The sequence below is a fragment of the Arvicola amphibius genome, chromosome 2, assembly GCF_903992535.2.
Source record: "Arvicola amphibius chromosome 2, mArvAmp1.2, whole genome shotgun sequence".
In the NCBI taxonomy this organism is placed as follows: domain Eukaryota; kingdom Metazoa; phylum Chordata; class Mammalia; order Rodentia; family Cricetidae; genus Arvicola; species Arvicola amphibius.
The window spans coordinates 132533212-132594159 of record NC_052048.2 but is presented as its reverse complement, the minus strand read 5'-3'; the positions used below and the strand labels follow the sequence as shown (position 1 = coordinate 132594159).

Sequence of the window (60948 nt, the reverse complement as noted above, 5' to 3'; positions counted from 1 at the left end):
GCTTTGATTTTTTTTTTTAAATAGGGTTTTCTTACATAGAATGGGCTATTCTCATTGGCAATTCTACCTCAACCTGAGTGACTCTAAGCAACTCTGTGGGGTTGCATATATATAAAAAACGTTTTAAAAATAAAAACTGGGTATCAGGGCTCACATCTATAATCCCAGCACCTGGGAAGTAGAGGCAGGCATGCCTCAAATTTGAGGCAAGGGTGGCCACATAGCAAGTGGATACTAGAAGCAGGTCAGGGCTATACAGAAAGATCCTATCTTAAAAAGAGAGAGAGAGGGGAGCTAGAGATGGCTCAGCAGTTAAGAGCACATATTGCTCTTCCAGAAAAACCTGAGTTCAATTCCCAGCACTCATGTTAGGTGGCTCACAACCACCTGTAATTCCAGCTCCAAGGGGGTCCATACCTCTGGCCTCTGCATTCATCTACACAGACACACGTAGTTGAAAAATAATGAAAAATAAATCTTAAAAAAATAAGTTTTATCTTGCATGTAAAAAATAAAGGTCAATGAAAATTAACTTTTTAAAATAGAAATTTACTTATCACTTGCAATACCTGGAGACATTTGGGGCTGTCACAAAGGAAGGTGAGGAAGGCCAATTCACACAAGTAGTAAAGAATGGATCAGTTTTCAACAAAACAGTGTCCCCCCAAGATGTGACTAAGAAAGAGGGGTAATAGGTAAATCTGGCAAAGATTGTGCCTGGGTGAGCTTCTTGTACTAGTCGAAGGAGAAAAGCGAGGGGTGTTGCTATCTGCGTTTAGTAAGGGGCAGAATGACACTGATTCTTTCCACTAGGGACTGAGATCGGACAGCTTCAGGGAACAGTGATCAAAGCAGGGAGAAGCCACACCTCACATGAGGACAGGTGGTTTGTTCACCAAAGAAACTTCTTGGGAGTAGACAGAAACAAAGGGATCTGAGAGGGGACTTCCCTTGATGACAATCCGCGTTGTTTCCACACTGTTCCGTTTCCTGCAGGTCTCACCGTGGCAACAACTGCTTGGCTCACAATTCCCAGTACAAGGGTGGAGAGGGCTGGCAATGAAGTGGAGTTGGGGAAGCCATGAGTTCTTGCCAAGGCTGGAGAGCCTGGGATGAGTCTCAGGGAGGCTACTGAAAGTCCTTGGGAAAGAGCCCTGGAGGCGGGAAGAGTCTGGGGCCCAGAAAGAGAAGGGCAAGGCTCAGTCCACCAGGAGTACAGGCCCAGTGCTATTAAGGTACCTCTTGCCCTCAATGGACATCAGCAGTTTCCCAGCCCCAGAAAGCATCAGGGCTGCTCACCACTGGACAAGAAGATGGGGACTATGGAACGGGCGGGAAAAGGAAGCATTGTCTTCTCAGGCACTAGCCGTCTTCCCTTCTGGAGGCAGGTGACATGAGGAGCTTTGGGGCCTGACTGAGGTATCTACCCAGCCAGAAGAAAAGGAGGCAATGCAGTGACCACGGCAGGCCCAGGCAGCTCAGGCGAGGGGATCTCTCCTCACTAACCAAGCTCCATGAATAAATAACACGAATTAAATAAAGGAGACACAGAAAACAGGCAGAGGCACCACCTGCCAGTTTCTCACCCCTTCACACGCACTAGTACACACACACACATACACACATACATGCGTGCGTACATACCACACACACACATACACGCGCACCAAGCATCAGATGCGATGAATCAAGGTTGGCTGCCCTGTCCTAGGAGTCTGTATGATGGGCAGCCTGACTAAAGGCCATCAATCATGGTCTACCGCCGTTGCAGTAGAAGCAGAGGCCATGGAGGCATGAGCGGTGGAGGGTGGAGGCCGCTGAGGACTCTGGCACCTGTGCAGAAGCAATGAGACAGACCAAAGGAGGGATCAGAAAAACCAGAGGACAGAAATTCAAGGCTTTTCCTCCCTTTTTTCCCCCCAGTTTCTTGAGACAGGGTTTCTCTCTATGTAGCAGCTCTGGCTGTCCTGGAACTCACTCTGTAGACCAGGCTGGCCTCGAACTCACAGAGATCCACCTGCCTCTGCCTCCCAATGCTGGGACTAAAGGTGTGCACCACCATTGGCAGGCTGCTGTGGCACACTATTGCATCAGCATATCTTGCCCACAGGTACCACTGTAGATTGAAGGGTGAGGGTTTTTCCTTTCCCTCCCCACACTCTCTGGCTGCCACTCGAATCTTCTACAGCCTTGACCAACCCGTATAGTCCCGCTGCTTCCTGAAGTCCAGGACTCATGCTGACCATGGTGGTACTAACCATGATCTTGACTTTCGCACTTTAGACGTGGAAGGTCTTTCCAGAAAGCTGTCCAACCTCATGAGCCTCTCCATGTGTAGTACCCGTGGATCTTGTTCTTGGTCATGAGAAAATTCCATCTCAAAGATGGCCGGTGGGGAAACATCCAATTCCAAAAACATAATATTTTCAGCCTGTGGTAAAATGGTACATCAGACGTGAGCAGTGGCATATTCCAGGCACCGGACCTTGGGTGTCATGAGGGTGATGGATACTTAGAGGGAGCATTTGTTGTGAGTATCCCTTCCCTGGCTTCCACTTCCCAGCTTCTTACCCTGTATCTGGGATGGGACCCCATTGCCATGGCAACCCGAGCATACTGGCTGATTGGTCTCTTGTAGCCCACTGCAGAAGTTGGCCGCTTCTTCATTTGACTGTTATTCCTATAGGGGAAATGGGATATCAGAATGATTTTACTGTTGGTTTAGTGGGCTTTTAGATTTTTCGGGACTCTGTCTCAAGCAAAAGATGGATGGTGCGTAATAATGACACCTGAGGTTGTCCTCGTACATCCACAGGCGTGTGCACACATGTGATGGGTACCTCGGCGTACACAAGCACACCCATAAAATGGTTAAACGAGGCCGGATATGGAGGTGCATGTTTGTGGTTCCAGCAGGAAGATCAAGAGTTCAAGGTTATTTCAGCTACAGAGTGAGTTCAAGATCAGTAGGGGCTGCATGAGATCTTGTCTAAAACAATAAAAAAAAAAGTAGGACAGGAGCCATGGATGTAGCCCAATGGTAGGACACCTGCTTGCCGTGTCCAAGGCCTTATGTTTAGTTCCCTGTACAATGAAAATGGAACACACAGACACACAGGAGTGGAGAAATGCAGACTAGCAGCATTTATCTTCTGTCTTGAGACAGCACCCATGTAAAAAGCTACACAGTGGCTGGGCGGTGGTGGTGCCCCACGCCTTTAATCCCAGCACTCAGGAGGCAGAGGAGGTGGATCTCTGTGAGTTCAAGGCCAGCCTGGTCTATAGAGTAAGTTCCAGGACAGTCCGGATTGTTACACAGAGAAACCCTGTCTCCAAAAACAAAAATGAAAAGCTACACAGGGTGATAAAAGTCTGCGGATCCAGCGTTGAGGAGGCAGGAGCTGGAAAGGTTTCTGGAGATTGCTCACCAGTTAGTCTAGCTTAGCTGGGGAGCCCCAGGTTTGGAAATAGAACCTGTCTCAAAAAAGTAAGGTAAGGGCTGGCTCTGGTTAAGAGCACTGACTACTCTGTCAGAGGACTCAGGCTCAGTTCCCAGCGCCCACATGGCGGCTCACAATCATCCGTAACTCCAGATGTAAGGGAGCCGACACCTTCTTCTGGCCACTGCATGCATTCGGTGCACAGGCATACATGGAGCCAAAATACTGATATACACAGAAACAAAGATTGAAAAATAAACTAGCTGGGTGTGATGGTGCACGCTTTTAATCCCAGCATTGGAAGAGGCAGAAGCAGGTAGAGCTCTGTGAGTTTAAGGTCAGCCTGGCTTAACTTTCCCAGGCTAGCCAGGGTTACACAGTAAGACCCTGTTTCAAAATAAACAAACAAACAAACAAACAAACAGCCAAAAAAGTAGAGCTGGTAAGGTGGCTCCACTGGGGCGCTTACACTCTTGCAGAGGATCCAGACTGGGTTTTTAGCACACTCATATGGCAGGTCACAGCTGTCTAATTCCAGCTGCAGAGGATCAGAATCCCCTCTTCTGGCTTCCAAGGACACCAGGTATGAACATAGTGCACATAAATACATGCAAGAAAAACATTCTTAGGTGTTAAATAAATAAATAAAAGTCGGGCAGTGGTGGCGCATGCCTTTAATACCAACACTAGGGAGGCAGAAGCAGGTGGGTATCTGAGTTTGAGGCCAGCCTGGTCTACAGAGCGAGTTCCAGGATAGCCAGGGCTACATAGAGAAACCCTGACTGGAAAAAAAAATAAAAGAAAAAAAGAACATTTTCCGTAATGGGCCATTTGACCCATCTCTGTTTTGTTTTGCTTTATTGAGACTGAACCTCACCTAGGGCAGGGTGACCTGAGACTCATTACATAACAGAGGATGACCTTGAACTTTGGATGGTTATGCAGAGGTTATAGGTGTATGGTAATACATGTCACTATGTGGTGCTAGGGATCAAACCCAGGGCTTCATGCCTGATAGGCAGCAGTCTACCAACTGAGCCATAGCCTTAACTTTTTATTTTATTATATATATATATATATATATATATATATATTTTTTTTTTTTTTTTGGTTTTTTGAGACAGGGTTTCTCTGTAGCTTTGAAGCCTATCCTGGAACTAGCTCTTGTAGACCAGGCTGGTCTCGAACTCACAGAGATCCGCCTGCCTCTGCCTCCCGAGTGCTGGGATTAAAGGCGTGTGCCACCACCGCCCGGCTTATTATTATATTTTTTGAGACAGTCCTACATCATGATGGCTGGCCTTCAGCTCTTCATCTTCCTGCCTCTACCTCCCAAATTCTAGGATCACAGGCATGGGCAACCACACTCAGCCCGTTTTGTTTTTGTGATACAGGGTCTTGCTATGTAGCTTGAGCTGGCTGCAAGCTCTTCATCGTCCTGTAATCTTGTTCATCCTGCCTCAGTTCCCACAGTGCCTCGATTACAGCCATGATACCGTGTGCAGAACAGCTGAGTTCTTCCCTCAGCAGCTTGATGAATATAACCTAATACTGAAAACACTTAAAACAAACGAGAGCAGACAGAGAAAACAAGAAAGTAGTGTCCAATTTAAAGAACAAAGGGCACAGGTTTGGGAGTGACGTAAGACCTGGGTTTGAACACTGTCTCATCCCCTTATATCTGGGTCACCCTGGGAAGGAGCTCACTGTCCCTGGCCTCTAACAATGTCAGCCCCTCAGAACTGCTGGGATTCAACCAGACAAGCACTCAGCACAAAGCACTGCAAGGGCTAACACAGGGCTGTGAATTCACTCCATCTGCTAATTCACGTAAAGACACAAATCAAATGAGCAATGAAAAATTCAATAGGTGACATTGGAAGGAAGAAGACAGGAAGGAGCCATGGTAACTCCCAAAAAGGACATTCTGTCCCTGCATAAAACTAGCTGTACAGAAACCCCCAAGCTAATTTGCATTCTACAGGCAAGGAATGAGAAGTTACATTCTTAGGGAGCGTGTGCGCACGCGCACAAGCATGTGTGTGGGGTGCAAGTGCATATTTGTACACTGCAGGGGTGTGGAGACCAGACGTGGACACAGTGTCTTTTTCGGTCACTTTCTGTCCTGGCTAGTTCTGTCAACTTGACACAAGCTGGAGTCACTAAAGAGGAGAGAATCTCAATTGAGACAAATGCTTCAAAAAGATGGGGCTGTAGGAAAGTCTGTAGGGCATTTTCGTAATCAGTGATTGACAGGAGTGGGCCCACTCCTGGGTAGGTGGTCCTGGGTTCTATAAAAAAGCAGGTTGAACAGGCCATGGGGAGAAGCCAGTAAGCTGCACTCCTCCATGGCCTCTGCATCAGGTCCTGTCTCCAGGCTCCTCCTATTTGAGTTTCTGCTCTAACTTCCAGCAGTGACGGACTGTTACCTGGAAGTAAGGCTGAAATAAACCTTCTCCTCCCTACTTGCCAGAGTGTTTCGCTGCAGCAACGAAACGACACCCTCCAACTTTTTTTTTTTTTTTTTTTGGGCAGGCTCTGAACCTAGAGTTTGTCGAGCTCTGGACTAGGCCAGACTTGCTGCGCAGCAAGCCCTCAGGAGCCTCCTATTTCTGCCTCTCCGGTGCTGCGATTGCAAGCATGTGCCACCATGCCTGGCTTTTTAAATGGGTGTTGGGGATCTGAACTCGGGTCCTCATAGTTGCTACCGAGACAACCATCTCTCCAACCCTGAGAAGTTACAGTCTTGAAATTTAGTTTATTATGCATACTAAAAAGTGCTGGACCCCATTTAGTGGTCCCGATTGGGCCTCTTTACAAATGGAAACAAGGGACAAGAAGGCTTTAAAAGCCCCAATTCATTTTGTTCCCAGAGGCTATAGGAAGCTGGAGAGGCAGCTTTAATGACAGCCTTGCCCAGCAGGCTGCTGACGATGCATCATCACACCACAGAAAAGAAAGTGAGAGAGCCAGGAAACCAACTATCAGTGACAAGGTACTGCACATCTCTTGAATTTTCTTTTTTCTTTTTTTTTTTAAATTTATTTATTATGTATATAGCGTTCTGGGCACCAGATCTCATTATAGATGGGTGTGAGCCTTCATGTGGTTGCTGGGAATTGAACTCAGGACCTCCAGAACAGCAGTCAGTTCTTTTAACCTCTGAGCCATCTCTCCAGCCCGTCTCTTGAATTTTCTAAAAGCTCCTATGGTGTGGATGAAACAGCGAGACAGGCTTAGAAAGGTCAAGAACCCTTTGTACCTAAGGTCGTATGATTAGCAACCCCAGAAATCTGAATCTTCCCAAGTACTCTTTTTATCCTGTCTATTGTCTCTTGTCTTGGGATGCTTGTTGGGGACATGCCGGGGCCACAGAGAGTCTTTGGAAACTCAGGCTCTGGGAATAGGACAGAGGAGCAGGGCTAAGCAGGCAGAGTGGCCAGTCTGCAGGAACTGGCAGTCTGACCCAATGAAGCTGTCCGGTTATTCTGGGCGGGCTGCTGGCGGAAGGGGCTAGGAAAGGGTGTCTATAACTAGGACACCAGTCTCCCCTCCACTCTCTCTTCTGCCCCAGGCCTACTTCCAGGATCAATCCCTACACTATAAACAGGTTGTGTCTGATAGCCCAGGGCTGGGACCTAATTCCAGTAATCCACACCTCCAAGAGACCCAGAATGACAGTTAATATGTTCAGCAGATTCCAAGCATCTGGTTAGGATCTCTTATCAATGACTAACATCGTAACTTTTCTCTTCAACATTAAAGACATTTAATATTAAAATATTAAATATGAAAAACCTGGGGCTGGAGATGAGCTCAGTTGGTAGACTTTTTGCTTAGAATGGACAAAATCCTAGGCCCCATTTTCTGGACCACATAAACCAGGCATAATGGCATACTCCTGGAATGCAAACACTCAGGAGGCAGCGGCAGGAAGGGAAGAAGGTTAAGGTCATCTTTGGCGCCATAACAAGTTTGTGAGCCACTAGCCAGTCTGGGCTCCATGAAACTCTGAAAAGTTTCATGTATAGTAGAGGGGTTGGAAAGATGGGTCTCGTTGAGAGCATCCACTCTCTTGCAGAGGACCCAGGTTTGATTCCCAGGATCCACATGGTGGCTCACAACTGTCTGGAACTCCAATTCCAGAGAATCCATTGCCCTCTTTCTAGCCCCTGTGGGCAGCAGGCACACAAGTGGTACAGACATTCATGCAGGCAAAACACCCATACGCATCAAACAAAATAAAAGTAAATAAGTTGCCGGGCGCTGGAGGCGCACGCCTTTAATCCCAGCACTTGGGAGGAAGAGGCAGGCGGATCTCTGTGAGTTCGAGGCCAGCCTGGTCTACAGAGTGAGTTCCAGGACAGTCTTCAGAGCAACAGAGAGAAACCCTGTTTCAAAAAACGAACAAAGTAAATAAGTAATGTTAATAAAATAAAACTTAACTGTAGGCTCCATCTCAAAGGTTGACACTGTTCTCATTATCAGTTGTTTCTAATCATTCTCTTCTCTCTCAAGGATTTTTAATTATGTGTGTGTGTGTTTATGTATGTCTCTGTGTGTGAGTGTGTATGAGAGCGTGTATAAGCATGTATGAGTGTGTGAATATGTGTACATATGTATGCGTGTGACCGAAGAGGCCAGAGGCATCTCCCTGCAACTGGAGTTACAGGCAGTAGTAAGCTGCCTGGTGTGGGTTCTGGACTTGAACTCAGATTCTCTGCTTTCAGTCACTGAGCCATTTCTCTAGCTCTCCTCTCCCCGACCCTTTCTCCTCTTACTCTGAAAGCAGGCCTCCAGCTTCACTGGGTGTGCTCCCCCTACCCCAATCCTCCACACACACCCAGGGCAATCCAGCATCACTGGGTGGCTCCTCTCTGGTCCTCCACACACATCCAGGGCAATCCAGCATCACTGGGTGTGCTCCCTGTGGTCCTCCACACATACCCAGGGCAATCCAGCATCACTGGGTGTGCTCCCTGTGGTCCTCCACACATACCCAGGGCAATCCAGCATCACTGGGTGTGCTCCCTCTACCCCGGTCCGCCATACACACCCAGGGCAACCCAGCATCACTGGGTGTGCTCCCTGTGGTCCTCCTCACACACCTAGGGCAACAGATGGGCCTTTTCTGTGATCTGGTCGCATTTTCTCCACAGCTCACACGCCCACCTCGCTCCATTGCCCTGCACGTCTGTACTCACCCTTGTCTCCTCTTCCTCTCAATTCTCACAAGCCTGTGAAATCTCACTTTGTTTGTTTGCTTATTGGTTCTTTGAGACAAGATTTCTCAGTGTATCCCTGGCTGTCCTAGAACTTACTCTATAGACCAGGTTGGCCTCGAACTCACAGAGATCTGCCTGCTTCTGCACAACCACTCTCCGACACTTTAAAAATAATTTTAACTATTTATTTATTTGGGGGTAAGAGCACAAGTGTCGGGGCACCAGTGTGGAGGTTAGAGGACAGTTTATTGGAGAAGGTCTGTCCCTCTATAGTGTGGTCCCAAGGACCAAATGCCAGTTATCTGGCTTGGTGGCCAGGGCCTCTATATGCTGAGCCATCTCATGGTCCTCCCTATCATACATGTACTTTTGTGAGAGAAGGTTTTAATGTAGCCCAGGCTGGCCTGGAATTTACAGTGTAGCCCAGGTTAACCTCAAACATGAGGTGATCCTCCTGAGGACTAATATTACAGCTGTGAGCTGCCATGTATGACTTGAGGAACGGTCTTACCAAGATTTAAAAAGCCCCCTTTCATTTTTTTTTTTTTTTTTTTTTTTTTTTTTTGGTTTTTCGAGACAGGGTTTCTCTGTGGCTTTAGAGCCTGTCCTGGAACTAGCTCTTGTAGACCAGGCTGGTCTCGAACTCACAGAGATCCGCCTGCCTCTGCCTCCCGAGTGCTGGGATTAAAGGCGTGCGCCACCACCGCCCGGCTCCCAGTTTACTTTTATTTCCTCCTGTGGGACGGGAAGAATGCTCTTGTGGAGCTGGACTCTGGAGACAGGTGTGGTAGTAGCTCATGCCCGTGTCCTGGTGCTCGGAGGGTAGAAGCAGGAGGCTGAGAAGGTCAGAGTTATCCTTGGCTACAGAGTAAGTCTAAGGCCAGCCTGGTCTACAGGAGACCCTGTCTCAAAAATTAAAGCAAAGTAGAGGAAGGTGGGAGCTGGCTGGGACTACCAGCTCAGTTGGTAGAGAGTTTACCGAGCATGCATAAGACCCTGGGTTCGATCCTAAATACTGCACAAACCAGATCCTTTAGGCCTGGAACCTTCCACTTGTCTCAGGGCAACCTCACAGCTCTGCATGGCAGACAGTACTGTTTCCATTTTACTGACTGAAAGTCAGGTACAGCTGGGCAGTGGTGGCGCACGCCTTTAATCCTAGCCCTCAGGAGGCAGAGGGAGGTGGATCTCTGTGAGTTTGAGGCCAGCCAGGTCTACAGAGTGAGCTCCAGGTGGCCAGGAAACTACGCAGAAAAACTCGGTCTTGAAAAAACAAAAGTCAAAACAAAAGAAAAGTGAGGTTCAGGTAAATTAAGAGAGTTTTCTCTGGTCAGGGGTGACACTTGGGAGGCAGAGGCAGGAGGATCAGTTCAAGGTCAACCTTGAACCACAGGCTATATTCAGGGCCAACCAGGGCTACAGAGCGAAAAGGCTAACAGAAATACATGAATAAATAATACATAAAAAATACATAAATAATGAGCATGTCTCAAAGTTGAACATGGTAGCATGTGCCTGTGGTACCAGATGCTTGAGGAGCTAAGGGAAAACAATCCTTTGATGCCAGGAGTCCGGGGCCTACCTGAAATATAGAAAGAATGGTCTTTAAAACTAAATCAAGGGCTGGAGAGATGACTCAGAGGTTAAGAGCACTGCCTGCTCTTCCACAGGTCCTGAGTTCAATTCCCAGCACCCACATGGTGACTCATAACCATCTGTAATGAGATCTGGTACCCTCCTCATGCTTACAGAGATACATGGAGGCAGAACTCTGTAAACAAGATAAATAAGTAAATCTTCATAAATAAATAAATAAATAAATAAGACCAAACCACTTTCTGTTGTGGCAAAGTAAGAACCAAAATTCAGAATTTAAAAATAAAATACATATTACATTTTGTTTATGTGAGTGTGTGAGCATATGAGCCACGACATTCACGTTGAGGTCAGAGAATCTGGGGGAGTTGGTTTTATCTTTCTACCACGTGAGTTTCAGGGACCGAATTCATGTCCTCGGATTTAGCAGTGAGTGCCTTTGCCGGCTGAGTCACCTCACTAGACCCCAAACTCAGACTGTTTTCAGTCCAAGTTAGTGTCCTTCTGCTGTATTGTGATGGCTTTGCAAAGAATGTACCATGACTGGGCTTGCAGAGGCCAAAGTTCTCGTCACAATATAACGCTGTGGAGTATAGGCTAGGAGCGAAGGGCCACTGCCGACAGACAACCCTCAGGAGATGCTTTTTCTTTAAGTACAATCAACACTTGAAGTTTTTTTTTTTTTTTTTTTTGTAGTAGAATTGAACCCAGGCCTTCAGATACACTAGGTAAATGCCCTACCACTGAGCTATCCCTCCAGCCCTAAAAAGAAAGTTTATTTTGAAATTTAAAATGTGTGCTTATAAAACAGCCAGAATATGCAAAATTTTTGCTTGCAAGGCAACTTTAACCAAAATTATGATAGTGAAAGACACAGAAAGGAGAAAAGAATTAAGGGGACAGACTTCCCAAATAAGCTGACAAAGACATGTTCTAAACATTGTCCCACGGTAACAATAGCTCCTTGCTTTGGAGAGAGGGACTGGGTGCGGGTGACGTTGTCCTTCACATGAGGGAGGCCCCTTCTAACAAAAGCTTTCCAAAGGGACAGCATGACCTTAGGTGATTCGTTTCAAACAATGTCTTTCCTCTCTGTGCAGTCTTCAGTGTTCTCAGCCCAGAATCCCACAGGCCCACAAGGCCAACACTTGAGCGGAGCATAGAACAATGCTCCGATGATCCACTGGCGCTCAGGGGAGACCCGGCTTTTGTGTTCTCAGCCTGGCTTCAGTCACATTTGGGAGTTGCGGGAGCAGACTGGGAAGGAAAGGAGGGGGTTCCTTCCACAGCCTCGGATTCCAGAGCATCCCAGTGAGAGGAAAACCACGTTCAAGGCCTTCCGTACCCCCACAAAGCCCCCCCACCCCCAGTTGTGAAAGCAGAGCTAACGGGCAGATCCGAGGCTGGGGCAGGGGAGGTAGCTACCACTCCCTGCCCTCAGCTCACCCTTTGGGGTTCTCTGTGGGCTCACAGTCACAACTGGGACTTCAATGATGAATTGTTTTCTTTTCTTTTCATTCTAACCACCAACTGCTTTCAAAATTAAAAAGAAAGAACAAAGAAAAGGGTCTGGAAAGACCGTTCAGTAGTTAAAAACACTGGCTACGCCTCTACCCAAATTTGAGTCCTAGCACCAAAACAGTGGTCACAGGGGAGCCTATACATATGCTCTTAGGGTCTCTGTGGGCACCAAGGAAGCACATGATGTACAGATATATAGGCAGAAAAAACACTCATACACATAAAGATATAAAATAAGTTAAAGAAAGAATTGAAAAAAAATTGTCACAGTTGGATGTGGTTGCACACTCTTGCAAACCCAGCCCTGGGAAGGTTGAGACTAGGATCAAGGCTAGCCTAGGCTACCTAATGAGAGCCTGTCTCAAAAACAGAATCATCGAAGAATGGTGGCTCACGCCTATAATCCCAGATTGGGAGACGGAGGCAGGAGGATCTGGTGTTCTAGGTAAGCCTAAACTACATAAAAAGGAGAAGGGGATCAGGGAATTGCTTAGAGATGAACAGCCTGGCTACATGAAATCCCATCTCAAAAAAGAAAGAAAGAAAGAAAACATAGCCACAACAAAGAGCAGTACACAAAGGCAAACTAAACAGCCCGAAGTGTTGGAGGAAAGACTAGCTTTCAGGGTGTCCAACACCAAAGAGAAGAACTCTGTCCTTCTGAGACTTTCTTTGCTTAAGAAGGGCAATGGGGAGCTAGGGAAATAGCTCAACTGCTAAAGAGCTTTGTCTAGTACACATGAGGACAATTTGTGGGAGTTGGTTCACACCCGCCACCATCCGGGTCCTGGGAATTGAATTCAGGTTGTCAAGCTTAGCTGCAGGCACCCTTATCCCCTGAGCCATTTTGCTACCCCCCAAATATTATTTCAAGTGGCTTTTCTGGGGCCGGTGGGATGGCTCAGGGGTAAAGGCACTCGCCATGACAGCCTTGTGGCAATGTTAGATCTCCAGAACCCATGCAAAAACCAACCCCACGGGACAAGCAGTGGTGGGGAATGCCTTTGCTTTGTTTTGTTTTGTTTTTTTGAGACAGGATTCCTCTGTGTAACAGCCCATGCTGTCTTGGAACTTGCTTTGTAGACCAGGCTAGCCTCAAACTCAGTGGTGTAAGCCTTTACTCCATTTAGGAGGCAACAAGCAGGTGGATCTCTGAGTTTGAGACCAGCCTGACGTATACATCGAGTTCCAGGACAGTCAGGGCTACACAAAGAAAGAGCCTGTCTCAGGGAAAGAAAAAAAAATAAAGCAAAACAGAAAAGAACCAATTTCACAAAATCACACTCTCACTTCCAGATGTATGCTATGACACATGTGTGGCCACACACAAATCATGCACACACTCATCCACACACAAGAGTAATACATTTTTTAAAAGTCATACATAAAAGGGGGTTGGTGACATGGCTCAGCAGGTAGAGGCACTTGTGCCTTGGCCTGCAACCTGAGTTCAGTCCCTGGGACTCACACAGTAAAAAGGATCACCCTCTATGAGTTGTCCTCTGGCATGTGTGCCTGCCCCTCCTCCCACACAATTAAATGTAATTTAAAAATTAATTAAATTTTAAAAAGAAACAAAGTGCTTAGCTGGGATTAAAAAATAAAATAAAGTTTGTTTTAAAATAAAAATTATCCAGCACTCAGGAGGCAGAGGCAGGCGGATCTCTGAGTTCGAGGCCAGCCTGGTCTATAAGAGCTAGTTCCAGGACAGGCTCTAGAAACTACAGGGAAACGCTGTCTCGAAAAACCAAAAAATAAAAAAATAAAAAATAAATAAAAATTAAGTTAGAATACAAAGGAATGGGTTTCGTTACGGCATTATCATCATATGTGTCACACGCTGTTCTCAGGTGTCCTCTCCCTAAGCGGGGCACAGTGTCACACACACAAGAAATACCAACACTCAGGAGTTTAAAACCATCCTGAGCTACACAGTGAGTTTTAGGTCAATCTTGGCTACGTTGCATGACTCTCGCCTCAAAAAATTAATAAAAAGAAAAAGAAAAAGAAAGAAACAAGATGAGTATTCCTCTCAATTTCAGATCGAAGGACTCCAAACAGGCAATTAAATGTAATAAAACGTAATGATGATCTCAGGTAGGGAGGGAGGGAAACATCCATAAATTACATAACTGGGAGCTGGAGGAAAATGTGAATATAACCTATAATAGAATTCTCTCGGTAGGAAACGTCCTAAAAGTGATCATTGTGCTGTGGTATGAAAGACAATGTTTTGTTTTGTTTTGTTTTTTGCTTTTATGATAGGATCTCTCTGCATAGTTCTGGGCTAGCCTGGAACTTGCAAGGTAGACTAGGCTGGACTCAAACTCACAGAGTTCTTGCCTCTGCTTCTCCAGTGCTGGGATTAAAGGTGTGCACTACCACCTCTGGTCCAAAAGGTGGTTTAAAAGTGCAAAATGCCACCACTGAAAAGCCATTACTCAAAAATTTGCTATATCCAACTGGCATCACATCCGGGAACATGGGGTCCACACTTTCAGAAAGCTGACAGTTTAAACTGTCATGTAATACATTGAGGTGCTATGGACCTCGTATTAGCTTCCACTCCAGCCCGGGGGAGGCTCCTGCCTTGCGTGGTAGTAGCACCCCTAGGATACAGAGAGTAAAGAATCCAGAGAAGTACTGTCCCTCCATTGCTATATACAGATTTGATCCAGATGGGTAAAGCACTCTGGTGGGTTTGAATAGTCAACCTCGTTCTATACAGGTACCAGCAGAGGGCGCTGCACACCCAGCTAACTGACGCGGCTGCACCCAAGGGCTCTGCTCCCTGGTAGAAACAGGTGGAATTGCTGAATCACTCAGCCAAGAAGCTAAGATCAGGCCTCTTTGGTGCCCAGGTCTTGTACTTCTCAGTCTTTCCCTCCAGACCATAAGCTCAGACAATGTCCAACTTACCTTCTGTCTGTGTTCTTATGTAGACCGGACAGAGCAGAGCTGGGCAAACATTAACAATTGTTGCTATTTCTGCAACTGTGTATCCACCAGAAGTAGCCAACTATGACACTAGAGCTACTACATTGGAAACCAAAGTGGGTCCCCCAATACGCACCTCCTCTTACAGGCTTCTTTCGCATCCCAGACCAGTGAAATACTTCCTTCATGGAGACCCCCTACAGGATTAGAGCCTGGGAAATCCATCCTCCATGTGCAACCCCAAACATCTGTCTTTCTGCACACAGGGTCTCAAGATCCTTGCCGCCCACAATCCCAGGAGAAGCACATAAATGTCTAGGTCCAGACAAATGGCCGAAGGGACTCACACTCCAGCTGGCACCAGGGGCTGGAACTTCCACTGCTCCTCCTCACAGTCCAGGAAGAGCCGGTTCATGATCTTGTTCTTCTCCTCAGGGGGGATGAAGTTCTCAATGATGAGGTACCTGGGAGCAGGAATCAGACAGAAATGGGAAGGGGAGGGAGAGACCCCGTCACAAAGGCAACAGAGAAGGTGGGGGGAAGGCGGGGAAGGGATGCCATCACTACAGAAATAATGGAACTTGTTGCGCAGCGGTGGCGCACACCTTTAATCCCAACACTTGGGAGGCAGAGGCAGGCGGATCTCTGTGAGTTGGAGGCCAGCTTAGTATACAGAGCAAGTGCCAGGACAGCCTCCAAAGCTACACAGAGAATTCCTGTCTCAAAACACCCCCCCCCCAAAAAAAAAAGTTGAAAAAAAAAGAAAAAGAATGGATCTCGAAGACCACTATTTCTAATGCAAAGATTGTGGGCCTGGGGCCTTTTGAGTTATTTTTGACCAGTGCTCAGCCTACACTTTGGCAGAGGAAGGCAGAGCCATCAAACCAGACTGAGGAAGTGGAGCAAACTTAAGAGCTGGCCTGTCTCATGAGCTCCAGGTTCAGTGAGAGACCCAGTCTCAAAAAAAAGGGGGGGGTGATAAAAAAATTCCCCAATGTCATACCCTGGCCACCACATGAGACATACAAGCTGGGCAAAGTGGCCTACACCTGGCAACCCAGTAACTGGGGCGCTGAAGCAGGAGGATAGCTGAAAATTCCCAGACAACCTGAGTAGGACCCTGTCCTAAAAAAAAAAAAAATACAGAAATCAAGCCAGGCAATGGTGGCGCACACCTTTAATCCCAGCACTCAGGAGGCAGAGTGGCAGGTGTATCTCTGTGAGTTCAAGGCCAGCCTGCTGTTCTACAGAGAGTTCCAGGACAGCCAGAGCTATTACACAGAGAAACCCTGTCTTGAAAAACCAACCAAACAAACAAACAAAAAACCCACAAGCATTCAAAAAAATGGACACTTAAGTGAATAGGATGATCAAAATATAGCTTTCTGAAGAATCTCTCAGAGAGGCCCTGAGGAATTTGGGGAGACACGGATACCCAGAACCAGAAGAGGAGCCAGCCCTACTTGAGCTTGAGTTCCCGGGTCTGTTCATTCTGCGCCTCCTCCAGGTCCTGCCGCACACGGATATACTCCTCGTGTTGGTCCTGGATCTCAGCCTTCACCGCCTGCAGCTTGGCATAGAGCTGGACACACACAGGTGGGGCTCAGAGGCTGCTCAGTCAGGCACCAATCGCCGAGCCTGGGCTTCACAGGCCTAGGCTCAGAATGATCTCAGAATGGCTGCCCATCACTATCAATCAGGATGGGCTATTTCAAGGGCGATCTCTGTCCCACCTCCCTGTGGTGGCTTGGTCCTTCCCACCCACTGAAACCTTAGGCTGTTACCTGCTCGCTCTCTCTCTCTCTCTCTCTCTCTCTCTCTCTCTCTCTCTCTCTCTCTCTCTCTCTCTCTCTCTCTCTCTCTCTCTCTCTCTCTCTCTCTCTCTCTGTGTGTGTATCATGGAGTGTTTAAACTTTGGTCTAACATGCTCTATTCACAGGAGAGGCAAATGAGACAGAGGCTGAATAAATTGCCCTAACCAGCCACCAGAAGAGTGGAGACAAGCCAGGCAGTGGTGGTCCACATCTTTAATCCCAGCACTAGAGAGGCAGAGGCAGGCAGATCTCCGAATTCAAGGCCAGCCTGGTCTACAGAGAAACCCTGTTTGGGGGTGGGGGTAGCCAGGACCCAAGTCTCATTTTGGAGATCTGGGGCTGGGGTTAGGGGCTGAGTGGGTTGGGAAGGTAACCCACCCCACTCCCATCTATTTGAGAGATTCCCAAGAGTGAGGGCACAGGAGCCAGCAATGGCTTTCCTAGTTCCCTCTTAGCTGAGTGACGGTCTAGTGCCTGCTACAGTGACTGGGCCTCAGCTGGCCAGCTCTGAGGCAGTCACAACAATAATCCTGGGGGCGCTCCTGGCTCTTCCCTGAGTCCGCACTGGAATTTCCTACCCTAAACCCCATTTCAGGTCACATCTTTCCATGAATTTTGCAGGATCCTGGTGACCAGGTCATTGTCCCTTGGCGTGGGGTCGAGAACCTTGTTTTCCTCCCTGGGCATGAGGCTCCATGGCCTTATCACATTCCCTGCCAGTGCTATGAGTCAATGGTGTCATTCAAAGTAGAGAAGTTAACCATGACCATGACGATGACCACCCCGACATCAGACTCCTGCCCCCTGGTTGTCCCCCACCCCATCAGCCCAGGCAGTATAGCTCAGGGACTGGGCAGTGGGAAGGGGCTTGGAGGCCCCCTCTGAGCAGGCAACTCTGAAGCAGCGTCTTGTTTACCCTGCCGCTAGTCTTACCTTCTTGAGTTTCTTGGTTTTGACCTCTACCTCCTGCTGCAGGGACGAGTAGGTGCCACGCAGCTCCATGGTCTCCTCATCTCGGAGCAACATCTCCTGCTGCATTTCCCGCTCGCGGCGTTTCTAGGGCAAGGCACGGCGAGGGGGTCACAACAGGAAAGCAAGGCCCACTGGGGGAGGCTAAAGGGCACAGGGGCTGGCTTACTCTGCCTGACATAGGACCTGTCTTTATCATAATCCCGGGTGTCGAGGTACCCCACGGCTCGTGTTTAGAATTCCCTCACAATTCTAAGTGGAACACTGGACACAGACCCCTCTTTTCAACTTCAGTGAACATAACTATGCCAGGTGTGAGCCTGTGTGCATGGAGACGCCAGCACTAAGAGCGGGTATACTCTGGGGACATTACCTGTAGCATCACAGCTGATTGGAAACCAACTTGATGACTTAGGAAATAGTCACACAGTTGGCAGTGAAGGCCGGGAGTTAATACCAGAGGTCTCGTGGAGGCTAACTGTGCGGAGAGCCACCCCTTCTTCTCACCCAAAGAGAAAACGCTGAACTGGCAGACCCATGGGATCCAAGTGACTTAGCTTGGGTTCTCGGCCCTGCCCACCCCCCTCCACGACCTCAAGGCCACATGATTCACAGAACCTGAATCCTAGCAGCCTCACCTGTTCAGCAATCTCCTGCCGCTTCAGTTCTAGCATCTTCTGTTGCTCATTGGTGTGATCCATGATGTTCCTCCCGCCGATGAGCAGCTTGCTTTCCATGGCCTGAGGATACAATGGGGTTCAGAGATGGGACTGGCAATGGTCCATGGCATGACAATTTGGGATTTTTGTTTGTTGGTTGGTCACAGGGTCACATGTAGTTCAGACTAACCTCAACCCTTCTATGCAGTAGAGGATGGCCAGGATTGTAAGTGTGTACCTCCACACGTAGCTTTTGTTGGTTTGGTTGCTTTTGTTGTTTTTTTGTTTTGATTTGTTGAGAAAGGATCTCACTGTGTAGTGTTGGCTAGCCAGAACTTATTATGTAGATCAGGTTAACTTATATGTAGATCAGGCTAACCTGGAACTTGTGGCAATCCTCCTGTTTCTGCCACCTGGGTGCTGGGATTGCATGCATGTGACATCATGCCTGTTGACCACTTAAGAGATCCTCTCTCTCCTCCTTCATGTAACAGAACCAAGGATAACCTTAAACTCCTGATCCTCTTGTTTCCACTCCAGGAAGGACCACAAAGCAGAGACTCTGCTCCTCTTTCCTGCGATCCTTCTAGGAGTGGACATAAGACCTGTCCAGAAGGAGCCTTGTAGCCGTCAGTGGGGATTGAGTTTCCTCCTCCAGCCTCTAGAGCAGTAGCACAGAGCTTCCAATGTGGACAGGATCCTTAAGGAATATAAGGCGCCCGATCTCTTTGCTATGGATATGAAGGAATGGCTGGGTCACCATGCCTGTGAGGAGGGTGGGTGGCAATCTATTCCTGGCAACCAAGCCCCAGATGGCATGCGGCAGGAGAAAAGGCAGCCACTGGACAGCCCAGCCCTGGGACTGTGTGGTTCCTGAGTCAGGAAGACAGCTCATGGCTGGGGCAGCAGGAAATCTTGGTCTAATCTTGGGCTGCTGAGGAAATCAGAACAACCCAAGGGAGAGATTCCCCAGCAACAGGGGACAAAATGAGGCTCCAGAGGCTACCTGAGCTTTAGACACAACCTGCAAAACTCCTGCTCTGCCCACTAAGCTGAAGGTCCAGCAAGCCATGCCCTCCCCCTCAGCCACAGTATCAGAACCTCACTTGGTTTCTGCATGGCTCACAAACACAGGGGACGACAGAACCCTCAACAGCCAGGAGCTCCCTCCTTCCTCCCGTGTACCAAATGACAAGATAGAATACTAGTCTTGGACCACCAGAAAATAGCAGAGGAGAGATCTACACACTGTGTCCCAGACTCACTGAGATCCATTTGTGTGAAAGCCCCCACCCCACCTGGATTGGCACAAAGTCTGACCCCATAAGATGCACTATCATTACTACCAATAAGAGGGCACTTTCCCAGGGCAGATGACTGCCCTCTGAGTTCATTGCTGGCCTCCTGGAAGGCTGACATCACCTTGAGCCACTGGAAGAAACTGGCTGCTGCCCCACTGGAATTTTTCCCAGTGGAAGCAGCTGACATGTCTAAGGTTCTCTCAGAGCTGGGGATGCTGCCAGGCTGTGGGAGTGGGCAGCCACCTGTGAGCATCGCATCATTGGTTTCAGGGGAGGCCAGCGGCTAAAGGATGCTGTGGGGAGGTCAGAAGCTGAGTTGTGCAATATGACAGTGGACACTGAGCAAAGCCAAGCCAGATGGAGAGACGGGAACCTCGCGTAAGACCTATGCAGTCACAAAGACAAAGGAGAGAGCAAGGGGCTATGGAGGGGCTGGCTATCCTTGATGCCACACCATAGCCCTCTGCACCCCTGGGTGATTCCCTCACAATCCAGTCCATCCTGTGTCACAAACTTAACTCATCTTGACTCCTCTCAGTTCAAGGTTATAACGAGCATCACCCTGAAATTCGGTGCCCTTGGCAGCTTGCTTTAGCACAGCCTTACACACCTTACTCACCCCCATAAATGGCCAGTCATTTTATGTCATCATTAAATGCTTCTTATTGCAATTGACATCACTGTCTCCCTTTTGTCCTTCCTGATGCCGGCTGACCTCACTGAAATCTTTAAGACGTGTCTGGACCACCCACGGGCTCCGACAGCCTCAGTTTCCTCTTCCGTTATTCATCCTCCAAAACCACAAGCCTACTAAACAGCTTCTCCTCTGCTCAGATTATCCCACGGGCCTCTATTCCCCACAGGAGGAAACCCAGTGTTCTCTTCTCCCCATTCCATAGCCACCTGGAAAACTGTTACTCATCTTGCAAGACCCAGCTGGAAAGCTTAGGAAATTTTCATTGATCTCTCTGAGGCTGCTTGTTTAGAACTCTGCCATAACCAGGGCACATCCCTACAGTTTCTCCGATACTAGAAACATTCCGTTTCATCCCCTGTTAGCTCCATCAAGGTAGAACTCATGCCTGGCTCATATGCCAGGGTCCCTGGAGCTTGGCAGAGTACTTGGCATAAAGCCGTTCCCTTTAAGTGTTAGGAGAATGGAACAGAATCCTTAGGCTTTATCCTAAGGGGGATTCCAAGCCTTTATTTTGGGGGGCTTTATCCCCACCTCTTCTTCCATCCATCAACTCATGTTCCCTGTCATGGGGTCACAACATCTGGGAAACCCAGTATTATGGTAGGAAAGGTGTGACATAAAGCCCCCTACTGTTGAAGATCACAGGGATCTGTGCGCTCTAACATCTGGGTGGCATTTGGTGCAGTCTCCATAGCTGACACATTGTCCATTCCAGCCCTGAGTCTTCAGAGTTTGCTCAGTATTTAATGTAATTCTGGCATCCTTTAATCTCCGTCACTTAACAAGAAGGCAATACTTCTCAAATTTTGCTGCCTATTGGAACCACCTGGGAAACGAACAAACCACCCAGACTCAGTGAATCAGAATCTGCACTTTCTGGGTCTGGAGCTTGGTGGATAAAAGGTTTGCTGGGTCAGCACAAGTAATCTGAGTTTAGATCAACAGTGTTGAGAGAGGCGATGGAGACAGGAAGTGCTGAGGGGGGTGATGGAGACAGGAAGTGCTGAGGGGGGCAATGGAGACAGGAAGTGCTGAGAGGGGCGATGGAGACAGGAAGTGCTGAGAGGGGCGATGGAGACAGGAAGTTCTGAGGGGGGTGATGGAGACAGGAAGGGCCCTGGGACTTGCTGGGCAGCCAGTCTAGGTTCACGGAACTCCAGGCTCACTAAGGAAAATAAAGGTGGGAAGTGGTAGAGGAAGATACCAATGTTAACCTCTGGCTTCCACAAGGCGCTCTCTCTCTCTCTCTCTCTCTCTCTCTCTCTCAAACACACACACACACACACACACACACACACACGAATATGCATTTTCCTAGGTCCCTGAGTGATTTATGTGCCCCTGTGTTGAGGGTTTTAGGAAACAGGACTAGCTATAGGAAGGGCAGCATGTATTCACCAACAGAAGATTGTGCCTGACTAGCCTCTCGGAGTTCTTCCAAACTGGGACAAAATTACAGCAATATTAGGGAAGCCAACGGCCAGGATTTGAGATGTTAAAATGCTCTCACCCCCCCCCCCAAGTTTGTACATCAGAGGTATTCAACATTGCATGGGGTGTGAAGGTGGTGGTGGAGCATGCCTTTCAGCCCAACATTCGGGAGGCAGAGACAGGTGGATCTCTGAGTTTGAGGCCAGCCTGGTCTGCAGAGTGAGTTCCAGGAAAGCCAGGGCTGTTACCCAGAGAAACTCTGTCTCAAAAAAACAAAAAAGAAATAAACAACAACAAAAGTTGTATAAGGAAACACGTACTGAACAACTGTTCAATTTCACAGATACCCCCAAATCCATTCTCTGTCATAAGGAACGGTGTGAGCTGACCGAAATAAATAACTAAAAGGCAGGTAAGTGAGCATCTATTTCAGCTTCCCATTTGCGGGGAAAGTGATCCTAATGCTGTCATTAAATGACAGCTGTGGGCAAGGCATTATGAGCCAGACTAAGACAGGACAGTAAAGGGAGAAATTCTCTACTGCTCCCAGAAGGCATCGGCTTAATATGCTGCCAAGGCTAAAAAATCCAACAGCAGTGGGCCAAAAAAGCCAAAAGTGAAGGCTTTTTGGAAACAAAACAAAACAGATTATCCCCTTGCAGAGAACCATGACGCAGTCAAATCTGGAGTACTGCGTACCATGCCATTCTGAATTTCCAGAGACTAAAGGAGACAGGAGAGCCAGAGAAGGGCAGCGAAGGCCTTCTCAGGGCTACTGTAAGAGATGAAAAAATAGGATTCTTCAGGCTGCAAAAACAAAGGAAGATTAAGAGGATAGGCCCGGACACAATATAATCAAAGACGGCTGTGGGAAGGAAGCATCCTGACTTTCCCATTCAATCCTAGCACACACATGGGATTTCAAAAGAAGCAGCTTTTAGGACACCGGAGGGAAGATGGCCCGGGTAGTGCTGCATGCCTATGAACCCCAACACATGGAAGGTGGGAGTAGGAAGATGGGGAGTTCAAGGCCAGTTCTGGGCACATAGTGAGTTCAAGTTTGATACCCGCTTGGGCTACATGAGACCCGACCTCAAAAACAAAGAAGAGGGGCTGGAGAGATGGCTCCGTGCTCAAGAGCAGTTGCTGCTCTTGTAGCAGACTCAAGTCTGGGTCCCAGCACCCATGTCAGGTGGCTCATAAAGGCCTGCAACTTCAGCACCGGGGGGGATCTGATGCCCTCTTCGCACTTCCAGAGGCGTTTGTATGCATGTGGAATGTACACATACATGTACATTTAATAAAAATAATAAACTAAAAATAAAATGACTTGGGGTGGAAAGTAAGAAACGTCATAAATTCCCTAGCATAGCTCATTTCTTTCCTCTTTCTTCCCTGCCCACTGGGCTAGTCCACAGTACACACAATGTTCTTCACTTCTATAGACACACTTATAATGACAAACAGAAGCCAGGCGGTGGTGGCACACGCCTTTAATCCCAGAATTTGGTAGGCAGAGGCAGGTAGATCTCTGTGAGTTTGAGGCCAGCCTGGTCTATAAGAGCTAGTTCCGGAACAGGCTCCAAAGCTACAGAGAAACCTTGTCTCAAAAAACAACAAAACAAAACAAAAAGACAAGCTGAGTTACTCAGTGGATAAAGATTCTTGCTGTAAAAGTCTGGAGACCTGAGTTCAATCCCCCAGGAACCCACATAAAAGTAAACAGAGAAAAGCAACTTCACAAAGCTGTCCTCTGCTCTCCACAGGTGAACAGCGATAAAAAATACATGGACATAAACACGGATAATATTCATTTTTAAAAATTACAAGCCATGTCCTGCTGTTTCCACTTTTATAGTTCATCCATTTTGTTACTTATAGAATATTTCTAGGCCAGGCGGTGGTGGTGCATGCCTTTAATCCCAGCACTCCAGAGGCAGAGGTAGGCGGGTTTCTGTGAGTTCGAGGCCAGCCTGGTCTACAAGAGCTAGTTCCAGGACAGGCTCCAAAGCTACAGAGAAACCCTGTCTCAAAAATACCAAAAAAAAAAAAAAAAAGAATATTTCTAATTATATTTTAAAGACAGATTCTCACTGCCTGGTCCAAAACTCACTCTGTAGACCAGGCTGGCCTCGAACTCACAGAGATCCGCCTGCCTCTGTCTCCCGAGTGTTGGGATTAAAGGCGTGTGCCACCACCACCTGGCTGAAAATAATTTTATTACAGTAACATAAGCATGAAATATTATCATTTAAAAATTGTTATAATAATAGATATAAAAATGAGCCTCAAGCCGGGCGGTGGTGGCGCACGCCTTTAATCCCAGCACTCGGGAGGCAGAGGCAGGCGGATCTCTGTGAGTTCGAGAGCAGCCTGGTCTACAAGAGCTAGTTCCAGGACAGGCTCCAAAGCTACAGAGAAACCCTGTCTCGAAAAACCAAAAAAAAAAAAAAAAAAAAAGCCTCAGTCGATGTGGTGACCATTCCTTTAATCCCAGCACTCAGGAGGCAGCAGCAGGTGGATCTCTGTGAGTTCTAGGACACCCAAAGCTGTTACATAGAGAAACTCTGTCAGAGAGACCCTGTCTCGAAAAACCAAAAAAAAAAAAAAAAAAAAAAAAAAAAAAAGAGGTGAGCCTCCTCATTCAATTAATTTAATAGTCATTTATTCCCTCAAGACGGGATTAGATTGAATGTAGCCCAGGCTGGCACCCGAGTTGATATATAGCTGAGGATGGCTCTAAATGCCCATTTTTCTGCCTATCTTCCACGTGCTAGGATTACAGGCACGCACTCCCACGTTTGGCTTCCCTTTTATATTTTCCATGCCATCTTGGTGATCTCATCAAGGCCCGGTCTCTCCATTCCCAACCACTCTTCTGTGCTGCTTGGGGATGCTTTTTTTGTTTTGTTTTGATTGTTTTATTTTGTTTTTGAGGCAAGGTTTTGCTATATAGCCTAGACTTGGAACTACTATATAGACTATATAGGCGCTCCCTTATCTCATATGATCCTTCAGGCATCATCCAGGCATGTTCTATGATACCCAGCTGGGGGTGACTCTTAGGTGAACACATGGACCTTTGATACATAACAGAACCATTTATCCAGCTTCTATCCTCCCCAGCTACCTACATCTAGGCCCGTGTTCTCCTTACCCAAAGGTTATACATCACCTAGGTCTTTATCCCACCTGGATATTGTCGAACAGAATCTGAGCTAGCAATCAGGCCTGGCATCTGAAGCACTGACCAAGACTATGAGTCCCCCGAGTCCCCCAAGTTCCAGTCATGCTCCCGAAGTCACCATGGCATGAGTCCCAGCTTGCTTCCTGTTAGGGCTACTTCTTGGACCTAGAATTGCTTCCCGACCCCTCCTGCTGGCTGGCCCTCCTGAGTAGATATCCTGGCTGATGACTAACTGCCCACTTCCACTATTCAGTGTCCCTCTCCTCAGCTGGTCCTGCCCAGGCCGGATAACAATTGAATCTGTATTACCACTTCTTCGCTAAGTAAGTCTTGCACACTTACCCGAATCCTCAGTGGCTGCCAAGCCGGGCAGACAAGACCAGCCTTGTGTTAGGAGAGGGGGCTGGTTCTGGTATGAAATCAAGATGGGGTCCAGGTGCAAGAACCTCAGCCCTCCTCCTCCCCAGTGGTGGCCTGTGCTATTCCACCCCCATACTCTGAAATGCGTCACACACCAGCTTCTTTGTTCTTTTCTTTTTTCTTTTTCTGTTCCTTCTGAAGATGGGCTCATGTCTTCCTTTGCCTTAGAAATCTGTCCTCAGCCATTGTCTGTGGGAAGCGGAGGGACAAGGAGCCCTCCAACCCTTGTCCAGTTCAAGCTGGGTATGCAGGGCAGAAGGCCCGCTATACAGGGTCCTGGTCCTAAGGAATTCCCTGGATCTCTCATCTGCTCTGGTCAATGCTTCCTTTGTGATCTTTCGGAGCAAAGGAGTATAGGTGGGTGGGGCCTGGGGACAGGGCTGTTTGCGTCTGCAGATGTTAAACACATCCAGCGTGAGTAAAAGGTCAGTAGAGGTTGTGGGCGTAGAGCAGATCTGGTTGGGAGCTCCAGTGTGCCATGGTCTGATTCTTGAGCGAAGGGAACTGATCACATGGTGACCAAGTACCTTGGGAGTCACTGCCACGGATCTCCATGCTTTAGAGATAGGACACAGAGGCCCAGGCATGAAGCCATGCAAGCTTGGAGTCTCCTAACTAAGGAAGCCACATGTATAACTCCTGTTAAATCAACTCTGAACTTTTCAAGTAATTTCCTAAGTTGATTAGGGCTTCGGCTTGGGGTCAGCAGCTGTACAATCAATAACAGTCAGGATCCCCACAGGGACTGTGTCAGCTTGTAGACACAAGGAATTCTCAGAGTTCACTTCTTCCAGTTCCAGGAACAACCAGAGTACAAAACCAGAGGTTGAACTGGATGTGGAGGCTCACACCTGTGGCTCAGGCAGGAAGACCACAAGTTCAAGGCCAGCTTGTGCTACCTAGTGAGATTTTACTAGAAGGAGGGGAGGGAAAAAGTGAGGGAGGGAGGCTGGGAGCTTTCGATGCCTTGGTAGAGCGCTTGCCTAGCATGTAAGGGACTCTGAGTTGAAACCCCAGCATCACATAAACAGGAATGGTGGCACATTACTACGAGAGAGAGAGAGAGAGAGAGAGAGAGAGAGAAAGAGAAAGAGAGAGAGAGAGAGAGAGAGAGAGAGAGAGATCAACCGACCAGAGGAGATAGGAGCCCTCTTAAGTGCTGGTCAAGAAAGCTAGGAGGAGCCGGGCGGTGGTGGCGCACGCCTTTAATCCCAGCACTCGGGAGGCAGAGGCAGGTGGATCTCTGTGAGTTCGAGACCAGCCTGGTCTACAAGAGCTAGTTCCAGGACAGGCTCTAAAGCTGCAGAGAAACCCTGTCTCGAAAAAACAAAAAAACAAACAAAAAAAAGAAAGCTAGGAGGGCGACAGATCTGACCAACCACTCCTTGGGGAGGATTACCATCAAGTGTGATCCTCCAAGAACAGAAAAGGCAAACCAGCCTTTGGTGCCACTGCCAGCTACTTTATGGAAGTCTGCAGAAGATAAGAGTCTCAGCTGTATCTTGCCCCATGTCTGTGACTAGACACGTGTTTATTAAAGGGCAGGGAGCGACGACTCACATGCAAAGGCCAGAAGACAGCTTGGTAGGAGTCAGTTTTCTTCTGCAGTGTGGGCCCGGGGGGCAGGGCTGGTATTTCACTCACTAGTCTATCCCACCGTCCCCCCAGACCACCGTCCCCCCAGACCACCGTCCCCCCAGACCACCGTCCCCCCAGACCACCGTCCCCCCAGACCACCGTCTCCCCAGACCACCGTCCCCCCAGACCACCGTCCCCCCAGACCACCGTCTCTCCAGACCACCGTCCCCCCAGACCACCGTCCCCCCAGACCACCGTCCCCCCAGACCACCGTCTCCCCAGACCACCGTCCCCCCAGACCACCGTCTCCCCCAGACCACCGTCTCTCCAGACCACCGTCTCTCCAGACCACCGTCTCCCCCAGACCACCGTCTCTCCAGACCACCGTCTCTCCAGACCACCGTCTCCCCCAGACCACCGTCTCTCCAGACCACCGTCTCTCCAGACCACCGTCTCCCCCAGACCACCGTCTCTCCAGACCACCGTCTCTCCAGACCACCGTCTCCCCCAGACCACCGTCTCTCCAGACCACCGTCCCCCCAGACCACCGTCTCTCCAGACCAGGTCTGTTTCACTGTTATCACCCTATACCATCACCACAAGAACCCTATGACACGATACCACGCTTGTGGTCTCCGCTTGACACAAAGAAGACAAGGCTCAGACGTACCCACGCTTATAGAGCCAGCCAGCAGGAGAATACCAGGACACTAACTTGACTCCAAGGGCAGTGCTCTTATCTCTGCTCCTTGGCTATCCACTGGCTTCAGGTCAGCAGTGTGTAGAAAGAAGCCGAATTTGATATTTGTATCTCTGCTGACTCAGGAGCCATCAGGAAAGCTGAGCGCTACTGCGTCCTCTCCCAGCTGAAGCAGCTATGTGGGGCTCTTCTGGGGCCTCTGCAATGAGGGCAGGTTAGAGAACTCTTCCCCACATGCTGGGGGAAGTTCTATCAACCTCCCTAAGGCTGTGACCCTTTAATACAGTTCCTCATGGTGTGGTGACCCCAACCACGAAACAATTGCTGTCGTCACTTCCTAGCTCTAATTTCGCTCCTGTTAGAATTGTCAATGCAGATATCTGTGCTTGCCAATGGTCGTAGGTGACCCCTGTGAAAGGGTGCCTAACCCCCGGATGCGTCTCAGCTCGTAAGTTGAGAACAGCTGGCCCTAAAGAGTCTGAAACCTGGATGCTCGTGGGAACGGTCTAACATGAAGAGAGCAGGGCACGCGAGTGAGCATTTCCTTGTGCGCTCTGTCACCCCCTGTGACAACGTCTGAGATGTCAGCCCTTGGACTCCAGAGCTCCTCTCTGGAAAGTGGGAGCCAGGGCACTCACTCTCTTGCAGGCTCTGGTTAAAAAACAGCAGTTGGGCAACGGACATAGAAGTGCTTCACAAAGTACGTGGGCGGTTGGGAAGGTAGCTCATTAAGTAGCGCAACTGCCTAATAAAGCCTTGGTAGCACTGAAAAAAATCAAGCACAATGATATGTTATGGTAACTCACTGATTGACTGTGTCATTGGGAAGTGATCATCACTCACCGCAAAAATCCAAACCAACCAACCACCAAGCCAACAAAAATCCCAGCTCAACAGCCCCCACTTCATCTCTTAAAAGAGACAGCCGTTCCTACCATCGCAGACCTCTCTCTTCTTTTCAGGCTCCCTGATTGTAGGTCTTGAGGAGTCAGCAATAAGGGAAGAAGAAAGGAGAGATGAAGGGGAGGGAATGAATAGATCTATTTTCAGATGAACAGTGCTATTTTCGGTGGCTTTCTGCCCTAGGGACATAAACCAGGACGCTCCATCTGAGTGTCCTCCTTGGATGGCTCAAAATGCAACGTAAATGCCTGATGCTGCAAGTTCCAGGAACACTCTCATTGGCAAAAGGAAAAACTGGAGGCTGGGAAAAGCATCGGCCAGGGAGTGAAGTGAGGCTGGCTCCGGCCAGTCCCCGAGCTGGGTAAGGGTGGGGAGGCACACGGTACTCCTTCCACGCCAGAGAAGAACAAGAGGACAAGGTGGGGCCCAGCAGTGGAGGCGCACATCCTTAATCCCAGCATTCACGAGGCAGAGGCAGACGATCTCTTCAAGGTCAAAGCCAGCTTGATCTACAGGGAGTTCCTAGGCAGCCAGGGATAACATAGAAAGAACCTGTCTCAAAAAAAATATGACTATAATTACTTATTGTGTGTGTACATGTGTGTGCTTGTGCCACGGTGGGCCTGTGGCACTCAAAGGACAACTTGTGCAAGTTGGTTCTTTCCTTCTACCCCATGGGACCTGGAGCTAGAACTCAAGTCACAGATTGGCAGCAAGGGCAAGTGTCTTAATCCACTGAGCAATCTCATTGGCCCCACTATTTCCCTCCGGTATTTATAGCTTCCTAGAAGGTTTTCTCCAACACCTGGGATGCAAATCCAGGCGACAGAATGCCAGTTTGTCAGAACTGACAAAATCTAAGGATGCGTTTCAGAGAGGAAGTACAGGGCCCTGAGGGTGGGTCATTCCAGGTGACAGAGACTTAGGGCTCCCAGCCCCAGCTCAGTCACACCCCTCCCTACCCCTTCTCACCAGGCCTTCTGACCCTGAGTTCCTGACCATCTGTCACCACAGGGCATCAGCAAGATGCACCCAACACCTATTGATTGGATTGTTTTTACGTCCCTTGGGAGACCAAGAGACGTGTACAAGTCACAGGATCATTGGTAACTAAATCCATTGAATGTTACACAAACCCCGATTTCTCTAAATTATCACTGCTTTTAAGTGAATCACCCTACCATGACACAGCACACACATACACACAGACACACACACAGACATACACACACACATACACAGATACACACATACATACAGACAAACACTGGCACACACACACAGGCACACCCATACAGATACACACAGACACACACATACACACACATTTTTGTGTGTTGGGGGGGCATTGGGTTTGAACCTAGGGCTTCGTTCCTCCTTGGCAATCACATTATTGTGACTCACTTATCACTCTAGCCTTTTTCATTTTTTTATTTTGAGACAGTTTCACAAGTTGTTCAGGTTGGCCTTGAACTCATTCTGTACCCAGGTCAGCTTTGAATTTATAGTTCTTTGTTTCAGCGTTTTGTTTTTAATTATTTATGTGTATGTATGTAAGCCTGTGAGAGTCCATGCATACCACATACATGCAAGAGCCTGAAGAGGCCAGAAGACATTGGGTTCCCTAGAACTGGAGTTTCAGATGGTTGTAAGCCAACACACAGGTGGAGGGAACTGAAAAAAGCAGTAAGCACTGTTATCCTTGAGTCCTCGCAGGAGTAGCTGGGATCACAGGTCTTCGTTATCAGGATGGGGTAACTGGGATTACAGGCCTTTGTCATCAGGGTGGGGTAACACTTTTTTTCTTTTTTAAGATAGGGTCTCTGGCAGCTGCGTTAGCCTCCAACTCCCGGCGGCGTAGCCAAGGTTGTCCTTGAACTCCTGATCCTTATGCTACTGCACTTACATTTCAAATATTGGGCTTACAGGTAAAGGCACCACGTCTGGCTCCCTTTCTTTCTGTGTGGAGTCTAAATTCTCCCCTATTTTTTGAAAACCACAGAACCCTGACAACAGTTTATTTTCTTTATTTAAAAGTTTAGATTTGTCTTTGTTGAATTAAAAACAAACAAACAAACAAACAAGGGCTGGCAAGATGACTCAGCAGATCAAGACAGCCGCACATGCCACCATTCCTGACAACCTGAGTTCGATCCTGTAAACACAAAGAACCAACTCCCCAAAAGTTATTCTCTGATTTTCATGACTGCTGTGCCATTAACTGCCCCCATCGAAATAAATAAATATAGGGGGCTGGAGAGATGGCTCAGCGGTTAAGAGCATTGCCTGCTCTTCCAAAGTTCCTGAGTTCAATTCCCAGCAACCACATGGTGGCTCACAACCATCTGTAATGAGATCTGGTGCCCTCTTCTGGCCTGCAGGCACACACACTGACAGAATATTGTGTACATAATAAATAAATAAATATAAAAAAAGAAATAAATAAATGTAAAAAAAATAAAATTTTAACTGGAAAAATTAAAAAAAAAAGAGCCAGCCATGTGCCAGTAGTCCCAGCCCCTGGGGAGGCTGAGGCAGGAGAGTCGTGAGTTCAAAGGTAGCCTAGACTATACAGTAAGACTCTACCACTAAAAGGCAGTAGGCCTGGAGATGTAGATTATCTGCAGAGCGTTGTAGTGTACTGGGGCCTGCATTCAATGCCCAGCAGTGCAAAACAAATAAAACAAAAGCTTATTGTAAAAATAAATAAACAGGCCGGGCGGTGGTGGCGCAGGCCTTTAATCCCAGCACTCGGGAGGCAGAGGCAGGCGGATCTCTGTGAGTTCGAGACCAGCCTGGTCTACAAGAGCTAGTTCCAGGACAGGCTCCAAAGCCACAGAGAAACCCTGTCTCGATAAACCAAAAAAATAAAAAATAAAAAAATAAAAAATAAATAAACAGGCTGAGTGTAGTGGCACACCCCTGTAGTCTCATTGGGGAAGACTGAGGTAAGAGGACCACAAGGTCCAGCCTGGGCTATACAGTGAGTTGCAAGCTAACCTAGATTATATAGCAAGATCCTGATTCAAATAAAACGTAAGGACCACAGTTGCAACTTAGTGGTACAACACTTGCCTCCTGTGGAGGAGACCTAAGGTTCACTATTGCCCAAAAAGAAAAAAAAACTAAATAACATACTAAACAAAATATTGTTGTTGCTGTTTTTACAAAAGGTAAAAAGTAGCGAGGCACTGGAGGTTGAGATGGGGACCTCAAGTTCAAGGCCAGCCTGGGCTACAGGTTAAGTTTTAGGATAGCTTGGGCAATGAGATTGACTAAAAATTGTTTTTTTAGGACATGATTTGATTGTATGAATTGGTGGTGACGGGTTGAGTACAAGCACAGGTTTGCGTCATATGGTCCAAGACGATTAGTTAAGCATCCCAGGAGATGGGAGCTCCCGCTGGGACCTGTTAGTGAGGGACATGGCATAAATCTGATCATGTGCGTCGCAGTGTGGAGGGGAAGGTCATGTACTATGGTGCCAGTTAGTCACAGCCTCATGATTCTGGAACTACATGCCGAAGGCATATGACCCTGCTCAGTGTCCCTACTTGTCACATGGAAATTGGAACGGCGCTGCTTCACGGTGCTACTGTGAGCAGAAACGACACCATGCACAGAAGAACATACCAGAGGGTTTTGCGTTAAGTGCACAAGAAAAAAAGGGAGCTGCATTATTATTGTTACTATTGCCATTGGCATCTTCCCACGAGCCTAATAGAGCAAAGAAAGAACAAGAGCCAGGGGGTGGTGGTGCATGCCTTTAATCCCAGCACTCAGGAGGCAGAAGCAGGTGGATCTCTGTGAGTCAGCATGGTCTACAGAGCGAGTTCCAGGACAACCAAGGCTACACAGAAAAATCCTGTCTCAAAAAAAAAAAAACAACAATAACAAAATAATAATAAAAACAATAATGAAAACAATAAATATAATAAAAAAAGGGGGCTAGAGAGATGGTTTAGCAATTAAGAGCCCTGGGTGCTCTTCCAGAGGACCAGGGGTTTAATTCCCAGCACTCATATGACAGTTCACAACCATCTGTAACTTCAATTCCAGGGGATCTGACACCCTCACACAGACATGCATTCAGGCAAACACCAATTCACATAAAATAAATAAGTCTTAAAAAAAAGAAAGAAAGAAAAGAAAAGAAAGGAAGGAAGGATGGAAGGAAGGAAGGAAGGAAGAAAGAAAAGAGAAAGAAGGAAGGAAGGAAAAAGCCTGCATGACAATTATTCAGTACAATAGAAACAGCTCAAGCCAGGGTAGTTTTTTCTTTGGAATATGTAGGAGCCAGTATTCTGAAGATGGAGGCAGGAGGATCAGGAGTTCAAGACTAGCCTCAACTGCACAGCGAGTTCCAGGGTATCTGGTTAGGAAATGTGAGACCCTATCTCAAACAACAAACAACAAAGCCAGAAGCAAGCCAGGCATAGTGGTGCACTTATATAATCCTAGCACTTTAGAAGTGAGGGCAGGAGGCCGGGAAGTTCAAGGTCATCCTCAGTTACAGACAGAATTCAACACCAGCCTGGGATACATGAAGCCGCATCTCAAAAGATCAAAACAAACAAGCAAATGAATGGAATCTGGGAGGAAAAAGATAACTGGACAGTAACTTTTTTCTCTCTGTCAGTTAATGTCCAGGACTTTCTGAGGATATTAGGATATTAAAAACTCCAGGAGCTGGGGCTGGAGAGATGGCTCAGTGGTTAAGAGCACTGACTGCTCTTCCAGAGGACCAGGTTCAATTCCCAGTACCCACATGGCAGCTCACAACTGTATGTAACTCCAGTTCCAGGGAATCTGATACCCTTACATACATGCAGGCAAAACACCAATGCACATGAAATAAAAATAAATATTGAAAATAATAAAATAAAATAAAAATTCCAGACGCTTGGAGAAAGAGCACAGCTTAGCATGATTGAGGACTTGGTTTCATTTTCCAGCATCAGAAGGTGGATAATAATATTGGGATGTGGTGGCACACGCCTCTAATCCCAGATGGGAGTGGGCAGAACCTCTGCGGTCAAGGTCGAGGCCAGTCTGGTGTACAGAGAGAGTTTCAGGACAGCCAGGGCTCCACAGAGAAACCCTGTCTCAAAAACAACCAACCAACCAACCAAACAAACAAAAAACCCAAACAAACAAAAAACCACAAATAAGCAAAACTTCTAGATCCTAAGTGCAGGTGGTGTGCAAGCTCTAAGCATGGAGAAGGACATTTTGCACCCACACAGCAGTTCCTAGGGAGAGAGAGGCGGGTCATTCTCCTAGCCACTCAGACATACTACTGGGTTCTGCAGCTACAGAAGTGCCAGGCCACCAGGCCAGGCGCAATGACTGGCAGGGCAGAGTGAAGGGCAAAGGCCTAAGAGACTAAGGTCCTCAGGACACAATGAGAACATTTTCACAGCCTCTCCATCTAGTTCCATGTCTCTGGGGGCTGGGAGGACCAAAGGCAGAGATGCTAACACACACTCCTCCAGCCAGTACAGAGATGAGAAACCCGCACTAATCAAATGGCCTCCTGAGCGTCATGAGAAACTGAAGCTTAAATGGCAAATGGAAATGAATTAGTATTATATATATTTCCCACTGGTCAAATCATGTTTAAAATGTATTGTCAGCCATGGTGGTCCATACCTATAAACCCACCACTGGGATGTGAAGGCAAGAAAACCAAGTGCTGAAGGCCAGCCTAGGCTACAGGAGACCCTGTCTCAAAAAACCAAACAAACTAAATGGGGACTATGGATGTAGTTGAATGTTTAGTTGAATGTGCTTACATGGCATACATAAAGCCCTGGGTTCAATCCCTGGCACCAGGTAAACTGGATATGACGTGCAAGTCTGAAAGCCCAGCACTGAGGAAGTAGAAGCAGGAGGATTAGAAACCCATGGTCATCCTTGGCTACAAAGCAAGCTCATTGAGAGTCTGTGCTATATATGACCCTGTATCAAAAAACAAAGTATTCTCCTTTTCAGATCTTTAGATCAGACTCAGGGCCTTGGATTAGCTGGGCAAAGCTCTGCCACTGAACCATGCGCCTCAGATTCTGAGAAAGGGTCATGATCAGTGTCCTGCCTCTACCTCCCAAGTGCTGGTGCCACCACACCTTCTCACTGGCTTCACACTGGTCAGACTTTTACATTACAAAATATTCTGGGCAAGCCCGGCGGTGGTGGCACGCCTTTAACCCCAGCACTCGGGAGGCAGAGGCAAGTGGATCTCTGTGAGTTCAAGGCCAGCCTGGTCTACAGAGATAACCTGTCTCAAACAACAACAACAAAACTCCTCTGGGCACAGAACACTTCTGTCAGCTGATCACACTCACCAGTGATTAGAAGAAACCCAGGAATACTGGTACACTCCCACTAACAAGGAGAGGCCATAGACATTGACCTGCATGTTAGCTCCAGCTTGGAAAATGGTCCGTGTGTTACCGTCAAGCTTTTCCCAAGGTCTGAGAGTGGAAGGCTCAATCAGGATGGGGTCGGGGTGCACGCAGGGCTCTGATGACTAAGTCTGTACATTCCCCAGTGTCTGCAAGGGCCCGGTGTCCTTGAGAACATGTGTTTGAAATCAGATCAGCTTTGGGAAAGAAGACACTCTCTAGGCTATTATGGAAGTTTCTGGGGTGGTGTCCAGCCCTATTTGGTTGCTGATAAATTCAGTAAGTATTCTATCATTGAGCTCCATTTCCAGATAGAGCCTATTAGCATATCAAAGAGTGATTGACACATAATAATGCATTCAAATCAATGAGTCTGGGGATAAATTGAAAATGAAACTTATGCCCTGGCAATGCTGATAACATGCATGGGCAGCCCGTATATAGTGGTTCTGATGAACTTGCCCATTCTGGGTTTCATGATCTAAGTTGATGAGGATGACTGAGCGGTCTCTTCCTCTTAGGATAAATACCCACAAAACCACCACTAGTAAGGCCACCCAATAAGGTGGGCTCACATAGCACAGGTCGGCTACCAATTTGCTGTGCAGCCAAGGGTGACCTTGAACTCTTGATCCTCCTGTTTCCACCTGTTGAGTGCTCGGATTACAGGCTTGAGCCAACAAGCCTGGTAAGTCCAGCGGACCGAATTCATGGCTTCAGACATGCTAAGTAACTACTCTATCAATTAAGCTATATTTAAAACCCACACTCATTCTTTTGTTTTGTTTGACACGGGGTTCCTCTGTGTAGCCTTGGCTGTCCTAGAACTCAATCTGTAGACCAGGCTGGTCTTGAACTCACAGAGGTTGTTTTGGCCTCTGCCTCCCAAGTGCTAGGACTAGAGGTGTGCACCACTGTCACCTGACCCCACACTCATTCTTAAAGCAAGTGGATTCTGTCAAGCAGTTCTCGAAGCCAGGCATAGTGGGATTCATGCTTACAGTTCCAGAATTCAGGATATTGAAACAAGACATTTGGGAGTTGGAGGCTAGCCTGAGCGACATAATGAGACCTTGCATTAATAACAATGGTTTGGGCAGCTGGAGAGATGGTTTAGCCGTTAAAAGCACTTGTTCTTGCAGAGGACCCAGATTTGAGTCCCAGAACCCATATGGTGGCTCACAACCATCCACAACTCCAGTTCTGAAGGAGTCAACACCTTCTCCTGGCCTCCAGGGCACTGAAGGCATGTGGTGAACAGCCATATACACACAAGATAATAAAATTAAATTAAATTTTAAAAAATGGTTTCGTTGGGCGTGGAGGTGCACAGTACTTGGAAGGCAGAGGCAGGTTGATCTCTTTGAGTTCAAGGCCAACCCGCTCTACTTACCAAGTTCCAGATCAGCCATCACCACTTAGGAAAACCTCTCAAAAACAAACAAGATAATATGAATCATTTTAAAAAGTTATTTGTATTATGTGGGGGATATTGCTCAGTGGCAGATGGCTTGCCTTGCATAAATGAGGAAGGTTTTCAATTTACAGCACAGGAAAAAAATCTAACTAAAAATAAGATAGGGTTAGGATGTAGCTCAACAGTTTAATGCTTATTTAGTATGGCCAAGGACCTGGACTCAATCCATAAAGAAAGAAAATAAAATGGGAGCAATAACAAATACATTTCCTGGAAGGTGCTTGGGTAGAACAAATGACCTAATTTGCATATTTGCATATAGTTAGCATAAAGCAGATCTTAATAAACCTCATTATTATGGCTCAGATTGTTGATGCTTGGGTTGAAGCTTCCGGTCCGCTAACCCGATCTGAGGATAACGCTTATTCTTCAACATAGGAGGCAGAGGAGGAGCCCACAAAGGGGACAATGAATATTCAGTTCGATTTGTCCTCCCTGCAGTGATCTCATCCCTCTGGCTTGGGTGGCTGTTTCTGAGGGTTTCTTTTCTAAACCCACCACCGCAGAGAGAGAGGGAGAGAGGGAGTTGGGCTCCAGCCAGAGTCCCTGCCCCTCCACTCTGCTGATCTGCTTGCTTCTTGCAGAATCACCCCAATGTTACAGATGCTTCTCTTTCATTCCAGCCTGGGGTTTGTGTCCCACCTACCTCGAACAGCTTCCTTTCAAAGTTTGTGAAATCGATATCAGTCTCTCGGGAGATGTTAGCTTTAAAATAAAACAATCACTTGCAAATTTTCTTGCACAGTTAAATTGGACTAGAGATGGTCTCCTCTACACCCATTCACCAGCACGTGTGAGCAGTTTCCGAGAGCACTGTGAGTCTGAAATGTGTTAATGTTACCTTCTTCCTCCTACTTCATAGGATGAGACTGCTATCAAGTCCCTCAGACCCCGGGAGATATGACCTAAGTGTGTGGCTTGCTAATGATTAATGGTACACAGGGCACTGGTTACAATCACAAACTCACACATTTATACACTTCACGTTCTGAGGCCCAAAGCAAATACAGTAAGAGCCAAAGGAGAAATTTTTTTTTAAAGAGAGATTTAGAGGAGACAGGCATGGCACTTGGTGCACATCCAGAGAACAAAGAGAATCAGGAGCCTTGAGGGTGGCAGGCAGGGAAGCAGGCAAGACAGACTGGAAGATGAGTCAGACCCTGAATGAGGGCACTGGGTCGACTCAGCTGCACTCAGCTGGCCTGGGGTGGGGGTGGGGTGGTAGGAACTGGAGGAAGGAACGGCAGGGGGGGAGAGAGAGAAGTGCAGTTGATGGCTAACCAGAAAGTGGGGAAGAGTTCACTGCAGATGGAGAAGGGAAAGCTCCCAGGCTCCCGAGGTCTCTGCGACCTTTCCTGCCTGGCTCCGCAGAGCTGTGGTAACGCACTGAGAAAAGCCTGGTAAGGAAAGAGTTAAACTAACAACAAAGATATCAGTCTTGGACCCCTGCTCGGCAGACACAAGGCACCCGGTGGTCGCTAATGCCCTCCATTCACTTCAATGTGTTCAACCTATTTCAAATGCCCCCGTGCTAATAATGGTCTCATTTCATCTCCAGCGCAACCCTGGGAAAGAGGTGGGACAGGATCTTACAGACACCCAGTGGCTCCCTGAGGAGTTGTCAAAATGTTTCCGCCGCCGTCTCAGAACCCAACCCGGCTGTACCCTGTGGGCAGGCAGGACAGGAAGGTTGGGCCCTCTGCCTGGGTTCCACCCTGGCCTTGGTCCCTGTTGATCGTCCAGGGCTAGGAGTTTCAGAAATCACGGGATACGGAGTCATTCCTCTCCTGGAATTCCCCAGGCTGCTCAGTTTATATCTGATAACCAGTACCCAACTGCCACCTCACCCACTCCCCTGGGATCTATCTATGTCAAGCTTCTGTTTCTCTTTAGCTGACTGGGACCCAAAGCTCAGAGAGGCAAAAGCCTTTGCCCTGAGTGACATGAGAAGAACACAGAGCAGGGGAGATACCAGAAGACCTGAAGTCTGGCACTGGCTCTGCCATTTAACCAGATCCATAGACCAGCCTCAGTTTTCACAGCTGCCAAATGGGAACAGTGTCCCTGACAAGGGATTTTTGAAGGAGTATGACTGAAATGTTGCAGTGTTACATAAAAACAAATCGCTTGAGCTGGAGTGATGGTTTAGCAGTTAAAAGTGCTTACTGTTCATCCAGAGAACTCAGGTCATTCTCAGTACCCACCTGATGCCTCACAACTTCCTAGAACACAAGTTCAAGGTCATCCAATGCCCCCTTTAGACTGATCTCTGCAGGCTCCTGCACACACATGGGGCAAGTCACCCAGGCACACACATACCCATAAAAATAAATACAACTTTAAAAAAATTACTTTTGGCTGGGCAGTGGTGGCGCAGGCCATTAATCCCAGCACTTGGGAGGTAGAGGCAGGCGGATCTCTGAGTTCGAGGCCAGCCTGGTCTACAGAGTGAGTTCCAGGATAGGCTCCAAAGCTACAGAGAGAAACCCTGTCTCAAAAAAAAAAAAATTACTTTCACGTAGTTAATGGTTGCTGGAGGAGGAAGACACCTCTCCCCCCCAGGATTCCAGTAAGGTGCCCATGCTCTTATAAGCAACTTAAATGAAGCTCATTGGGACAGACACGCACAGACACACACACACACACACGCGCACGCGCGCGCGCACACACACACACACACACACACACACACGCATAGGGAAAGAAGAGGCGTTGGTAGGAAAGAGTAAGGGGACCAGTGGAAGTAAGAGGGGGACAAGAGAGGGTACATATAATCAAAATACATTATATACATATATAAAACTATCATAATGAAAAATTGTATATAATGATGGACATATACTAATAAGAAAATAAAAAAGCCGGGTGGTGGTGGCACACGCCTTTAATCCCAGCATTCGGGAGGCAGAGGCAGGTGAATCTCTGTGAGTTCGAGGCCAACCTGGTCTACAGAACAAGTTTTAGGACAGCCAGAGCTACACAGAGAAACCCTGTCTCAAAAACAAACAAACAAAAACAGAGAAAGAGCGAGAGAGAAAGAAAGAAAGAAAGAAAGAAAGAAAGAAAGAAAGAAAGAAAGAAAAAGAAAAGAAAAGAAAAACCAAATTACTTTGCCAGGAATGTACACAAAACGGGAAGAAGCTAGGCTGCCCATGCACAGCCTGGGCTCTGCTCAGGCCACTGTGTGACCCTGAACCAATCCTAGACCAGTACTCCAAGGCCCCTGCCAAAAATAAGATTATAATGTTGCATGGGCTATACACCTAGTGTAGGAATTCCAGTTCTGGTCACCCCAATATTTTTTTTTGTCTTTTGAGACAGGATTTCTCTATAATTTTGGAGCCTGTCCTGGTGCTAACTAGCTCTTATACACCAGGCTGTCCTTGAACTCACAGAGATCCGCCTGCCACTGCCTCCTGAGTATTAGGATTAAAGATGTGCGCCACCACCGACCTCAGTCTTTTTATTGACCAATCAACTGACAGATCTGCTTGTGTGTTTATTTATTTCAAAACAGGGTCTCAACATGTTGCCCAGGTTGGAAAATGGGCTATGCATTACTACCAAGCCTCGAATCCTGAGCTTGAACTATTCTGCCTCAGTCTTCCAAGCAACTGGGACTCCAGATGCATGCCACTATGCACAACTCCACCCTGATTTCCTGACTGTCCTATTACCTGTGTTCTTATATTGCCTTAGGGGTAAAAAATCTTACGGAAAGATACCAGTCAGTTCCCACTAAGAACGTTTGAAATACCCATCTGCACTTTATTCCTTTATTAGCCTCTGTTACCCACACTGCCTCCCGGCTTAACAGCCTAAGTGATATCTTGGAAGAGAAATCAATGACTGATGGGTCAGATAGGATTTTCCAGTCAATACCACCGCCCTACCTCCTAGACTCTTTCCCTGCTACGCAGGACTGGACTGGCAGCCTTGCCTTTAACATCCTGCATCTCCCAGGTACCAGACCCTGATCCTTCCCTTGAGGAAGCAGCTCAGTAACCCTGGTTGAGCTTCTCCATGAGGGAATTAAATATTAAACATGCCAGGCCACAGCCCCAGCTGCAGCAGCATATCCCAGTACAGAAACAATGCACACGGCTCAGTCGTCACACTTCCAGTGGCTGTGGGCTGGGCCTCCCCATTCCTAGCCCACATTCCTAAGAATAAATAAGAAATGGCAGTGTTTGATCTTCTAAGCAAACTCTTGACTCCTTATTTTTCCTCCAACCCCAGTGTCGAAGGCTCCAGGGATCCGGAAATGCCTGGAACACTGGGTTGTGACATCTGCAGCACTGAGATTTAACAGGCAGCTGGGGATGTAGCTTAGTTGGTGGTATTTATCTAGCGTGCACAAAACTCTGGGGTTGATCTCCAGCTGTGCATAAAGCCAGGCACGGTGATGGTTCTTGCTTGTAATTCTAGCAATCAGGACATGCAGGCAGAAAGATAATTAGTTCAAGGTCATCCTCAGCTACATACAGAGTTCTAGGCCAACCTAGACTACATGACATTCTATTTACAAAGAAGAAACGAAAAAGAGCAGGAAGAAATTTAACAGGTCTATGATTGCCTCAGTAACTTAGCTCCATGTAGGGTCCGAGGTTCTCTGGGAAGTGGACAACTCAGGAAGGATGCTGAAGTCCTGACATCTCTCAGGACGATGGGAGATTGGGCACAATTGACATAAGGCCTCATTGTGTAGGTCAATTGTTTTGTTCTTTTTTCTCAGATTAATGCGGGCCATAGAGTTATCAGATTGGTAGAAGCTCAGTGATCCCCCAAGCTAACATCCTACTTTATAAAAACGGAAATGGAGGCACAGGGAAAAACACAGCCAGTTACTCAATGAACTCTAGGTCTCTGGGACAGAGCCCAGTTCTCTCTCCATCCTCCTTCCTACATGACACTCTGAGTCTTCTTCCTAGGGACACCAAGGAGTGAGCCTAGCACTGTGTCACCCAGTGGGTCATTTCCATAAGAATCAGAATTCTCTGACTCGTGGTCTGACCTTGCTACTAAAGACTAAAGGCCTGGTGTTTACAGGTACCAGCTCAGCTCTGGATCCTTGGTCCTGTCACTTTCTGAGCCTTAATCCCTCATCAGTAAGGTAGGGATTTAAAAGCCACTGTGCTGAAAGGCTCCTGTGAAGATGAGACAAGGTGAGACGAACGTAGGGTGTTTTGTAAACCATGAAGTGCTGTCCAAACATCAGATACTATTAACATGATATGAGATCTGAAGGCACCTCAGAGCGGGAAAAGGTATTGGGAGAGGAGGCCATGTAGGAATGAGAAGCCACACTCACAAGAGGAGAATCCCACATGGGCTTCTTATAGACCTGACCAATCCTGGGGCCATTTGCAGAAATGGACAGCAGCAAGTCAGCCCATCTCAAGTTCACTGGTTCAAGAACCTGACCATTCTGCTTTGTGTGTGTGCACACATGTAAGCGTACCTGGTTACCTGGTATCACAGTACTCTGCTTAGCCGTTATAGGACAGTGGTCAGTATATGGTCCTAAGGTGGCATACTCCGCCGCAGGCCAACTCACAGACCCTCAAAGGGAAATCTACTGATCCCGTTAAGGACCTCTCTCATCCTCTGGGGCCCTTACCTTGTACTTGGCCGCGAGCAGCTCTGTGGCCTGCTGCTCCCTCCGCAGATCCTCCAGCATTTTCTCCTTCTCTTCTAGAAGCTTCTGTTTCTCCTCGCTCACTAGGCTGCGGTCATCCTGGATGGCGGCCTTCTCCTCCTCCAGCCGCTCCTTCTGTTCCTGCAGGTAATTCTCCATGTTCTTCTCCAAAGCTGACTCCAGAATGGGCTGGGGTGGGCGGTGATTGTTATTGTTGTCATCTTCTTCTTCAGCCACCCAGGCCTCGATCACCTGCCCCTCTGGGAAACCAGCAGGGGCAGAGACAGCCTTCTTTCTGCGGCTGCTCTTTCTCCGAGGCCGCTTGCCCAGCATGCCCTTCTTCTCCAGCTGGGCTTTCAAGCGGGCGATCTCTTCCTGGAATTCCCTCAGCAGTGTGTCCTTGGGGTCCTCATTCACCCGGGGTTTGTTCTTGATGTTCTTGGCACGGTTTGCAAAACGTAGGGTGGAGAGGCTCTCGTCGTAGCTGTGAGAAGCTGGACCCAGTGTGGCAACCATGATGGTCTTGGCATTGCCCCCAAGTGAGTCCTGGAGCAGCCGGGTCAGTTTGGAGTCCCGGTAGGGGATGTGGGTGCTCCTGTTGCCGGCTAGAGCAGCAATCACATTGCCCAGTGCAGACAGGGAGAGATTGATTTTAGAGGCTTCCTTAGGCCTCTCTCCACTGCTGCCACCGCCACCACCACTGCCACCTCCACTGCCACCACCAGATGTGGGCTGTGCGGCTGGTCCTCCAGTTGTGTTGGGACCTGCCTTGTTCTGCCTCTCACTGCCAGCCAGGTCTACCAGGTTGAGCTTGCCTACTCGGATATGGTCCTGGCCATCCGAGCCACGCTCACTGCACTCCACTGTGATGACAAAGATGGCATGGGACCGGGAGCTGACCTCATTCATGTGGGTGCTGCCCACTGCCCGGGTCTGGTTCCCCAGGTTCATCACATGCTCAATCTCCTTGACATTCTTGGTGACAAACGAGGAGAGATCCTTGATATAGACCCCTGTTTCAGGATTCTCCTTCAACTCTAGCCTCTTGCCTGGCTCCTTGGATAGCAGGTCTCGAATCTCCTCTTGGTAGATCTCCAAGTAGGAGGCACGAACCAGGTACTGCTGGTTCTGGGAGCGGGAGATGTGGGTGAAGATGTGCTCAAAGGCGTTGGGGATAACCCCGCGGAGCTCTGGCTCCACCCAGGTCCCCTGCATAGTGTAGGTCTTGCCAGTGCCGGTCTGGCCATAGGCAAACACGGTGCCATTGAAACCCTGAAGCACTGAGTCTATCAGGGGCCTCACCGTTTCATCATACAGATCCGCCTGCTTGGAGCTAGCATCATACACAGCATCAAAAGTGAAGGTCTTGGGCAGTTCCCCGGGTGCCGCGCGGGGGTTTCGCAGAGTCACCTGGCCCAATTTCACGTCCATGGTCAGAATCTGCTCATGACCAGCAGCCTCCTCCTTTCTACTGAGGGGGCGGCACCGGGCCACCACCTTCAGGGCCTCGCTGGCCTTGGTCTTACTGGCCATCTTGTGGCTCTGTCCTTCCAGATGGGCCGCTCTGCAGCCTGGGAGGTCCTCCTGTCCTACTCCTAGGTCGGGATCAGCCGGGCTGGCCCAGCCCCCAGACACCGCTCTTCAATCCGCATGCAGCCTCCCAGGGTGGGGATGCAGGGAGTTGGCCCCGAGGCTGCTGCAGTCCAGGCCTCCACAGCTCTCCACGGTTTTCTGTGCACAGACTGGCGAGGTAGAATTAGGCAGAATCCCCAGGCAACCGCGCAAGCAGCTCCTGCCGAAGGGCAGTGCCTGGAACCCGCCCCATGCTGGGGCAAGAGGGAGCGTTACGGTAAACAGCTTCGGCAACAATGAGATAAAGGAAGAGGAAAATGAGATGGGGGTGGGCGGCAGAGCTGTCTTTTCCTCCTCCTTTTTCCGTTCCCCTAGGGATCCATGGCGGGGGATGCGGGACTTGGGCGGCCGGGTAATCCCGGTCCTCCCGAGGGCAGAGGCTCACCTGGAGTCCTCCCCTTCAGCTGGGGGATCATTCATTGCAGACACAGCTGGCCGCTTCTGCCTCTCCTCCGCTTTCCCCGCCGCCGCCACCGGAGAATGAGAGAAAAACAGAAGGGGATGGGGCGGAGCAGCGGCGGCGAGAGTGATGTTGCTGCGGCCGCTGCGCTGCGGCCGGGGTTAGGTCTCCCGGCTGGGGTGGGGCAAGGGGCGGGGCCGCGGGGCGGGGAACAAGAGCCCGGCGCGGCCCTTGAGCGAGGGACAGCGGTGCATCGCCGCCCGCACCCCGCCGACCTCGCAGGGATGACAGGCTCTGGTGCCCACCCAGGTCCCGCGCCCACCAGTCGGATGCGGCGCAGTCACCGCCTGCCGTCACCCCACCGAACCCGAGCATGCTGGGAGATGTAGTCCTTCCTTTGTTAACAGGGTTCTGTCAGGTTGCTAATGCTTTCTCCAGTCCTCAGGTCTGGGAGCCCCTCCTCCCGCATGCAACCCCCTCCCCCTAGAGAGTCGGCTGAGGCTGAACAACCCACCCACGCGTGTTCTCTCTGCTACCGCTGCGTTCTTAGTTTCTCACTGCTCCTGCCATTTTGCTTGCAGATGGGGACATGTCACCGTGTCCCACTCCTCAGGGTGTCACCAGGCCTCCTGGAACTTACTCCCTAGCCTGGTTTACTTCTGCCTGGCCTTCTTTTTAACACTGCGCTGGAAGCAGTTAACGGATTTAACTGATTCCACCCATCGTGCCTGCACTGGGCTCTGACTCCAACCTCTTCTCCATGACCTTCTGTATCCCATGAAGGCCTGTCCGTCTTCTGACCTCCCAGTCTTTCCTCCACCACTCTGATCCAGTCTGTGCTTCTGATAGCAATGCCATCACACTGTTCTAGCTCCCTCTGAGCCCCAGCCCTATTCTAGAATCTGGACCACTTTCCTAAAGGGGGCTATAGCCTGTAACAGAACTGCCATGTTGTATGCTGGTTAATTTTTGTCAATCCAAACTAGAGAAATTAGGAAAGAGAGAGGCTCAGCTGAGAAATTGCCTCTGTCAGGTTGGTCTGTGGGAGCATATTCTTAATTGCTAATTGATGGAGGAGAGCCCAGCCCACCGTGGGAGGTGTCACTCCTGGGCAGGTAGACCCAGGATGTGTGAGAAAGACAGCTGAAAGTGAGCCTAGAAACCAGCCAGTAAAGAGTGTTCCTCCGTGGTTACTCCTTCAAGCTCCTGCTTTGAGGTCCTATTGTGGTCTGTTTCCACAGCAGAAAGAAGGATGAAACTTAGAAAAAATAAAAAAGCTTGGGCCTAGTATTCCAGTTCCTATGTGGGGTATATGTGTATATGTGTTTGTGTGGGTGTGTGAACATGTACATATAGGTGCATGTCCATGTGGGTGCCTCTTCAGGCCAGAGATTGACATCATTAAAAAAAATAAAACTAGCTAGTTGGGGTGATGTACGTCTTTAATTCCAGCATTCAGGAGGCAGAAACAAGTAGATGTCTGAGTTCAAGGCCAGCGTGGTCCACAAAGCAAGTTCCAGAAAAGCCAGGGCTACACAGAGAAGCCCTGTTGTTCATTTGTTTTTTAAATTTTATTCTATGTGTCTTGCCTGTATATATGTATGCTTGCATCTCCTGTGTGTTCCTGGTGCCCACAAAGGTCAGAAGTGGATGTTGGATCCCCTGGAACTAGAGTTGTAGGTAGTTGTGAGCTGATGTGTGTGTTCTGGGAACAGAACCAGTGTCCTCTGCAAAAGCAACAAATGTTCTTGGTCATTGAGCCATCTCTTTGGAAGTCCTGAACTTCATTATTTGGGGTGGGAGATAGGGAGGGCAATGTTCCTCCACTCATGTGGAACGCTAACTGGGTAGACTGTCTGGTCAGTGAGCACTGAGGACCGGCCTGTCTTTACTTCCTCAGGGCAGGGATTATCGGAGATCACAACTCCGTTCCTCGTGCCTGAACAATGCAGTTATCCTCCCAGACCACATAGTCCCAGCTCTGACCTCCACTCAACAGTCACCCTGCTTCAGCTTCGGCGTCCTCGTGTGCTTAAAAAGGGACTCAGGGCCTAGAGAGATGGCTTGGCAGTCAAGGGTACCGGCTGCTCCTGCAGAAGGCCCAGGTTTGGTTTCCAGACGGTTCTGCATGGTGGCTCACAACCATCCCTGACTCCAGTGTCCTCTCCTCACTTCCACCGGTGCCAGGAATGCATGTACACATACCTATGTGCAGGCTAACACCCAAACACATAAAATAGTGCAGGTGAGCGCTCAAATACGTAAAATAAGAATAACTAATTATTTAGAAAATGAATTTGACATGTGATGTTTATATTATTCACAAGCTTTTAAAATAAAGTTTATGAAAATGGAGATAAAGCTACGTGTGGTGTCATTTACACTCAGAAGATGGAAGAGGGAAGATCAAGAGTTTAAAGTTGTCTTCAGAGACACAGCGAGTTCAAGGTCAACCTAGGCATCAAGAGACCCCCCCCCATCCCGAAACAAACACAGAACTTGGCTCCTTGTGTCGTTGCTATCCCCAAATTCCTAGAATTTGGTTGTCAGCCAGGCCAGCAGCTGGTAGCTTGCCTGCTTCTGGCATTCTCTGGCCTTCCTCCTTACTCGGATCGTCCAGCTCCCCTGATGAACTGGCCTTTGGGCCGATTACTGGTGAAGCTTTGGCTGTGCAAACTTTAGGTTCCTTGGCTCCGACAACCTGGCTTCTGGATACTATTTGATTCTTTTTTTTTTTTTTTTTTTTTGAGACAGGGTTTCTCTGTAGCTTTGAGCCTGTCCTGGAACTAGCTCTTGTAGACCAGGCTGGCCTCAAATTCACAGAGATCCGCCTGCCTCTGCCTCCCGAGTGCTGGGATTAAAGGTGTGTGCCACCACCACCCGGCTACTGTTTGATTCTTGAACTATTTCCTTGTGCTTGGCTTGGCTTTTGCACATCCATCTCTGTTTTGGCTAACTCATCTGCCACTACAGTGCTGGGTAAAATACAAGTGTACTCGGCTCCCTCCATGTTGTCACCACGGGCCCAGGTCCTTCTGTATGGGAGCCGAGGGTGAAAAAGAAAAACATTGCTTCCGAGATGCAAGTCCCTCTAAATTACTTAATTTCTCTGAACAGCTATTTTCACAGTAGGATAGCAATGTTTACTTTCCCTCCCAGGATTTATACAAAGATTAAGTCAAATGATGTATGTGTGCATGCTTGGGCCGTAAAAGGTGCTCAAGAAAAGGGATCCAGGCTCGGGTTCTGGTTCAGTTGGTAGACCACTTGCCTAGCAGACATGAAAACCTGGTCTTAATCCTCAGCCTCTGAAAATCTGGGCACAGTACCACACGCCTGTAACCCCGACACTGGGGAAATTGAGGCCTGAGGCTCGGAAGCTCAAGGTCACCTTGGCTATACAGTTAGTTTGAAGTCAGTCTGGGCTACCAGAGACCCTGTCTCTAAATAAATACCCCCTCTTCTTCCCTGCTGGATTCTCCAGCTATTCTGACTTGCTTAAGGTTCCTCCAGACACCCCACTGTTTCTGTATGGTCATGGTTGGTGCTCCTTGCTCACGATGTCCTCCTTCCTTCAATACTGTCTACACTGCCCTCCACACAGCCCAGGTTCCCACCACTCAGCCTCACGTTGCTCCTGCTCGCTTCTCTCACCGAGGCTTCTTTCTTCGGCAGTAAGCTGCTCTGAAACGTCCTGAAAAACACACCCAGAACCAGGCAGTGGGGGGCGCACGCCTTTAATCCCAACACTTGGGAAGCAGAGACAGGAGGATCTCTGGGAATTCCAGGACAGCCTGGTTTACAAAGCAAGTTCCAGGGCAGCCAGGGCTACACAGAAAAACCCCGTCTCAAAAAAAAAAAAAACAAAACAAAACACCCACACCCAAAATTTAGAACTTTATTTTATTTACTGAGTGGGGCGGGAGAGGAGCATACAGGCAACTCAAGTCATCACACTTGCGTGCCAAGCACTCTTACCCACGGGCTTCCCATCTAGCCAGTGCCCTTGTTCTGTTTTGAGACACAATTTTTCTAAGTTGCCCAGGCAGGTGTTGAATTTGTAATCCTTTTGCCTTGGCCCCCTGAAGGGCTAGGATTACACACATGTGCCACCAAGCTTGACTTTAAACTCACTTCCCCACACAGAAACTGGAACACTAGTCCCATGCTTTATTTTATGTAAATTTCGTCCTTCTATCTCCTACCAGTCAAAGAAGGTTTCTGATTTAATATGTTTTAAATAATTAACAAATTAATTAATTTTGAGACAGGGATTCTCTATGTAGCCTAGACTGTCCTGGAACTCTCTACGTAGACCAGGCTAGCCTGGAAGTTACAGAGAGATACCTCTGCCTCCTGAGTGGAGGCGTGGGCCACTATGTCCAGCAATATCCTTGTCTTGTAAAGAGGGCCCAGCCTAGAAGCTTCAGACTGAACAGATGTCTAGGGGAAGAAAGCAAAATAATAGAAAATAAATTAAAATAATAAAATCAAATAAAAATAAAGCCACTGAGACCGCAACCCTGAAGCCCCGTGGTGTTTCCCTTCTGCAGTGGGTTGAGTTACCATAAAGGTACGCGGTACATCGGCTGCTTGTGGAATCATCCTCAGTAATGAAAATGCTTGCTCATTATGTAGTTCAAGCTAGCCACAAAGTCTTGATCTTCCTGTTTTAGCTTCCCGAGTGCTGAGATAACAAGTGTGAACCACTACACTCAGCTCGATACAGAAAGTTCTTTTTCCACAGGGGATTCCCACATCAGCTGTGTTTTCCAGTAAAGACCCAGTGACAATTGGGTTACGTTATAAAACTATACAAAAAGAATATACTCATCAGTCAGCAGGTACCTTACGAACATTCAAAATGACTCACTCAGGATTTGGATTTACTGTGCAAAATCAGGATTGACCAGCAGAGGGAGACATAACTATGTGACAAAATTACTGTGTCGCCCTGAAGAGTGTTGGCTGTCAATCACTCCAGGGTTATCTAATTTTAGTCCTTCAATGTAATCGAGCTTAGATTTAAATTTTTAAATTTTTTTTCAGGTTCTTTAGACCAATCCCCCACACATAATAGACAAATACTCCACCATTGAGCTGAATCCTCAAACCTTAAGTCTAGATTTCTTTTTTTAAGCTTTATGATGATTATGATTATTTTACGTGTGTGGGTGTTTGTGCACCACGTGTGTGCAGTACCCATGGACACCAGAAGAGGGTATCAGATTCTCTGGAACTGGAGTTTTAGATGGTTATGAGCTGCCATGTTAGTGAACCTAGAAGAGCAGCCAGTGCTCTTAACTGCAGATAGAGACATCTTTCTAGTCCCAGTTTCTTGTTGTTGTTGTTGTTGTTGTTGTTTTGTTTGTCTGCTTGTCTGAGCCAGGATCTCTTAGTTGTAGTCCAGAATGTCCTGTGTAATGCAGGATCGTATCAAACACGCCATCCTCTTGCCTTAGCCTCTTGAGTTCTGGAATTGTAAGCGTGTATTACCGTTCTTGGCTTTAAGCCTACATTAACATTTTCTGTTTTTTTTTTTTGTTTGATATTGTTGTATTTTTGAGCTAGAATATGAGTAGCCCAGGCTGGCCTTCAACTTATATTGCTAAGGATAGCCTTGAACTCCTGAATCTTGAGGAGGTCAAGTGTACTGGGATTACAACCTTTTCCCATCAAGCCTAGCTACTTTTCTTTTCTTTTTTCTTTTTTTAATATTTATTTGTTTGTTTGTTTATTTATTTATTTATTTATTTATTTATTTATTTATTATGTGTACAATATTCTGTCTGTGTGTACACCTGCAGGCCAGAAGAGGGTACCAGACCCCATTACAGATGGTTGTGAGCCACCATGTGGTTGCTGGGAATTGAACTCAGGACCTTGGGAAGAGCAGGCAATGCTCTTAACCTCTGAGCCATCTCTCCAGCCCCCCTAGCTACTTTTCTAAGTGCTTCTCTTTCCCCTACTGCTTTGTCTTTACGGTCTCTTTGGTAATTTCTGGAGACTGGGATTTGTCAATTACAAATTTTATTTTTATTATCTTTTTTCTTTTTTAAAAAATTTAATTCAGGGGCTGGAAGACAGCTCACACCTGTCTGTAATTCCAGTTCCAGAGAATCTCACACCTTCACACCAATGCACATAAAATAAAGTTGAAAAAATTTATTCATTAATTTATTTTACATCCTGACTGCAGTTTCCCCTCCCTCCTTTCCTCCCATTCCCTCCCACCACCTTCCCTATGCACCTCCTCACCTCCCTGCCCCCATTTTCAGCTGTTCTTCATGTATCTCAGGCTGGCCTTAAATTTACAACATAGCTGAGGATAATCCTTCTGCTCCTACTTCTCTGAGTACTAGAGAAGTACCACCACAATCAGCATATATATAAGTATATATTATATATGTATGTATGTATATATATCAATAAAGGTATGCACCACCAGTCAGCATAGATAGATAGATAGATAGATGATAGATAGATAGATAGATGATAGATAGATGATAGATAGATAGATAGATGATAGATAGATAGATAGATAGATAGATAGATAGATAGATAGATAGATAGATGATAGATAGATAGATATAGGCATGCATCACTACTCCAAGTTTGTTTAATTTTTAAAAATTCTCATTGATTTGTTTACTTTTACAGTGCTGGGGAAAAATCCTGGACCTCTTGCATCCTAGACATGGATAATCACTGAGCTATATCCTCTGTCTCATCAACTATGAAAAAATAGAAATATCTGGGGAAAAATATGGGGTTGGGGATGTAGTTCAGTTAGTAAAATGTTTTACTATTGTATATGAAGCCCTGAGTTCCATTCCCAACACTGAGAAAACAACAAACAAACAAACAAACAAACAAACAGGCATTATAGCATAACCCCAGCACGCAGGGGATAGAGTTAGGAGAATCAGAAGTTCAAAGTCATCCTCAAAAATATAGAGCGTTTTGGGCCAGCCTGGACCACATGAGGTCTTGTCTAAAAAAAAAAAAAAAAAAAATAGGAGTTGGGCAGAGGGTCCAGTGGTTAAAGCCTTTGCTGTATGCATGTGAGGATCTGAATCTGAGTTGGAATCTTTTTTTTTTTTTTTTTTTTTTTTTTTTTTGAGACAGGATTTCTCTGTAGCTTTGGAGCCTCTCCTGGAACTAGCTGTTGTAGACTAGGCTGGCCTCAAACTCACAGAGATCCGCCTGCCTCTGCCTCCCGAGTGCCTGGCCTGAGTTGGAATCTTAAACACACTTATAAAGCCTGGCAGGGAGTGCAGAGTGCAGGCCTGTAATCACAAGATAATCTCAGAAAATAGAGAACCTGTCTCAAATGAACACACACACACACTAAGCAAGGATATTGAAAAGCAGTGTGGTTCATAGAAGCTGCACTGAGCATCTATAGAGGAGTCACAGATGCCATAACCCATCTCCCCATCAGCTGGACTGGCAAGGGGCAGCACTAGCACTTTTGCCTAATTTCTCCCTCTCTAAAGCCAGAGTGTCCCCCGCCCCCTGGCCCAGCACTGAGCCCTGTGGACCAGTTCTCGGTCACACACTATCTGAACTCTATTGTGTCCCTTCAACGTCCATTCCAGTTCCAGCCTCGGTAGAAACTTGCCAGTCTCTTAGCCTCCAGGCCTCTTGTTTTCCTTATCTTCCTCGCAGGCCACTCTGTGCTGAGTATAATTACCTTGTGTTTTCTAGAAAGATGTATTTTGTTTTAGTCACGTGTGTATATGTGTGTCTGCAGGGTGGGTATGTGCACATGGGTGCCGGTGCCTGAGGTCAGAAGGTGTTGGGTCTCCTGTAGTTGGAGCTATAGGCAGCTGTGAGCCACCCAGTGTGGGTGCTGAAAATCAGACAATACCTACGCAAGAACACACGTGCACACTTCTAACCCTTGTACCATGCTGACCCTTCTCTCCAGCCCCTTTAAAAAAATTAAATATTGCTAAATAATAACCTATAAATGTGTTCTGTCTCTTAACAATTTTCTGCTTTGTCACAATAAACTTACTTGTTAGTAAAACAATTTAAGAACTTTTAAAAAATATTTATTTATTTATTATGTATACAATATTCTGTCTGTGTATACCTGCAGGCCAGAAGAGGGCACCAGACCTCATTAGAGATGGTTGTGAGCCACCATGTGTTTGCTGGGAATTGAACTCAGGACCTTTGGAAGAGCAGGCAATGCTCTTAACCACTGAGCCATCTCTCCAGCCCCCTAAGAACTTTTTTTGAGCTGAGTGGTGGTGGTGCACAGCCTTAATCCTAGCATTTGGGAGGCAGAAGCAGGTGGATTTCTATGTTCAAGACCAGCATGGTCTTACAGACCAAGTTCCAGGAAAGCCAGGGCTACACAGAGAAACAACAATAAGAAAATAACTTTTTTTTGACAGGGTCTCTCTCCACAGCCCAGTTCTCCTGGAACTCACTCTGTAGACTAGACAGGCCTTGAACTTAGACATCTATCTGCCTCTGCCAAGTGCTGGTGAGGGGGACAGGTTTTCAATTTTTTAATTGATTTTTATTGAGCTCTACATTTTTCTCTGCTCCCTTCCCTGCCTTTCCCCTCCCCTTCAACCTTCTCCCATGGTCCCCATGCTGGAGGGGCAGATTTTTGAAAGTGTCTCATGAAGCCCAGGCTGGCCTCAACTTGAGATTTAGTTAAGGGTGACCTTGAACTCCTGAATCTCTGGTCTCCCAAGCGTGTGTGTGTGTGTGTGTGTGTGTGTGTGTGTGTGTGTGTGTGTAGGTATACCTGTGGCGGTCAGACAAACTTTCAAGAGTCAGTTCTCTTTTTCCATTGTGGGTACCAAGGATCCAACTCAGGTCATCATGCGTGCACAGTAAGCACTTCTATCCTCTGAGTTTTAGAATAATGTTGGCCACACTGCATATAGAATTGCTTCCTTTTTTGCTTTTTGTATTTACATTATAAATGTATTGACTCCTCCTTAGTCTGTCTGCAATCATTAACAAGTCCTGTGTGGCTTCTGCCTGTAAAATCCTCTCTCTCTCTCTCTCTTTCTCTCTCTCTCTCTCTCTCTCTCTCTCTCTTCTTTGTTTTGTTTTGTGACAGTTTCCCTGTGTAGTCCTGACTGTCCTAGAACTTGCTCTGTAGACGAGGCTGGCTTCAAACTCATGGAGATCCACCTGCCTCTGCCTCCCGAGTGCAGGGATTAAAGACATGCGCTCCCCACTGCCTGGCTATTCTTGAGTTAACATGCTGGCTGTGCCACCTCTACCACCCCACGCTGGGTCAGCACCATTGTCATCATCACGCGAGTCCTGAAGAGTTCTCAGGCACCTCTGCGCTTACCCTCCCTCCCTCCTCTTAGACTGGCCTTACACCAGTTCCAGCCTCCCTTGGAAGCTGAAAACCAGATGGTTTACTGTCTGCTCTGCTCTCACCCCTCCAAGGGGAAGCTCTGTAGGCATCAGCTCCCAAATCAAGACAGGGAGACTTATACTTAATTATGAATGCTCAGCCTTATCTTATGCTTGCCCCACTAGCTCTTATAACTTATTTTAACCTGTTTCTCTTCATCTATGTTTTACCTCAGGGTTTTTTACCTTTCTTTCATTCTGAATGTCCTACTCCATGCCCATCTATCTGGCAGCTACCTGACTGGCCAGCCTCGGTATTTCCCTCTCGCTCTCCCCTGATCCTTTCTCTCTCAGAAGCCTAGATTCCCCCTCCTACTCATTCTCTCTGCCTACCAACCCCTCCTATCCCTCTAATGCCTAGCTACTGGCCACTCAGCTGTTTATTGGACCAATCAGATGCCTTAGGCAGACAAAGCAGCACATCTTTACATCATTAACAAATGCAGCCTAAACCAATGTAACACATCTTTGCATCATTTAAAGTAATAGTCCACAAGAAAGCTCATCACTTGCAGGAAGCCCAAGGTCCTCGATAGGGCCCACAGGCTGCCCGCAATCAAGCCCCTCTTGATCTCTGTTTCCTACTCTGTGACCCAACAACACAGGCTTCCTTGTTCCCCGTCCTACCAAGTATATTCCTGCGGTGGGGTCCATGAACTTGCTCTTTTCTCTGCCTGTGAGCTTCTCCTTCCTCCACACAGGCTTTGTGACAGTGTCTTTCAAATGTCATCTTCATGAACAACAACCAACTGGAATGTCAGCTTCATAATGAAGCTTTTTTGGGATGGTGTTTCTTAAAATAACCCTCCCCTTACTCAGTATCCTCACTCGGCTTTTTCCTTCACAGGGCTTCCTTCCAGTGATACGCTATATCACTGCCGTTCCTCCTCCTCCTCCCCTTCCTCCTCTTTCTCCACTTCTTTTTTGAACAGGTTGACCTCTAACTCACTATGTGCCAAAGCATGACCTTGCACTCCTGATCCTCCTGCCTCTACCTGCCAAGAGCTAGGGCCACACACATGCATTGCCACACTGCCCCTGGCTGTGTCCATATCTGTGGGTTATTTTCCCACTAGTCTGCCGATGACAGGAGAGACTTTTATTCTATAACCCAGATTTAGAGATAAGTCTGGTTCATAGTGAGTTCCCACGAATGAATGGTGAATGAACAATGCGTGAATGAAGAAAAACAACTATTAATAGCCTTCACATATTAATAGCCTTCACAACCATCATCTTGAATGGCTGTTCAATGATGCAAATGATGTTACTTTTGTTACAAAACAATATCAGGTTTAAATTATGATTGTGATTTTATTGATTGGTTGGCTTGAGTAAAACATACCTTCAGAAAGGTACATGACATATATATAGCACACCAGGAACATGTTTATGGTTTTAGTTAGTTCAGGCTATTAAACAAAATCTCATAGCCTTGCTGGCTCCTAAACAGCGAACATCTGTTGCTTATAGCTCTAGAGTCTCAGACGCCCAAGGTCAAGGTGCCATAGATTCTGTGTCTGGTGAGGGCCTACTTTCTTTACAGACTGTCCTTTCTCATTATATTCTTACATGTCAGAAAGCACAGACAAGAACCTTTGGCCTTTTCTATAAATAGGGCTAGGGAGATAGCTTGGCTATTGGTAAAGCGTTTGCTTTCAAGTTCAAGGACCTAAGTTTGAGTCCCAGAACCCATGCCAAAAAGCCAGGTATGAAGCCAGGCAGTGGTGGCGCACACCTTTAATCCCAGCACTTGGGAGGCAGAGGCAAGTGGATCTCTCTCTCTCTCTCTGTCTCTGTGTGTGTGTGTGTGTGTGTGTGTGTGTGTGTGTTTGAGGCCAGCCTGGTCTACAGAGTGAGTTCCAGGACAGCCAGGGCTGTTACACAGAAAAACCTTGTCTCAAAAAAACAAAACAAAACAAAAAAAAAAAAAAAACAGAAAAAGGGGAGGGGACACTGGAGAGATGGCTCAGCGGTTAAGAGCATTGCCTGCTCTTCCAAAGGTCCTGAGTTCAATTCCCAGCAACCACATTGTGGCTCACAACCATCTGTAATGGGGTCTGGTACCCTCTTCTGGCCTGCAGGCATACACACAGACAGAATATTGTATACATAATAAATAAATAAATAAATAAATAAATAAATAAATAAATAAATGAAAAGTAGCTAGGCTGGGGCTGGAGAGATGGCTCAGAGGTTAAGAGCATTGCCTGCTCTTCCAAAGGTCCTGAGTTCAATTCCCAGCAACCACATGGTGGCTCACAACCATCTGTAACGAGGTCTGGTGCCCTCTTCTGGCCTGCAGGCATACAGACAGAAAGAATACTGAACACAATAAATAAATAAATCTTAAAAAACATTAGTTTAGGGGAGGGGGAGGGAAATAGGAGGTGGGGAGGAGGCAGAAATTTTTAACAAAAAAGAAAAAACATTAGTTTTTAAAAAAAGCGGGGCATGCCTTTAATCTCAGCACTTGGGAGGCAGAGGCAGGCAGATCCCTGTGAGTTCAAGGCCAGCCTGGTCTACAAGAGCTAGTGCCAGGACAGGCTCCAATGCTACAGAGAAACCCTATCTCAGAAAACCAAAATAAGTAAGTAAGTAAGTAAGTAAATAAATAAATAAATAAATAAATAAAATTTTTTAAAAAAGGCCAGGCATATTATGGTGATGTGCCTCTGTAACCCCAGTGCTGGGGAGGCAGAGACAGGCAGGTCCCTGGGGTTCGATGGAGAGCCCACCTGGTCTGCTCGATGAGTTTCAAGCCCATGAGAAGCTAGTACTCAAGGAAAGATGCCTGAGGTTGTTCTCTGGCCTCTTTGTGCACACAGTACACATAATAAAAAATACTAATCCACTGAGCCTGGCGGGAAGTGCATGCCTGTAATTTAAGGGGCTCAGACAGGCAGATTTCTGTGAGTTCAAGACTAGTCTGGTCAATGCAGGGAGTTCCATGCCAGCCAGGGCTTTATAGTGAGATCCTATCTCAAAACAAAAACAAAACAAAAGTAAGAAGAAAGAACAAAAGAAAAAAGAAAATAAAACCTAATCTTACTAATGAACACAGCAATTAACTTTATTACCTATCACTTCCTAATCTCCCCCCACACCGTGTGTGTGTGTGTGTGTGTGTGTGTGTGTGTGTGTGAGAGAGAGAGAGAGAGAGAGACAGAGAGAGAGACAGAGAGACAGAGACAGAGACAGAGACAGAGAGAAAGGCAGAGAAAGAGAAAGAGCCTTTTAAGGCAGGGGTTTTGAAACCTGTAACCTCAAATTTGCTGAAATGCAATGCTTTTGCCTCAGTTTCCCAGTGTTGGACTTATAGGCATGCCCCTCCATGCCTGACTGTTTCCCAAGCTGCCCTTTCATTCACAGCCCCAAGCAACCTACCTCAGTTTTTGGAATAGCTAGGACTACAGATGGGCACCATAGTACCCAGCCTGACCTATGCCACCAATGCTGTAACCTTGGGAGCTAGAATTTCAACATATGCATTATGGAGAAATGTGGAGGTACAAACGTTCCGGTAGCAGTCAGTGCCGGCCATTATTTCCAACCTGAGAGGAGGCAGCTTTGTTAGAAACTCAGGAGGTCAGCTTTGGGACCAAACTCTGGTCTCCCAGACGCTTGTACCAGACAGGAAAAGTACCCAGCTCTCCCTGTGCAAAGCAGGATCTGCCCCTCCAGCCTGCGTGTCTGGGGCCCTTTTCCCTGACTCACCGCTGATAGGCCATAGGCCGTCAGAACCTAGGGCCCGTCGTGTTCTGGAATGTTGCTGGGGCGGTTTCCAGGTGTGATTCATAACTGCAGGCCTCTGACAGAGAAACTGAGAAGCCTTGAAGAAACGGAGGGAACCCACAGTCAGCAGGCTTCTGCAGAGCCACCTGGTCCCGAGATCTCATCGGGGAATCCCATATCTAAGGTGCTCACATTACCATCTTTCCTATTATTTTCATGAAAATGCAGCTTGCTCTCTTTCTCTTCTTTCTTCCCTCCCTCTCTTCCTCTCTCTCAGTCCCCCTCCTCCTTTTTTCTTTCTGAGACAGGCTGGAGGATGATCTTGACATTCTGATCTTCCCGCCTCCACCTCCCCAGTGTGAGGATTATATATAGGTACGCAACAGCAGCTGTGTTCATGCCACGGTAGAAATGGAACCCAGGGCTCCATGCACACCGGGCCCGCGCTCTACCCCGCAGCTCCAGTTCCACAAATGCTGTCTCTCCAAACGTGGGCAATAGTGACTGCCTCGGTCAGGTTTCTAGGTTTCTGTTGCTGGGAAGAAACACCATGACTTAAGCAACTTGAGGAGAAAAGGCTTTATTTGGCTCACACTTCCATATCACTTACCAGGATCTGAGGAAGTCAGAGCAGGAGCTCAAGCAGGGCAGGAACCTGACAACAGGAACTGAAGCAGAAGCCGTTTACTGCCTTTCTCCCATAGCTTTCTCTGTCTGCTTTCTTTCTTTCTTTTTTAATTTTTTTATTTTACTGCTGTTTTAGCCTATATGTATAAATGTGTGAGGATGCTGGACCCTGGAGTTATAGACAATTGTGAGCTGCCATGCAGATGCTGGAAATCGAACCCAGGTCCTCTAGAAGACCAGTCAGTGCTCTTAACCACTGAACCATCTCTCTAGCTCCTTTGTCTTCTTTCTTATAGAACCCATGATCCCAGCATTGGAAGATGGAGGTATGAGGGTCGGGAGTTCAAGGCAATTTTCAACTACATCCTGGACTCTGTATGTGAAATCCTTTCTCAAAAAAAAAAAAAAAAAAAAAAAAAAAACCTGATTGTGGGGGACTGGAGAGATGGCTCAGAGATTAAGAGCACTGGCTGCTCTTCCAGAGGTCCTGAGTTTAATTCCCAGCAAACACATGGTGGCTCACAGCCATCTATTATGAGATCTGGTGCCCTCTTCTGACATGCAGGAAGAACACTGTATACATAGTAAATAAATAAATCTTAAGAAAAAAAAAAACCTGACTGACTAAAAGGATTAAGTAAAAAGAATCATATCTGGGTCAGGTTTGGTGGGCCACATCTATAACCTCAGGAATTTGGATATGGGAGCAAGAAGATCAGGGGTTCAAGGTCATCCTCAGCTATAGACTGAGTGTGAGATCAGCCTGGGCTCCGTATGACCCACAACAACAACAACAACAACAACAACAACAACAACAACAGGAGGGAAGCACTTTAGATTTCTAAAGAAGGAAAGTGTCAAAACTGCTCCAAAATTCACATCCAAGGCCAACTGCTGGCTGGCTCCTGTCACGAGGGGTCACAGAAAAGTCTGGGCAAACTCCCATGAGCCATATAAGAGAGTCAGCTTGTAAAGTCCAAGCCGGCCTTGCTGGCAGAGGCCCTGTGTTGTCTGTGAGAGCCCTACCAACCCAAAGGCCACGCTGGCAGCAAGGGAAGTTAATCCCTTTAGGAGATCCTGTCTTACCTCAGAAGGTTTTGAATCTGAGGAGGACAGCTGGTGAGTATAGGGAGGGAGCCGTGGATGAGCTGGCAACAGGCCCCAGGCTCCAGTCAGGAAACCTGAGCACCAGCCTGGCTGGAGACCACAATGTGCCCATGACACTGGGCCTCACGGTGACTTCATCATCTGAGCCTGTGGCCTTATTTGCCCAGCAAGGGGCAGCCCTAATTGGCCACCCACTCAAAGATGGTGTCAGGGACAAATATATACTATATAGATACAAATATACACTCTATATAAATATATATACACTATATATAAATATACTAGTATGTATGAATATACTAGTATATTTATATTAGTATAAAATACTTTGCAAAGTTCAAAGTGCTGTAAAGATATGATTGTTTGGTTACTTAGGAAAACAGGGAGAGCCAACCATGGTGATACATGCCTTTAATCCCAACACTGGGGAGGCAGAGGCGAGCGGTTCTCTGTGAGTTCCAGGCCAGCCTGGTATACATACAGAATGAGTTCCAGGACAGTAAGAGCTTTGTAGAGAGACCCTGTCTCAAACAAGCAAACAAGCATATAAATAAACAATGAATAAATAAATGAGGAAGGAAGGGGAAAGGGACAGGCCTCTAACTGTCAAAGAGCTTATTCATCAGGGGTTCTTAAACAGGTGAAACAAAAACAAAAGGGGGCCGTGGTCTTGTGGTCACAGAGCTGGTGCAAGCCCGGGTTCCTTCTGTGGCTTTCTATGCTCCTGAGGATGAACTCTTCTTCCAGTCTCGCAACTCCATGAGGCAATTTCCCAGAAGCCCTGTGGAAATACCTCAGCCGGCCACATACCTCCATGTGACTGGAAGGAGGGAGAGGAGAGCAGGATGAGTAAAGGGGAAGTGTGCGTGCTGAGTAAGCCATAGATGCTGTCCGAGGTTTGAGGCAGAGACGTAATGTGATTAGGGCTTCCTGTTCTTCTTCTTAAATTTAATTAAAAAAAAAAAAAAAAAAAAAGCAACCTCTTTTTGAGACAGGTTCTCTAGAGTCCGGGCTTGAATTTATTAAGTTATCCGGGCTGGCCTAGAACTTGAGATGTTTCTCCTGCCAAGGCCAGCATACCCACCTTGTATGCATGTGTGTATGTATGTGTGTATGCATGTATGTATGGTGTATGGTAGAGATTGAACCTCAGACTCTGCCACACTGAGCTACTCCACGCATCTTTCTTTCTTTCTTTCTTTCTTTTTTTTTTTTTTTTTTTTTTTTTTTTTTGGTTTTTCGAGACAGGGTTTCTCTGTGGCTTTGGAGCCTGTCCTGGAACTAGCTCTTGTAGACCAGGCTGGCCTTAAACTCACAGAGATCCACCTGCCTCTGCCTACTGAATGATGAGATTATAGGCGTGTGCCACCTCTGCCCAGCTAACTTTTTTAAAAAGATTTATTTGTTATGTATACAGTGTTCTGTCTGCATGTATACCTGCAGGCCAGAAGAGAGCACCAGATCTGATTACAGATGGTTGTGAGCATCCATGTGGTTGCTGGGAATTGAACTCAGGACCTTTGGAAGAGCAGCCAGTGCTCTTAACCCATCTCTCCAGCCCCAACTTTTTGCTTTTTAAAGACAGGTTTTGTTTAGTAGTCCAGGCTGACCTGCGCCTAAGACCATGCTGCTCTGCCTCTCATGTGCTACTATTACAGACATACTTTATTGCTGTTCCTTTTAAAACTTAAGGTCCCCTCTACCTACCCCTTCCTTCCCCACTCTTTCCTACACCCTTCATTATTTTTTTCCTCTTCCTTATTTTGGCTCTATGTTGTTTAATGCCCCAGGAAGAGAGAAAGAAAGGGAAATTCTGGTCTTTCTTTCACCAGAACACATGGACATTAAGCCTGCAGAGTCCTGATCATTTGTCTCCCCATGTTGTAGGAGGCCAGTACTCTGGCCAGGACCTGTGGTCCTGCCTGGAGCGTCCATCGGCTATGGGAGCTGCACGCTCCAGGAGGAGGCCAGGGTTCAATAGAGTAGTACAGGTGGGAAGCATGTTCCCAGGACCACTTAGCCCCAGAAAGCCTGGAGCAAACCCCTGGCACTCCCTCACCCTTTCAGGAGGATCTGGTCACAAGCACTACTCGGGTGGCCCAAAGCCTAAGATCCTGGCTGTGTAATCTCCCTTTGGGGATCTTGCGATTC

General features: G+C 47.5%; 1 protein-coding gene across 1 annotated transcript; it reads right to left on the bottom strand.

Annotated features, from left to right (window-relative positions):
• Window positions 1-583: 583 nt before the first annotated feature.
• Kif3c (kinesin family member 3C) lies at window positions 584-43850 on the bottom strand. Its single transcript, XM_038319488.1, has 8 exons — window positions 41880-43850; window positions 18141-18242; window positions 17467-17589; window positions 16183-16301; window positions 15067-15183; window positions 2572-2680; window positions 2259-2431; window positions 584-1833 (listed from the first exon to the last, which is right to left on the bottom strand). Exons 1-8 carry the CDS (start codon window positions 43428-43430, stop codon window positions 1746-1748), a joined length of 2382 nt encoding a protein of 793 aa, XP_038175416.1. The 5' UTR covers window positions 43431-43850; the 3' UTR covers window positions 584-1745.
• Window positions 43851-60948: the final 17098 nt, after the last annotated feature.

What these genes read in the sequence shown, in the direction of transcription:
- Kif3c (XM_038319488.1), bottom strand. Translation starts at nt 43,430, where the DNA reads ATGGCCAGTAAGACCAAGGCCAGCGAGGCCCTGAAGGTGGTGGCCCGG. An exon ending in GGCAGGAGATTGCTGAACAG is followed by an intron (nt 17,590 to 18,140) that starts GTGAGGCTGCTA and finishes GCCTTGCCCTAG; the next exon opens with AAACGCCGCGAGCGGGAAAT. An exon ending in GTGCGAAAGTCAAGATCATG is followed by an intron (nt 1,834 to 2,258) that starts GTTAGTACCACC and finishes GCTTCTGCACAG; the next exon opens with GTGCCAGAGTCCTCAGCGGC.